We start from the raw sequence: 72,089 nt of genomic DNA on the forward strand, positions 1-72,089 counted from the left end.
CATATGGACACCATATGATACAGATTGTTTTTAAGCTGTTTTACAAACAATGAAGGCCTGAATCCCATTCAAGCATCTGAAATCTACGGGAGGTTAAAAAAGCAAGAGTAGGAATTGAACTGTTTACAAACTTATTACTTACTCAGTGATTGTTGGGTAACAGAAGAGGAACAGAGAACAATAGAAAGGTGAGAGAGACCCTGTTGGCTGGGAATTTTGGGAGTTGAAGTCCACAAGACTTGAAGTTGCCAAGGTCGGATGCCCTTGCCTTAGACCACGGGTGTCAAACTCGCCACATCGTATGATGTGCCGTGACATATCATGACTCTTTTTGCATTGCTGGCAATGGGGTGGACGCAGCTTCAGTATGATGAAACCGGCCTATGGGCCGGCAGTTTGACACCCCTGCGGCTTAGACAATCTCACAGGATTATATCTCCACTGCCTCTCATCAATTTTATTTCATGATGCTTTCTTTTCAACAAGGATTTTGGTGCTTGTGTGGTTTTCGATGGGATTATACAAGCCAAGAAGTTGAACCTGTCACCTCTATAGAGAGATGTCCTAATAATACATTCTTTTTTATTATTATTATTATTATTTTAGCTATTTGCTAGCATTCGGTCTGTTCTGTGTATACATGTCTCTCACTGCAAATACACTAATATTTGGTGGGAACACATGGGTGTTGAGTGAGTGCACGGGCACCAAGGATAGGAAATACTGAGCACAGGTGAGTAGGTGAGTATTGCAGGCAGGTGAAAAAAATGGCAGGACTGGGAATGACCTGTGACCTCTTTTGATTTTGCCTGTGGGAAGCTGGCAAGGAAGGTTGGAAAAGATGATCACATGACCAACCATAGGATGCTGCAACTGTGGTAATTGCAGGCTGGTTGGCATGTATCTGAATTGTGATCACAACTTTTGGTGATGCTGTGACAGCTGCAACTTTTGCAAACTGGTTCAGCACCATCTTAATTACTTGTACCACGAGGTGGGGAAAAGTCTTGTTAGGAGCTGTTGGATTCTGCTTCTAATCACTTCTAGCCAGCATGGTCAATGGGCAGATGTGGCAGAATTTACAAACTACCATCTTGAAGTTCCTAGCCCCTGTAAATGAAATATCTATGCAATTTCATTTTGCTAAATGTGTCCTTATGTCTTCTCAATCAGTGTAGAAGTCGGCTAAGATTCTGATTGTTAATAATGTGCATTCATTGAACATTGTATCTCACAGTGAAGACCAGAATACTTGACGAGTGTTCAAAAATTAGGTAATAGTGCAACTGAGATCTGTTTTCACCCGAGCACAATCTTCACCACCGCTTGTTGAATCATTACAGTAATGGTGTGTCAGAACAGATTACCTTTGGACAAACCCAACACAGATTATTCTCGGAACACCCAAACTGGTCCCTGAACTTGTTCAGTCGGTCTCCACACAGGGTTGTCAAACAGGCCTAGTTTACATGAAGCTGCAGAATTACGAATAAAAGGGCGGGTGATGGAATTAAACACGCAGATAGACATATCATTATAGGACAACTGCAAGAACAGCTGTTACATTCAGAATTCATCGCTAATCAGTTCTTCAATACTATAAAATTTGCTTTTCAACATGTTGGAAGGAGCCTAAGAAGTCATCAAATCCAACCTTTTGGGCACCAGGGACCAGTTCCATGGAGAGAGGTTTTTCCACGGACTGGAGTGGGTGGTTTTGTGTGCTGCCTGCATCCCATGGATTGGGGCTTTGCTCGTTTGTGCAGACCGGTTGCTGGTATGCTGCGGCCCGGTATTGGTCCACGGACTAGGGGTTTGGAACCTCTGCGCTATAGGATTCATTGCAATAATCCCGATCGATGATTATCCAGCCTGTTTGAAGACTTTGTGTAGTGATTGTCAAAATGTTCCATTTCATGCCTAATCTATATTTCCATCCTCGAGGTTTCATCCCATTAGGCCTAGTTTAATTCTCTGGAACAAGCAAGTGTGACTGCCTTCCTGATATCTGATGACAACCATCATGTGTTTGCAAGCATTTCCACATGTTTTAACCATTCTGTGTAGGACTTTTGTTTCCATCCTTTTGTCATCTTAGTAACCCTTCTCTGGAATTGTTCCGGTGTATCATCTTTTTTAAACTGGGGTGTGCAGAATTGCGTATAAACCAAGTATTTCAAGTGAGGTCTTATGAAGGCAGAGTTGAGCTGGATAATTGCTTTATTTCTCCTTGGGGTTTCAACCTTGAACCCAGCAATGTGTAGGAAGACACAACATTGTGCAAGGAGCAGGGGATGTGTGTTGCATTTTTCTATGTGACCAAAAATGATGGGTGAGTTCACCACAGGGAAAAGAAAAAGTGAAATTTTTGAAGTACGTTTAGTATGTAGGTTGGTGAAATTAAGGAGGTGCACCATGCGCCTGATAAATGCCATATTAATTATGCAGAAACAGGTTTCATGTATTATATCCCAGATGAAAAAGGACTGGATTTTTCCATTGATAGATCTGATGTACACAAACAGGGAAGACATAATTTATACTTCTGATGTACAAAAACAGGGAAGACATAATTCAGCACGTGCTCACAGATCCAGTCAGGATATTCATGTTTAGAAGGATTATATCCTGATTTTGTGAGAAATTTTTTAAAAAGAGGAACCAAGCATTGCAAATTTACTCTTCAAAACCAGTTACTAATGTTGTAAAAAGAAATTGGCGGGAACATACTGTAGATTTGAAGTAGTTGAAAATGAACAGATTAAAATATTGTTTGGGCTCCTCATAACATATCAGATTTAACTCTGGTTGAAACGGTGTGGATAACTGATGCCACAACACCATGAAGTAGTGGAATAGAAGTTGAAGAGCTGGAGAAAGTCACAAAGTATCAAGTTCTGAAAACAAACTGAAAGATGCCACTCCAAAAAATCTGGTTGATACTTAGAAAATATACCGTATTTTCCCGCGTATAAGACGACTTTTTAAAATCTTCTCAAAAATCGGGGATCGTCTTATACGCCCAGTTGTCTTATACGCCAGAAAATATGGTATGCGTTGACAGAATCTCCACCTGCCAATTGCAAAAGGCCGGATTGCTTTGATCAGCACTTGTATTATGCTGCTACATTATGACCTCCTAGGTCAGGGGTCTTCAAACTTGCCCCTTTTGTGTGCCTGGCTGAGGAATTCTGGGAGTTGAAGTCCACAAGTCATAAAAGGGCTAAGTTTGAAGACCTCGGTGCATACAAATGCAACACCAGCTAAAGAACTGGCAGTTGTGACTTGGCCTTTTTGTGTCTATAATAACAATAATGCCGTAATTTATTATCCTCAAATTGTGAGAGAGTGAAACAAAAAAAAGACAAAACATGGAATTGGTATATTTAAGTGTTATTTTGTTCTAGCTTTCTTTTACAGCACAAAATAATATATTCACTACCTTCCCCTTATCCTTTTTTTAAAATCCCCAGTAATGCAAAACGTCTCTTCCTAAAACACCCGCTCTAAATATTCAAGTCATACATCGAGGGTAGCTTTTCTTTTATTTAAAAAATAATAATTGCTGAACAGATAATTCTAAAAATGGTTGGCAGCAACCTTTGCAACATACAAAACATCTGTATTACACCAATCAACACCAAACTAGAAAGTGCATTTTCTCATCACCTCCAGAGAGCTGGCCAGTCAGAAAAACGTTGTGCCCCCCCCCCCTCAGAAAAATGCTGTGCAACATAGCAACACAAGTGAAAGGCTTTAGTCACCAAAGGACAACTGCCATCCCTACCGGAGTTAACGCTAAACTGCCTCTTCCCTTAGATGCCCTTTAGTGCCCAGACCCACCTTGATTCCAGTTCCTGGTTAAACCAGTTCATTATCATTTATCATTTCAATACTTATAGAGGCCTGTAGATGACAGGGGTAATCCTGGTTTCCTGCCAAGTAAATGAGCCACGATCAATTTGTAGGATCACCCTGTCCCTTTCTTACCCCATACTTATCGCAGATTGAAGGCCTCCATGTTGAACTTTAAGTAAGCAAGCCATAGTTCCCCTATAACCGTGGTGGCGAACCTATGGCATGCGTGCCACAGGTGGCACACAGAGCCCTCTCTGTGGGTACGCGCACCGTCGCCCCAGTCCTAGGCCTTCAGCTGGGTTTTATAACACCTTTTCGCTTTAGGCCTCCGCCTCCGTGTGCAATCAAAGTTCAATCAATTTCAACTTCTCGCGGGGAAAAAAAAAGATCTCGCAAAGTTGGAATTGATTGATTGAACTTTTATAGTCCCATCCAGTCTGCCGTTACCACAGCCACGCCCACCCAATGGGCCACACCCACCCGGCACCCGACGATACACCAGTGGGTTTTGGGTTGCGGTTTGGGCAATTGGTCTCTAAAAGGTTCGCCATCCTTGCCCTATAATATATTCAAATTCAGCTGCCAGGTATTGAACGCCGAATAATCAAGTGATGTAGCTGTATATATATATACATCTTTTTTATTTCTGCTTTACACTAGGACCTTCTGCAGTTGGTATATGCTATCTCTGCATCTTTGCCAAAATTATCCAAGTCTAAATTTGCTTTGGGTGGAAAACAGAAAAAAAACATGCTTCCAGTTTTTCTGAATGTGGACGTTTTGCAATACTTGCTCAAATCTTATTCTGCTTGACCTGGAATTGAGCTGAGAGTCAGAGCTGGATGAACAGTGAAAGCTAGACTTTCTGTTGGATCACAAGACAAACAAACATTTGGTGGTATCTTAAACATAAAAAGTTATCTGATTTTGTTCTTCGCCCAAATCAAGGGCTTCACAAAATTCTTCTGCTGTCCAAAATGCAAGATATAGCAAGACTTAATACTCTAAAATCCACATTATGTGAGAAAGGTAACGACTGCATACACGAAAGGAAGATTTTCACTCTCAGAAGACCAAGCCCAGATGAAAACTCCAACGGTAATTAACAAGGGAATAAGCAGCACAGCAGTCTCATATTAGATGTCTTAGTTAGGAATCATTTGATGGGCCAATAATAACTGCATGCACTTTCTTCCATGCGAAAGAAACACAGGAGCTTGTGTCCCTATTAGGATTTCCTCCTGAACTGACACATGGATCCCTACAGAGATCTAGAAATTCAACACCCTTTTGCACCGAGTTCAGTGGACTGAATCCTGTGTCCTTTATTTTGTGGGCAGAGATATCCAGGGAAAAGGGTCAAAAAGCTTAAGGTGGCAGCCGCCTGCCCCATTCTTATGTGATTGCCATTTTTACTTTTTTGATCTCTTACGGACACGCCGAGTGACTTGAATCATCATCGGTTCTAGCATGCTGTACACCACCTCCTACCATCTGAATCAGGGGTCTTCAAACTTGGCAACTTTAAGACTTGTGGACTTCAACTCCCAGAATTCCTCAGCCAGCCAGGGCTGGCTGAGGAATTCTGGGAGTTGAAGTCCACAAGTCTTAAAGTTGTCAAGTTTGAAGACCCCTGATCTAAATCTTAGGCGTAAAGACTATTCGACACCTAAATTGGTGGAGCAGTGGGCTAATGCCTCCTTAAGTAACACCAGCTGCCTGCAATTAGTGCAGGTTCGAGTCCCAACAAGCTCAAGGTTGACTCAGCCTTCCATCCTTCCGAGGTAGGTAAAATGAGGACCCAGATTGTTGGGGGCAATTAAGCTGACTTTGTAATAATGCCGCTTGGCCCCCCCCCCAAAAGCCTTAATAAGCAGGCATATACATAGAATGAAGGCTATTGCTAAGCACATTGATTTGTGCTTAGATTGTAAGCCGCCCTGAGTCTTCGGAGAAGGGCGGGATATAAATGGGATTAAAATAAATAAATAAAAATAAATAAAATAAATTTAGAGCCACTCTTAAGAGCCAAAACAAACTAGAAGCGCTATCCTTGGTTCCTGCAAAGAGGACAGTTCTTAATTATTACCTCAGAAAAATGATGCAATTCTGCTGGAAATAAGACATAGGTACCCAAATAGTTAGCTGTTAGATTAAAAGTACAGCATTCCATTTTTACTTTTTCTTTGGATCTGATTGCCAGTTCCTCGCTTCTATAACTGGAAAGTGAAAAGCTTCATTCAGGAACATATTTGGGGTCCAAACTAAAGCTGCCCAGTACATGTAGCGACCGCCTAATTTTGGAAAAAAAACATACCGGTAGGTTGGTTTTTTTTGGTTTTTGTTTTAATTGTATAACCCACTAGAGCTTGTCCTCGACGTGTGACGATTGAGACTAGAAATCGGGTCATGAGTTGAGACCACTATTTTTCGATATTTTTCACAGCAGTCATTAGGTGAACAATGTAGCTGTTAAGTGAAGCCATTTTTCCGAATGGGCATTTTTTTCCGCCAGAAATTAGCAAACGAGTTGCAGAATCAGTCATGGGACCATGGGACACTGCAACTGGTCAATAAAGATAAGCTATGATGGGACCCCGCAGCATGACACATTATGACAACTGGAAATGCTTTACCTGTTGTAAAATACCCATTCGAGGTAACTCTGTAAAGGTCATAAAATGACTGGCTGAGAGTAGAATAGAGTAGAGTAAAATAGAATAACAAGAGTTGGAAGGGACCTTGGAGGTCTTCTAGTCCAACTCTCTGCTCAGGTAGGAAACCCTATATTATTTCAGACTAATGGTTGTCCAGTCTCTTCTTAAAAACTTCCAGTGTTGGAGCATTCACAACCTCTGGAGGGAAGCTGTTCCAATAACTTGGAGGCAAGTTGTTCAATTAACAACTTTTTTCTTTCTTTTTTTTCTTTGTATAACTATTTTTGTAGGGTACTATTATAGATTGTATTGTTGTAGAAATTAAATTTAATTACTATAGTAGAATTTTTGATACTGTTATATTGGAAGAAGGCTGATTTGTTTATTATAGAAGAATGGATTTTGAAAGTTTTCAATTAGGTAGAAAAGGTAGAATTTGGAAATATGTGAAGAATATTTGTAATGGAGATATATTGTGATGTTTAAAGAGAGTTAAAGCGCGATTGGATTTAAAGTGTAATTACAGTTTGTTAGTATATTTTAGATTAAGATGGGTGAAAATAACACCCTGTATTCAGCTTTGGGAAGTCGGGAGGGGGGGTTGCGTGTGGGGGTGGTAGGGGTATTGGGTGGGTTAGGGTATGGGTTAGGGGTAGATGGGGTTTATGCTTTTTTAAAAAAATGTACTTTAAAACTTTTTAATAAAAAAAAGAAGGAAACAGATGCAGAGGGGGAGAGAATTTGGGACGTCTCAAATGGATGTTATCTACAATCAGTGCTTTTTTTGTAAAAGAAAAAGGTGCCGGAACTCACACGTCATACAACCCACCTTGCCTACCCTACAAGGTTCCATCCAAAAAGGTGCCGGAACTCCGTTCTGAGTGTTCTATGACAAAAAAAGCCCTGTCTACAATGATGGTTGTCACCCTATACCACTATTAATTATTAATAGAATAGAATACTTTATTGGCCAAGTATGATTAGACACACAAGGAATTGTCTCCGCTGCATAAGCTCTCAGCTTACATACATAATTGAACTATCTGTGGTCAACTGTAGCCCATTTATTCTGTGACATAAAACTTGATGGGGACCACTGCAAATCAACCTTTTATTTCTTAAGATAGAAAGTTCAGGTGGGATTGTAGGGATACCAAAACGGATGCTAGGTTTAACTCTTAGCATTAAAAAAAAACCTCTCAACTTTCAGTGTGCCTCCCTTAGTGACCTTGTCAATTATCCTCCACTGACTTTATCACACTGAACTGACTGGGAGCATTCAAAACTGCAATCTCTTCTGCTCGTCCAAAATTCAACTTCTTGTCATACTTCAATGCAAAGAGAGAACCCAAGACTTGGTTCTTACTGCAAAGTGTGAAATGTATTACAGAGCCTGAGGAACTCCAGAAGTTGCCATCCCCTTTTGCTCTCTGTGTAGTCCACGGAATTTACTGAAACTTGGCAATTTGTAGGCCTCAGCACCATCGTTCAATCCTGCAAGCGTGCAGGATCTCATACGCACACTTCTTCAATCTTCCAAGAGGGAAAAGAACTAAAAATCCCTGCTCACATATGTGCTTAAATCTGATGGAACTTTGGATTGTGGTTTACTATTTGCTTAACTGAATGTGTAACTCTTGGGTGATGTGTGTGACCTTGATACAAAAACAGATCTGAATAAGCAAGAACGAAATTGTACAAGAGTGAACTGCTGCGTTCCATTTAGCTTATGAGTAGATTTTAGTGGGATATTGTTATTGGTACTTTGTTTGTAGTTATGTTAAAGGGGAGTTAAAACACATTATGAATTTGGTTAATTGTATATTATGCATAATTTTTATTTAGAATATGATTATTGTAACTATAATCCTGTATTTAGCACTGGGAAGTTGGGGGGGGAAGTGGGTGGGTTTGGGGTGGGAGGGATTTGGGGATATATTGTAAAATTTTGTTTTTGTAAAACTCTTTAATAAAAAAAAAAGAGTGAATTGCTGCGTGACAATAAACAGGGAATGTGGATCTGCAGAACGATTTAAGTGAAACTACAATCCTTCTAAGTGAATGTATGGCTTGGTGTTCCCAATTTGATTTCTTTTTTTCAGTAAGCCGAAGTGCTAGAAGGCTCAGCTCTCTTAAGGGAGGATACCATGTGAAATAATCCACAGTCCCAAACCCAGTTCCAAAAACTTAGGGGAAAAAATATATTTATCTTTCCTTTAAAGCAACCATTTTAGAATTCCTACAACACGAGAACCCCTTTTTTTTACATCTCCTGCTCTTTTGGGAAACACTTATCGCAAGGCCCCTTTAAAAACTCACTTTAGAAAATGGGCTGGCAAGCCTTCCTGGAATCCATCAATTGCAAAATGCATGTGTGCACTTTAAAATTCAGATATACCTTCAGTCTAACATCAGCACAGGTAGTCCTAGATTACGACCAGTCGCTAAGCAACCATTCAGGGTTATGATGGATTGCCCCAGAATTAATCACCCAGTTTTAAAATTCTGACAGCCCCCCCCTCTGCCAGTCATGTGATTACATTTTGGGTACTTGGCAACCAGCTTACCTTTCTGGTCATTTATGGAATCCTGTGATCGCATGACGGGCTTTCTGCATTATTATTTTTTTTGGCAAGAAACTATCATTTACTTCCATCTAGCCATTGGCTAAAAAAACAGGTTTGTTTTAACAGCCACCGCTTTCACCTAATGACTATTGCCAATAAGGTCATAAAACCCGGGCGTAGCTCAATTACGGTCGTAAGACGAGGAGTACGTGTACCGTAATTATGGGGCAAACAGATGAAAAAATCAGCATCGCCTAAGCCGGGTGCCCCCAGATGTTTTAGACAACAACTTAACACCATCCCTGAACACTATCTGAAGAGTTCAAGAAGCAAGTTGCAGCCTAACACGTCTAGAAATATACAGGCTGGGAAAAGCTGCTTTAAGGAATTGGTATCAACTATAGTTCCTGATTTTGGAAGAGTGGCTTGGAGGAGTGGCTATTCTTTGTGAGAATGTAGTCTTGCTTCTTCCTCCTTTTCTCTGTCCCTCTGAGGATCAGCAATGAGCCAGCTGGACTGATGGGGACCTCAGTAGTGGAATGGGACGACTTGCTGCAGGACAACTTGCCATGGCCAACTCATCATGGGACAACTCACTGTGGGACCATTCACCCAAAGGTGCTTGTTTCAGGAGGCAACTGGACTTTCCTGCATTTCTTTTGAAGACATTTCGCTTCTCCACCAAGAAGCTTCTTCAGCTCTGACTGGATGGTGGGGAGTGGAAGGATTTATACTCCTTGTAGACCGCTGGTCAGTTGCCTTCTTTTAGAGTCGTTGAGGCCACTTGGAAGTTTGTCTGGGTCCTCGAGGTCACCTGAGTGGTGCAAATGGGTGTGGAGCCTTCTTGGCTACCGAATGTTTTCTGCCCTGGGTCCCTTCACTGTTGGGGATGAGCCTGCGCTGTGTGCATCTCTAACTGAAGCACAGAAAATATTGCAGACTACGGGAACCATTTGTGCTTCAGTTTGAGATGAAGACAGCACAGATTCATTCCCAACAGCCTGTGAAGGGACCCAGGGCAGTGAAGGGACCCAGGGCAGAAAATAACCCGAAGCCAATATCTTCACACCCATTTGCACTACTCAGGTGACCCTGAGGACACAGGTAATCCTCCAAAATGGTTTCAACAACTCTCTAAAGGAACGCAAATGACCAACTGTCTGAAAGTAGTATAAATCTTTCCATTCCTCACCATCCAGTCAGAGCTGAAGAAGCTTCTGGGTGGAGAAGCGAAGCGTCCTCAAAAGAAACGCACCTTTGGGACAACCACGACCTGGATGACTCGAGAATCTCCAAAGACATGTGGGACAATTCAATTTAATTTGAATAATGAAAAAAATTAAAACGACATTCATTTTTGTCATTCCCGTTTCATTTTGTCCCACCTTTGGCGTCCTTTAATGACTTTCTATTTCTTTGATATTAGTGTAACTCTTGTCCCATGGCAAGTTGGCTGTGGCGAGCTGGCTGCAGCAAATTGTCATAGACCCCCTTAGTAGACACCTTACAGATTGCTCTCATTTGGAGTGATCTTAAAACACTCGTGAATCTTTTTTTTAAAGAAATTCAATAACTCCACATAGAACAGTTTGAAAAATCACTGCTGCAAAGGAATGGAACTTGAGAAATGGGTGAGGGAAATGGTCCTTAGTGGTGATGCAAGCATCTGTCCAACATTATACCTCAATTCAGTGGATTCATCTGATGAGTATGAGTCTCTATACATTTGTTCTTTTCCTTGATGACTTAAGATGGGAGAATCTTCTAGACATACGTTTAGTCAATGCTTAAGCAATGATCCTGCATGGGCTGTATTGGTCAGGCCTACAGAGTAGTCAGTTTAACAGTGTTGGTCAGGATCCACTCCAGTACGGAGAAAGTCACAGTCTTCCTAATCATTCCCTTGACTGGTAAAATAAAATATATCCAGATTCCGAATTTTTTGATATATCAGAAGTAAGGCCATAGAATTCTTCGATAGCTTGTGCATCAATTTTCTAAGGGGAGAAAAGAAAAGAGAGAAGCTATGAAAAGTTTCAGGAACGTAGAAATTGATACCATGTTTTAAAGCAACGTGATCTGGCCTAGACAACCAGGTACAAAATAGTTAGCTCTTTCCACAGACTTTGTACTTGCAATATGTAGGCATGTATTTCTCCCTCATAGCTCTTTGGACTATTTCTGGTCTGAAAGTCTGACAGCTAAAACTTTATTAAAGTTTGTTGAATCCAAGACTCTTTTGCGTGAATTCAACTGATTCTTAGGAAAAACAACAACTTTCGCCTCTTTTCCCTTCGTAACAGTGGTATGTATCTTGGTATAATGATTCCCGATTCAAAAACATTATTGTAGTCAGCAACATGTGACAAGATATAAAACAACACAAAACATATTTTTGTTTATATAATCCTCAAATTAAAATATTACTCTGTCTAAAACAATGGCAGCTGTAGGAAATTTTGCAGCTCTTTTGCATGTGATGTTCAGATGGTGATCTGATAAATACAAAGCCGACAAGATCATCACTAAAACTTCCAAGATGGAACTTCGATTAGCAAGCGGAGTTATAAGGCTGAGCTACAAACTGTTGTAAAGGACTAGTGGTACCCACATGGTATGGTCAAAAAAGTGCTGTAACAAAAAAAATGGTGCACAGGTATGGCTGCAACAACATTACAAATGTCTGCGTTGAGTGCACTACAGATAGTCCTCGACTTATGACTGTAAACGAGGCTGAAATTACAGTCATAGATTATGCTGGTTATTAGGAAGGTCAACAAATGGCCACACCCTATTTTACAACGTGGCCATTAAGTGAATCACTGCAGCTATTCAACAAATGCCACGGGTGTTAAGGGAATACAGTAAATATAAGCAAATCCATGTCCGCAGTGGGTGAGCTTTGCTGGAAAGCAAATTAAATGTTCATTTGCAGCAAAAATGTAAATCATGATCAAGGACATGGGTTGTTACAAACGGTCGTAAATGTGGGCTAGTTGCCAAGTACCCACCATGCGATTAACACAACCTGGGAGGGGGCGGGGAGTGGCTGTCAGAACTTTGAATCTAGGTTGCCAGTGGCCATAGGGAGGTAACTCTGAACAGTCGCTAGGCAACTGTTCCTAAACTGAGGACTAGCTGTATTTTAGCTTCCATCTTGACTTTTTTTTTAATCAGTCCTTGAAGGCACTGCTGAAAAAAACATGAAAGACACGAGTCCCTCCATATCACAAGGGAAAGAGGGACATTATTGTTATCCATTACGCTGGCTGAGGAATTCCGGGAGTCGAAATCCACACATCTTAAAGTTGACAAGGTAGAGAAAGGCTGCCTCAGACTGGAATAGTAAGGATTTTACGTTCAGCAAACGAAACGCTGCAACGCATAAACAGGCTAAATCAAGGCTCAGCAGGTTTGCTTAAAATAGTCAATTTACTCACCTCTACAATATCGTCATCAAACAATAGCCAGAAGCCATGACTTTTCACAATGGTGATATAGTGTCCACGGTTGGGGCCACTGAAAAGGAAGGAAGGAAGGAAGGAAGGAAGGAAGGAAGGAAGGAAGGAAGGAAGGAAGGAAGGAAGGAAGGGGGAGGGAGGGAGGAAAGGAAGGATGATGGAGGGATGGAAGGAAGGAAGGAAGGAAGGAAGGAGGAGGGAGGGAGGGAAGGAAGGAAGGAAGGAAGGAAGGAAGGAAGGAAGGAAGGAAGGAAGGAAGGAAGAGGGAGGGAGGGAGGAAAGGAAGGAAGGAGGATGGAGGGAGGGAGGGAGGGAGGGAGGAAAGGAAGGAAGGAAGGAAGGAAGGAAGGAAGGAAGAGGGAGGGAGGGAGGGAAGGAAGGAGGGAGGGAGGGAAGGAAGGAAGGAAGGAAGGAAGGAAGGAAGGAAGGAAGGAAGGAAGAGGGAGGGAGGGAGGGAGGAAAGGAAGAAAGGAAGGAGGAGGGAGGGAGGGAGGGAGGAAAGGAAGGAAGGAAGGAAGGAAAGGAAGGAAGGAAGAGGAAGGGAGGGAGGGAGGAAAGGAAGGAAGGAAGGAAGGAAGGAAGGAAGGAAGGAAGGAAGAGGGAGGGAGGGAGGGAAGGAAGGAGGGAGGGAGGGAAGGAAGGAAGGAAGGAAGGAAGGAAGGAAGGAAGGAATAAAAACCCACGAATTAAAATATAAAAGCAAAAAACTGGAGAATTTTCTAAACACAAAAGTAATGGAACAAAACATCCGTGTTGACTTTCCCTTCTTCCTAGAAGCCAAGGGTGACACTGAATCCTGATCTCGCTCTTTCTTTCACACACAAGAGGAGAGGTCTACAGGTGACCTGCTCCATATGTCCCTCCATGTTCAGACGGTACCACCAATGTTCCCATGGCCAGCGGGCCCAAAAGCGAAGACACGGGAGGGTAAGGTGAGTATCTATGCGCACACGTACCTCCGAGTCAACCTTCATATTAACAGATCCCATCAAACAGCCCCTGAATGTGTCAGAGAGACTAAAGTAAGGCTCTTCTGCAAGGATCAACGTTTTTCAAGGGACTGAAAAAAGCACAGAGTTTCAGGATTCCTTGACCAGGCTGAGTTGAGTAAGGTGAGGGGGGCAATCCAGACCCAGCATGGTGCAGAAAAATAAAACAAAAAGAAATGGCTCTTTAAACATCACCTCTAACATCTAGTCTCCCGGGTAAAGGAATGTTTTTATGGAGCACGTTCAGCTGCCCTTTTTTTTAAACAGTGCACATAGCCAAAGCTGTGAGGCCAGCCACCCTACTGGGTTAAGCAACCATTTGCAAAGAGATTCAGCTGTTTTATTATTCTTGCTTTCTATCCAGAGCTGGCTCCCCTTTTTGCACTTGGCACTGAACAGGCCTTTCCTTTGGAGAAACTGCCTTTTTGCCCCTGTACCCCCATCATTACCGTATTTTCCGGCGTATAAGACGACTGGGCGTATAAGACGACCCCCTACATTTCCTGTTAAATTATAGGGTTTGGGCTATACTTGCCGTATAAGACTACCCCTCTTCCAACGCACACCAAATAAAAATTAAAAAAACATCAGATTTGATTTTAATATGGTAATTTTAATTCAAATGCTTATGACATGCAGGCACTTAGTAGGAAAACTGTCACTTATAAACATAAGGCTGTTTTGTCATCAAACATGTAAATATAAAACAGTGCAAGTGGATTAAACTTTTCCTAATTCACTCTAAAGCTTTCCCTGCGCAGACCAAATGGGAGATCCGCTCCAGGTTTTCCAGCCAGCCCGCCCAGTTCCTGAGTCAAATGTGTCCTTAGAGCTAAGCAGCTGCTCTGGCTGCTGCATTCCCCACCTGCCTTTCAAGTTGGGATAGACTGCAGCTGCTCTTCAACTTTACAAGGAAAGACGTCCAGACCCCAGCCTGTAAAAAATCATAGACTGCAGCTTCTTCTCCAATTGGTCCCGCTTTCCCTGCGCAGACCAAATGGGAGATCCGCTCCAGGTTTTCCAACCAGCCCTGTTCCTAAATTTTCAGCACCCAGCGTATAAGACGACCCCTGACTTTTAAGAAGATTTTCATGGGTTAAACAGTCGTCTTATACGCCAGAAAATACGGTAGTTGGTGTCTCTTGGGTTTCAAAGCCCCAGAGTTCTTTCAGCAGGCGGCGTAGAAAAGTTGTACAACAAATAAATAAAATACATTCCTCACGTTCTCATTATTTCTATCAACTCTTTGCTTAAACACCCCCCCCCCCAGGGCTGCCTGAGGGAGAGGTTTTAAAAATAATAATAATGCAGAGCTGATTTGCCATGTCATGCTGCTTGCTCGTAAGACTTTCTGACCTTTTAAAAAGACCATTTAAACCCTTCTTCACTGAAACATGACATTCAAATCTTTATTTTTTGTGGGGGACTGAACCGCCTCTTTGCATTAAGAAGTTATTTGGACTGACAAGACCGGTGACGAGAGACAGACCGAGGGCAGAGCTTCACATGCTGGTCCTGTGACTTATTTATCCCCTGACTTATTGTTGGTGAAAGAAATCTCTGGATTTTAACCACACAGGAAATGTCCGGTTTTTGGCTTCCCTCCCATACTTTAGACAGCAGTGCGTTTTTCTCTGTCTTCAGGCATCTCCTCATAAACCTAGCTTTGACTCTGAATACAATGAACATCTGCCACCACTGAATGGTATGCAAGCTTACCTGTATCCAGGCCAATTATTAGCACAAGCATTTTATTTTAGTTTTAATGGGATGTTCTGCGACTTCATTGCTCATTAATCTTTCAGCCCCCCAGCTTGCACACAGGACCATATTTTCTAACTAGGGCTCTTAACGAAATCAAATCTCCACCATCTTATTCCCGGCATTAAAGACACCAACATTACGAGTCACTATCCAAAGCGTGAGAGGCCAATTTGCCGAGCCACACACCAGTCAATGAAAGAAAGAAAAAAAAGTGTGTGACCTGCAGAAAATCAGGCATTTTGGACTGAGAATCACAGAACTATGCCTACATTAACGAACTGGAAATAGCAGCTTTGCCCCCGTTTGTCAGGATGAGAGCAGAAAAAATCTAGTCCAATCTTTTTGCACTTAAGCAACCAATCCTCAGTTTTGTCTGAAGAAGCTTAAAAGCAAAGCACAAATTGAGTCTCTCTTTCCTCAGCTATTTGTCTCCCGCGCAGAAAAAAAAAATCCCTTCCCTTCTTTCTCACTAAGTCATCTGTAGTCCTTTAAAAGATAAGATAGCATTGATGTAGAAAACATCTTCCTGACAGCTGTTTATCAGCTAAGCTGTGTTCCTGCATGCTGGGTGGGAGGCTCCATCATTTGGTGCTTTCGTGATGGGACAGATGGTCTAATTTGGGGGAATGCGCAAAAGGGATCAGTTACGTCTTTTAAGATAGGTCATTTCCACACCTGAATATTTTACAGCTACACGGGAGTAACGCTGAGGTTACAACAAGCCTATCTTTAATGTGACCTTGTGTTCATGCAAAGAAAGGAAATCTGGCAGCCGGATTTTCCTTATACGCAAATACACAAATATGGTGTGCAGCTGCTCAGGAATGCACAAAACTGGTGCCCCTTCTATGCAAAAATCAAGGAACAGAAGAGTGACACATGTGGGAACTGTATACTGATGGAATATGGAAAAGAGAGGTTGCCTTCTCATTCCTTTTATTCCCACTAACATGCGGATGGGATTTTTTTTTTAGAAAAAAAAATCAGTACCTCTTCGTTCCGAAAATCTGAGCAGTCTGATTCCCTTTTCTTTCTCCCTTTCTACACAACCAAGCTATCTCCTTAAATGAATGAATGAATGAATGAATGAATGAATGAATGAATATTACAAACTCCCAAAGGCCTACTGGATCATCGAAACAGCCCTGGTGGCGCAGTGCTTAGAATGTAAATATTGCAGGCTAATTCTGCCGACTGCCAGCAGTTCAATTCTGACCGGTTCAAGACTGACTCAGCCTTCCAAAGTCGATAAAATGAGGACCCAAGTTGTGTGTGTGTGTGGGGGGGGGGCAAAAGGCTGACTCTGTAAACTCCTTCCTTCCTTCCTTCCTTCCTTCCTTCCTTCCTTCCTTCCTTCCTTCCTTCCTTCCTACCTTCCCAGTGGTTAGAATGCAGCATTACAGGCAAACTGTGCCCACTGCCAGCAGTTTGATCCTGACCAGCTCAAGGCTGACTCAGACTTCCATCCTTCCGAGGTCGATAAAATGAGGACCCAGACGGTTCGGGGTCAATAGACTGACTCTGTAACCCTCTTAAAGAGGGCCGTGAAGCGGTATATAAGTGCTCTTGTTATTTTAGCTTTATAAGCTTGCCTACTTTTGAATGCCTCCGCTATCCCTGGATATATATATAAAAAAACCTTCGGTGCAAGAGAAGAGAACCTTATTTTGGTTTCCGGGTTGAAAGGCACGCTCGATCAGGTGGGTAAAACTCATATTCCTTATCTAAGGTTTACGTCCTGGCAGAGCAGAGGGGGCAACTTACCTGCCACAGTGAACGACCACAGCCACCAAGTCATACATACGGTCCAGGTTGATGGCCTCCCCCGATGTGTTGAAGAGTCGCAGCTCCAGGGGGAAGACCACTCGGTAAGAGAGCTTGGTGTATCGGTGTAGTTGCTCCATGTACTTGAACCGCTTCAGGTGCAGGGCGAGGATCATTGGCAGCTTCTTAACCCTCATCCTACAAAGCCGAAAGAGGAAGGTGGAATCAAGGTTGGCTCCCTCTGATCTGCTTTCCCCTAACTGAGAGAACTTCTGGGGGTTTTGGGACTCCCATAACCATGAGGCACCTTGGGCATGGCGGTTAGGAATTTTGGGATGTTGTAATTCCAATATACCATCAGTTTCGACAAGCATGGAGAGACAGCATTCTATCCTACGAGTGGAATAATTTACTTTTATCCGACATTAAAGTTATACTTCAAGCCGGTCTCTTTTTTCTTCTCCTCCATAATAATTAGCACTTTTATTTTTTATTTTTTTAAAAAAGTAGTTTGTTCAAAAGAAAACTTCATACTTCCTTTTAAAACAAAATCGACAGCTGTCCCAAATAAAATAGTTTATCTCCTCTCCTCACCCCCTCCTCCAAAGCACCAGAGTTAAGAGATGAATCAATTTGAACATTCAAGAAAACCTGAACTAGAGACAGGACATATCATTTGACATAGTAATGTTTTTTTTCCTTTTTCTTCAGGCAGTAAGTATGATTTTATGGCCCCACCATCTCATTCTCCTGCGTGTGGAGAACCAAATTTTGAGAGCTACTTGGAAGGAGACCCATGCTGGGCTGCTATTAGCGCCAAGGGAAGGAACGAAACATTTGTGTTTCTGTTCCTCCTATAATCTTCCTTGCTTGCTCCTGGGGAGGAAAGCCATGGCAAATCTAGACAGCACACTAAAAAGCAGAGACATCACCCTGCCAACAAAAGTGCGTATAGTCAAGGCTGTGGTCTTCCCAGTTGCAATGTATGGCAGTGAAAGTTGTACCATAAGAAAGGCTGAGCGCCAAAGAATTGAGGCCTTTGAACTCTGGTGCTGGAGAAGATTCCTGTGAGTCCCTTGGACTGCAAGGCGATCAAACCGGTCGGTCCTAGAGGAGATCAACCCTCACTGCTCTTTAGAAGGCCAGATCCCGAAGTTGAAGCTCAAATACTTTGGCCACCTAATGAGAAGGAAGGACTCACTGGAGAAGAGTCTAATGCTGGGAAAGGTGGAGGGCAAGAGAAGAAGGGGATGACAGAGAATGAGGTGGCTGGATGGAGTCACTGAAGCAGTAGCCATGAGCTTAAAGGGACTCCAGAAGATGGTAGAGGACAGGAAGGGCTGGAGGAAAGTTGTCCATGGGGTCCCGATGGGTCGGACACGACTTCACAGCTAACAACAACAATCTTCCATGAATGGCTGTCATATCGTATTGGACAACTTGACTAGTCAATTGAGACTATCAACAAACAATGAGATCAACTTCACTAAAGGAGAGGTTAAAAAGAAGTAAGATGAGATACAGTAAGGTAAGATAAATGAAAAGATAAAAGTGAGGTAAAATGGCTGCCTGGAAAATTCTCAAAGTCCACATATCTTAAAGTTGCTGAGGTTGAGAAACACAGGTTTAGAGAATGCATAATGTTTACAGGCTGCCTTAATGCAGGGGTAGGCAACCTTGGCTCTTTTATGACTCGTGGACTTCAACTCCCAGAATTCCCTAGCCAGCCATGCTGAGGGAAAAGGGAGAGGTTTCTAAGCTGAGCCATGCTGGCTCAGGGAATTCTGGGAGTTGAAGTCCATGACTCATAAAAGAGCCAAGGTTGCCTAACCCTGATCTAGATCATCTGATCACAGATCCTGTTTTTAAAGTTCTCATTTAAATTTTCCCCAAAATATTCAAAAGAAAACATTTTTTACCTGTTAAAATTCTCTTAAGAGTTAATCATAATCATAACAGTAAAGTTGGAAGGGGCCTTGGAGGTCATCTAGTCCAACCCCCTGCTCAGGCAGGAAACCCTATAAGTTAATTACACTTATGTATTGAAATCTTTTCCCCCCTCATATAAACCATCCCAACACTTACCTTTTTCGTATCTTGAAACAGAAAGAACAAAAGACAAAAATAATATACTGTCAAAAAAAACAAAACAAGCCAACATATCCCTCTTAAACTAGAATACGTTTATAATCGATGTTTCGTTCTTTTTAAGCATATTCACATACCGTTTCTGAGCCTCCTGTTTGCTGCAGCAGGTCTCACAGTAGTATTTCTGTTCGCTACACAACGTTTCGGTATTACTGAAGTCTCTGAAAAGTAGTAAGAGGTATCAATTTTTAGAGGGCTGTGAATTGTTTATTATGCCTGGCTTCACAGTAGCTTCATGGCAGCTGTTGAGCAGGGAAATTATCTTGGGGCAATCATAGGCACACGTAGGATGCTTTTACACAAATGCCAGCGCGGGAATAGTAGAACTCCTTCCCTCCTGCAATTTTACAGGATCATTTTATTTGACAAATACCCAATTTAGCAAAGCCAAAGGTAAAGGTAAAGGTAAAGGTTCCCCCGCACATGTGTGCTAGTCGTTTCCGACTCTAGGGGCTGGTGCTCATCTCCGTTTCAAAGCCGAAGAGCCAGTGCTTGTCCGAGGATGTCTCCGTGGTCATGTGGCCGGCATGACTAGACGCCAAAGGCGCACGGAACGCTGTTACCTTCCCACCGTAGTGGTCCCTATTTTTCTACTTGCATTTTTACGTGCTTTCGAACTGCTAGGTTGGCAGAAGCTGGGACGAGTAATAAAAAAAGAAACATGCACGTAAAAACAGTAAAAGGCCATAAAAGATTCCAGATAAAAATTATTAGCATTTTCCCAAGACTTGTCAAACTGTGAAAAAAAACCCTAGAAGATAACATTGGAGAAACGATGGGCCAACATTACGGAAGTATGGAGTCCAGGAACGTAAAAAAAAAAAATTGGGGCTCAATTGTGGTTGAAGACCACCTGTACAGTATTTTAATTCAACGGCATATAACGGATAATTTAAATGCTATGATAAATAGAGTTTCTAAAGCTTGGAAACAAACACTTGACGTTATTGAATAGAAGGCTTTTGGTCTGACAAATAATAGTTGGGTTTCGTTTTGTCTTTGTGCTATTCCTACGTTGGATTCTGACTAGTCCTGTTACAATAGATGGGACTTCTCTGAAGCAAATGACAGAGGCATTCAAAAACGTGTATTTTTTGCCAAATATTCTGTTACACCATGTATTCTCTGACTTAAAACACAGAATAGAGTTGGAAGGGAACTTGGAGGTCTTCTAGTCCAAACCCCTTCCTTGAGCAGGACACCCTGTACCATTCCAAACAAGTGGCTGTCCAGTCTCTTTTTGAAAGCCTCCAGTGATGGAGCACCCACAACCTCTGAGGGAAAGCTATACCCATTGGTTGATTGCTCTCACCACTCAGAAATTTCTCCTTAGTTCTGGGTTGCTTCTCTCCTTGCTTAGTTTCCACCCGTTGTTTCTTGCCTTGCCTTCTGGTGCCTTGGATAATAGTTTCACCTCCACATCTTTGTAAGGTAAAGGTAAAGGCTCCACCGCACATGCGTGCTAGTCGTTTCCGACTCTAGGGGCCGGTCCTCATCTCCGTTTCAAAGCTGAAGAGTCAGCGCTTGTCCGAGGATGTCTCCGTGGTCATGTGGCCGGCATGACTAGACAGACGCCAGAGGCGCACGGAACGCTGTTACCTTCCCACCGTAGTGGTCCCTATTTTTCTACTTGCATTTTTTACGTGCTTTCGAACTGCTAGGTTGGCAGAAGCTGGGACGAGTAACAGGCGCTCACTCTGTTATGCGGCACTCGGGATTCGACCCGCCAAACTGCCGGACCTTCTGATCGACAAGCTCAGTGTCCTAACCCACTGAGCCACCACGTCCCTTTTTCATCTTTGTAGGAGCCCCTCAAATATTGGAACGCTGCTATGATGTTACCCCTTCTCGTCAGTCCTGCTTCTCATTAGATTGGACATACCCTGTAACTGTTCTTCGTACGTTTTAGCCTCCAGCCCCCTAATCATTCTTGTTGCTCTTCTCTGCACTCTTTCCAGAATCTCAACATCTTTTTTAGATCATGGTGACCAGAACTGGATGCAGTATTCCATCCAAGTCTGCTCTTACTAAGGCTTTGCAAAGCGGTATTAGAACGTGTGCTCTCGATTCTATCCCTAATTTAAACTAAGATTGCATTGGCTGTTTTGGCTGCTGCCAGACACTGCTGTCTCATATTTATCAGCTTCACTGATACTTCTTTATTTGACTTAGGCTACATCATTCTGAAACACCTATAGAGTTTTTTTTCCTTTCACATCCCACTAAAGTTTAATAACCATAAAGCAGAAATGATGCTGGTCACTGTGGAAATGTATTTACCTTAAACAGTGAGTTATGGATGTATTCTGTTCTACATCAACAGAGAGATCAAGAAAATCTTCATCTTTGCTGCTAACCTGCCACAAAAATAAGATTGAAAAGCAGTTTAAAGCATTGCAACATATTAATTGAAGGCTAGATACCCTATAATAATGATTCTCATCCTGTCAATGCATCAGGAAGGTTTTACTGAATCAACTTCCCCAATGCAAAGCATTACCAAATGAATTTCTAAATTCACAGATTGGCATTTGCGGTTCAATGCAAGGGTAACATCTAATCATGGTTCAGATATTGCTAACTATGATTATGTGTGTATTCAACATAACTCCAAGGCAGAATTTTATTTTGTATTTTTATTGTTAGTTGTGAAAACTGGCTGGGAAGCTTTGGGTCTCTTAGCCCAACCCATCTCCCAGGATTGTTTCTGTGGGGAAAATAAGAAGAGGAAATATGATTATTAAGAACGTTTGCCACCTTGTTCTATTTAAAAAAAAAGTTGGGATAAAAATTGTCATCATCATCCATAGAACCTCATAGCTACCATGACTACATTGTCTTGGAAAAAATAAAGGACAGACCTGAAAAGGTGACAGATCTGAAAGATATTCATAAGAATTTTTAAAAAGTTATTCTTTTAAAAAAATTCTTTATAAAAAAATATTCAAGAAAATAGTTAAATTAGTTAAAATAGTTAAACCAGCTGCCAGTGGAGCTGAGGACTGCCCCCGACCTCCGTTCATTCCGCCGGGACCTGAAGACCTGGCTCTTCGAGCTCTCTGGCCCAGGCTGAGAATTAATCTTAATTTTAACTGGGGTTTTATTTATGCAGGGACGAATATAATTTTTTTAAATTTGTTTTTAACTTTTGTATCTTTGTTTTTTAATCACCCTGTAAACCGCCCTGAGTCCTTCAGGAAAGGGCGGTATATAAATGTAATAAAATAAATAAATAAAATAAATAAATAAATTAAATACCTATAAGGGATATTTTTATTTCAGAAAGGACTGTCCTTTATAATCCTGGATGGATGGTCACGCTGTATCAGGGGTCTTCCAACGGCCTTTATGACTTGTGGACTTCAACTCCCAGAATTCCTCAGCCAGCTTTGCTGGCTGAGGGATTCTGGAAGTTGAAGTCCACAAGTCTTAAAGTTGCCAAGGTTGAGGACCCCTAGCACTAGATGACATTCAAAAGTTAGATTTCTCCATACCTCTTTGCTGTTGCTCTTATTAAAGTGGCCACAATTTTGTCCAGCTTGCCCGTACAAGAAATGCAACTTTGCTTAACATGCACTTAAATGAGTTCACTTCTTAAATTGGCGGCATTCAGAAGCCTGAAAAGGACATGGCGGCCTCATTCAGCAACAGAGAAGGGCTGCCTTTGTGCAACGTTTAAAGCGTGTCTTCCAAGTCATTCTTGGGCGCCCACCGACTTAAATCTTTAAACTTTTCCCAAGGTCATAGATTTGTGCACTAAAAGCATGCACACACATTACATGTCTGCATACAAGTGGTCCTTGACTTAGGACTGGTTGTTGAACGGCTGTTCGAAGTGTCGACGGCCTGGGAAATGTTGCGCTGCCCATCAAGCCATTGCGATCCGGGTGCTTGGCAACCTGTTCATACTTACACCATCCTTTGCCAAGCACCCCGCAATGATGAGATTGACATTTGGAATCTTCTCTGCCGGCTTCCCCAGAAAGTCAATGGAGAACCTGGCAGTGAAGGTTGCCTGCTGTTGCCCACCTGGTGAGAAGATTCCCTCTCGCCACTGGCGGAAGGGAACTAACATCCTCCTGTGAAGATCTAAGCTCCATTTCCACGTCCCACCGGAGGAGTTCCCTTCTGTGCACAAAAGAACTGTACTTCTTCAGCAGGATGCAGAAACAGAGCCGAGATCCTTAACATCTGAGCTCTATTCCTGCACCCCATTAGGAGTTCCTTGGTGTGCACTCTTTCTACAGAGGCTGCCTTTGCTGGCTGAGGGATTCTGGGACTTGAAGTCCACAAGTCTTAAAGCTGCCAAGGTTGACGACCTCTGCACTAGATGACATTCAAAAGTTAGATTTCTCCATATCCCTTTGCTGCCATCTAGTGGCTGCCTTACATTGGTTGCTCTTATTAAAGTGGCCACAATTTGGTTCAACTTGCCAGTGCAAGAAAAGCAACTCTGCAGCCTCTGTAGTAAGGGTACAACTCACGTTAGTTGGACATGCCTGTCAACAGTTGCGGAAAAATACAAAGTTGAGTGGAGCAAGCTGTGCATGCTGCTGGTCCTTGTAACACAGGAGTCCCCAACTCCCAGTCTGTGGACAGGCACCGCTCTGCGGCATGCCAAAAAAAGGCCCGTGCAAACAAGCAAAGCCCCATCTGCAGGATGCAGGCAGCACGCAAAACCACATCCCCTCTCTGGTCTGTGAAAAAAACCCTCTTCATGGAACTGGCCCCTGGTGGTGCCCAAAAGGTTGGGGACCTCTGCTGTAACAGACTTGCTGGACATGGTGGGGTGGGCAGCAGGACCAGGCCTCCCCCACCCCGAGGCATCCCTGTGCTCCCCTTAATGACCCACAGAATTGTTTAACAAGGGCAACTGAGAGAGCCAGGATGGCAGTCAACTGAGCAAAGGGGTGACATGAGCATCTCGCGTAACAGGCACTTCACTCAACAACCAAAATTCTAGTTTCCGTTGTGGTCATAAGTCCCCAAATTCCTGCAGGTGTTTGTATATTAAACATATGTACGTCTGCTCTTTGTGTAGAGCAGGGGTTCCCAACCAGGGGCGTGCGACAATATTCCAGGGGGCGTGAAAACCTGGGTTTTCAAAATTATAGTGTACGTGCATAATTCGCTGCTGTTATTTCGAACTTTTGTAAGGGGTGCGAGAAGATATCTGAAGCGTTTTAGGGGTGCGGGGTATAGAAAAGGTTGGGAGCTGCTGGTATAGAGATTTGCATATTTAAATTTTGTACACATGCCTGCTTTTGGCATAGAGATTTGCACATTAAAATTACGTACACATGCTCTCTGCATATATAAAGAAACTGGACGGAGAGATCGGCAGTCCTTTAAAAAAATAAAGTTTACAATAAATGGGGACAGATAAATGGACCCAAACACACATATAATAAATAAATATTGACTTTACCAACTCATTTCAAAGACTTTATGAAGCAGGGGTCTTCAAACTTGGCCCTTTTATGCCTTGTGGACTTCAGCTCCCAGAATTCCTCAGCCAGGCACGCGTGCCTGGCTGAGGAATTCTGGGAGTTGAAGTCCACAAGTCATAAAAGGGCCAAGTTTGAAGGCCCCTGTTATAAAGGTAGAGATTTCTTTGACTATGCAAGGATTATCCAGCTGTTTTACAGGTAATTCTTGTTTTAATCCTGCCAGTGCTTACAGTTTCACAATTCAGACATCTCGTTTCGTTGGTCAAGGTTCCCTGAAAGATCTCGTGCACCCAGGTCAGCTCCTGTTTGCTGTTCTCCTCCGCTTCGTTCATGTTTCCGTTTTTCAATCTGCCATTTTGTTTTTCCTGCTTTTTCTCCTCTTGCAGAATGTCAGCAACGGTGTTTAGTAAGTAATTCAAAAATTCGTGAGCATCCTGCTGCATATAGTTGTCAAAAAGATCTATTAAAAAAAACCAAACAACCCGATTTATTTATATAAAAAATGGCTAGAGCCGGACCATTTTGTCATGCACCCAATTCTGGGCTGCTCACAACAGCGATAAATAAATAAAACCAGTACAGAGAGAAAAGAATGAGAGGAATAAAAATAGATCATAATTAAGAAAAACCAGATCTCCCAAACTATACCCATTTATCTCTTCAGTCCCCAGCCTTTAATTTTCAAACCTACGGCTGTGGCTGGCACTGGGAATCAGGACGGTTAGCAAACGTGAGGATGCTAACAGCTGTCGCTTCACGGCACATGACGGATTCTCTACAGGATGCCTTGAGGTCTCCTGATCATTCCAGGCATTGCTCCGAATGAGGCAACTCCTGGGCGAAGGACATTTTTCACAGCAGACAACAGAAACGTCTAAGCCAGGGGTCTTCAAACTTGGCCCTTTTATGACTTGTGGACGTCAACTCCCAGAATTCCTCAGCCAGCGTGAGGGAACTGTGACCCTTTTGTGACTTGTGGACTTCAACTCCCAGGATTCCTCAGCCAGCGTGAGGGAACTGTGACCCTTTTATGACTTGTGGACTTCAACTCCCAGGATTCCTCAGCCAGCGTGAGGGAACTGTGACCCTTTTATGACTTGTGGACTTCAACTCCCAGGATTCCTCAGCCAGCGTGAGGGAACTGTGACCCTTTTATGACTTGTGGACTTCAACTCCCAGGATTCCTCAGCCAGCGTGAGGGAACGGTGACCCTTTTATGACTTGTGGACTTCAACTCCCAGGATTCCTCAGCCAGTGTGAGGGAACTGTGACCCTTTTATGACTTGTGGACTTCAACTCCCAGGATTCCTCAGCCAGCGTGAGGGAACGGTGACCCTTTTATGACTTGTGGACTTCAACTCCCAGGATTCCTCAGCCAGCGTGAGGGAACTGTTACCCTTTTATGACTTGTGGACTTCAACTCCCAGGATTCCTCAGCCAGGCACGCGTGCCTGGCTGAGGAATACTGGGAGTTGAAGTCCACAAGTCATAAAAGGGCCAAGTTCGAAGAACCCTGGTCTAAGCCACTTTATGTGGGTCAAACATGGATTTGTTTCTGCTAAGATTTGTCCCAACAAAAGAGAACTGGGCTCTAGCATAATTTGTTGCTCAGTTCATCTTTTTTAAAATTCCAACTGCATCCAATACAGTAAAGAAAAATGGGCTCAAGCATGCCACCCAATGAGAGACAATGCAAAATTCTCCCTCTGTCAACCCTCCTCAAAGGGCAGTGGGGATCCCAAAGATAGAAAAGGCATAAAGTGCAGCTCTTTGGAGGAACAGTCATTCCCTGCCCTTGAATTTCTCATTCACTCCAGCCTAGCTGGCGCACAGATCTAAAACCATCAAAGTTGGCTGAGGCTGCACAGGTATTAATATTCTAAAGCTGTGCCAGTTTGGTATGGTGGTTAAGGCACTAAGCTCTAGTTCCAGCTGGATGTCCTTGGCTTGGTCACGCTCAGCCTCAGGCAGTCGCCAGGCTTCAAAAACACTGGCCCGAGGGGACACACACACACAACAACAGTCTACTATGGAGATTCTCAGTCATCCAGGTCATAGTTATCCCAAAGGTGATTTTCCGTGAGGCAACCGGACTTTCTTGTTTTTCCTTTGAAGACGTTTCGCTCCTCATCCGAGAAGCTTCTTCAGCGCTCAAGAGCTCAAAAGAAAAAACAAGAAAGTCTCCCCGTTGCCTCGTAATAATGCCGCTTGGCGGGGGGCCGAAAGCCCTAATAAGCAGGCATATACATAGAATGAAGGCTACTGCTAAGCTTGTAAGCCGCCCTGAGTCTTCGGAGAAGGGCGGGATATAAATGGAATTAAAATAAATAAAATAAATAAATAAACTGGGCTGTAACAAGCACAGGTAACCGCTACTTGGCAGGACAGTGAAAGCTGCATCACTTCCACTACTGACCATCCAGATTTTTGCAGCTCAGATATGTAAGGTAAAGGGTAAAGGTTCCCCCGCACACGCGTGCTAGTCGTTTCCGACTCTAGGGGCCGGTGCTCATTCCGTTTCAAAGCCGAAGAGCCAGCGTTTGTCCGAGGACGTCTCCGTGGTTATGTGGCCGGCACGACTAGACGCCAGAGGCGCACAGAACGCTGTTACCTTCCCACCGTAGTGTTCCCTATTTTTCTACTTGCATTTTTTACGTGCTTTCGAACTGCTAGGTTGGCAGAAGCTGGGACGAGTAACAGGCGCTCACTCTGCTACGCGGCACTTGGGATTCGACCCGCCAAACTGCCGATCTTCTGATCGACAAGCTCAGCGTCCTAACCCACTGAGCCACTGCGTCCCTTTCAGATATGTAAACGCGTGTAAACTGTGTGACATGTCTCAGACAGCAACCTGAAAAGTAATGGGGGCAGAGCCACTGACCAGCTTGGAACTACACATACCGTTCTCCTTCCGTAGCCTTGAGATGAATTTTTTGGGAGGAATCACCCCAACTTTCTTCTTCTGTGTAGCAATGCTGTGGAAAAGGTCTGCTAGACAAGTCAAGAGGTTTTCCTTTTTTTTCTGCTGGACCTTATACGCCAGCACATTTTCCCGAAACGGCCGGCAGAAGTACAGGGCTTGCAGGACTGAGTTACAGTAGCATGTGTTGCCAAACTGCACATAAGCATACAGATAAACAAAGGGATGGAGAAATGGGTATAATGCAACGTCTGAGTGTTAATCCAGCTTGGTCTTTATTATCCTACCCCTGCCAATCATTACTCAAATAATCAGTTAATGGATTAAGATTACAGGTGCCTTAATTGCCATCTGATTTGGCATTAAATGGCTATTAAGTTTTGATTTGGCCACCAAAGGGCAATTAGGTTGCCCTCCATTTTGATTCAAAGGGTCCTTAATGAATTAGTAAATGACCTTGCTGTCCTTTCAGACCTTCACATTGAGTACAATATGTCTATGGAGATTCTCAGTCATCCAGGACATGGTCGTCCCAAAACTGCTGTTTTCAAGAGGCAATTGGCCTTTCTTATTTTTCTTTGAAGATATTTCGCTTCTCATCCAAGAAGCTTCTTCAGCTCTGACTGGATGGTGGGGAATGGGAGGATTTATATTCTTCCCAGACAGCAAAAATTTTTTCACTACTCAGGTGATCCTGAGGACACAGATAAGCCTCCAAGTGGCCTCAACGACTCTCTAAAAGAATGCAAATGACCAGCTGTCTGCACGCAATATAAATCCTTCCACTCCCCACCGTCCAGTCAGAGTTGAAGAAGCTTCTTGGATGAGAAGTGAAGTGTCTTCAAAGAAAAACAAGACCGTCCAGTTGCCTCTTGAAAAAAGCACCTTTGGGTTAAGTACAGCATGTTTTTTTTTTGCAAGGACATGAGAATGCAGCTTCCATATACATCTACATCCACTATCTTAATTGCACTGATCTACATTTAGTCAAGCCCCTTTACCAATTTGTAATAGAATCTTGAACTTGCAGGCAACCCCGGTCCAGTGTTAGCCTTCATTCCTGCAAATTTACCCTTTGCCGAGGACGATACTCTCTCAAATGTCCATGTTCCCCAGCCTGGTTTCTTTCAGTTATGCTGCCTACTAAGTCCTACAATCCTCAGCCACCTTGGCTAAAGAATTGCTACTAAGGAAGAGATATCTAAATATCTGCAGGGCCTCAAATTAGGCAGAACGGAGTAATAATACTTACGTTGACCAGCCCAAAGTAGTGTTCATTAAGTGGAAATTGCTCTGGGCCAATGTCTTTTTCCAGAGCAGAGGCATTGGTGCCCTGGGGGAGAAAAAAAGAAAAAAAATGTTATTCTCTCACTAATTCAAATAGGATCCGAGAGGGACAAATGTTCTTTTCTTGCTTCACCAAAAATGGCACATTGTGGCTCTCACAGAGCTAGGCATGCTCACGCCCTCCCTTTACTGAGTCCATTGGTGGCCTGAGGTTGCTGCACAAAGTTAGGAACGCTCTCATCCTTTCGATGCCCCAAAAGATGGTCTTCAAAAAAAAAAACTCACAATGGGGCTTTTCATCCACATCATAACCACAAAAGCCCACAGGAATGCTAGCAATTGTAAATCAGGAGGAGCTGCACGAGATCCATTCTTTTTGAAGAGAGAAACTGGAATACATCACGAAGCAAGATGGCTTACTTGCCTGCCCTCCCCAACCAAATCCATTAACCTGCCATCAATCATTTCCCAGAATAACATAAAAAAATAAACACACACACACACACACACACACACACACACACACACACACAGAGGTTTTACTGATGCTATCCAGGTTTATTTAGTTGGGTAATCTTATCGAATTGTTTCCTATCTACTATTTCGTTTGTCTAAGAGGCAAGGGCAGAAAAAGGGCAGTGGGATGGGTTTTTTTTACTTGCTTAGATTAAGAGGGAAACTCTGATTTCCCTCCCCCCCCCCAAAAAAAAGATAAGGTTTTCAGAAGAATTGAATGGCAGAATGAGAGCGAAAACCAGATAATTACAGAAAGGGTGCAGGCTTTAAAAAAATAAATAAAATCAACTTGCTTGTAGGTGGGAGCCCGTAATGCAATTTCATCTTGCTGTCAGAATTTTATCTATTTAGGCTATCCATGCTTTTGTGTGTGTCGTTCTTTCCGGAATGTCTCACCTGGCCTCATGTAAAAAATATGGAAGAAGACTTTGATGGAGTTACGTCCACTTCATTGCCCAAGCGAGGAGTCAAGACAATATTTTAAGTACACAAAAAATGGATAGTATTTGGCTCAGGCAGGTAACCTCCCTAGCTGGCTGAACTAGCATTAGGAGGAGGAGGAGGAATAATACAATCAGGCTTGCAAGATTCTGCTATTATAGCCACTCTTAGTAAAAGTAATTTTAGCCACTTGTGGAGTGGATTTCTGAGCCTGGTCAACCTAAAAGAGGTGTTGTTGTTAGTTGCGAAGTCGTGTCCGACCCATCGCAACCCCATGGACAACGTTCCTCCAGCCCTTCCTGTCCTCTACCATCTTCTGGAGTCCATTTAGGCTCACTCCTACTGCTTCAGTGACTCCATCCAGCCACCTCATTCTCTCTCGTCCCCTTCTTCTCTTGCCCTCCACCTTTCCCAGCATTAGGCTCTTCTCCAGTGAGTCCTTCCTTCTCATTAGGTGGCCAAAGGATTTGAGTTTCAGCTTCAGGATCTGGCCTTCTAAAGAGTAGTCAGGGTTGATCTCCTCTAGGACTGACCGGTTTGATTGCCTTGCAGTCCAAGGGACTCGCAGGAGTCTTCTCCAGCACCAGAGTTCAAAGGCCTCAATTCTTTGGTGCTCAGCCTTTCTTATGGTCCAACTTTCACAGCCATACATTGCAACTGAAAAGACCATAGCCTTGATTATACGCACTTTTGTTGGCAGGGTGATGTCTCTGCTTTTTAGTGTGCTGTCTAGATTTGCCATGGCTTTCCTCCCCAGGAGCAAGCGTCTTTTAATTTCTTGGCTGCAGTCCCCCTCTGCAGTGATCTTGGAGCCCAGGAAAATAAAATCTGTCACTACCTCCATTTTTCCCCCATCTATTTGCCAGGAATTGAGAGGGCCGGATGCCATGATCTTGGTTTTCTTAATGTTTAGTTTCAACCCAACTTTTGCACTCTCCTAGAGGTGACATCATACCCAAACAGCCCATTCTTCACAGGCTTGACTTTATATAAAGCTGTCATATCTGGGTGCCCACGTTCCACATGACCACTAGTTGGCATGAAATAATGCCTGCATTGAAGCTTGGTCCAAAGAAACAGTTGTTGTTGTTGTTGTTAGCTGCGAAGTCGTGTCCGACCCATCGCGACCCTATGGACAATGTTCCTCCAGGCCTTCCTGTCCTCTACCATCTTCTGGAGTCCATTTAAGCTCATGCCTACTGCTTCAGTGACTCCATCCAGCCACCTCATTCTCTGTCGCCCCCTTCTTCTATTGCCCTCGATCTTTCCCAGCATTAGGCTTTTCTCCAGTGAGTCTTTCCTTCTCATTAGGTGGCCAAAGTATTTGAGTTTTAGCTTCAGGATCTGGCCTTCTAAAGAGCAGTCGGGATTGATCTCCTCTAGGACTGACCGGTTTGATCGCTTTGCAGTCCAAGGGACTCGCAGGAGTCTTCTCCAGCACCATAGTTCAAAGGCCTCAATTCTTTGGCGCTCAGCCTTTCTTATGGTCCAACTTTCACTGCCATACATTGCAACTGGGAAGACCATAGCCTTGACTATACGCACTTTTGTTGACAGGGTGATGTCTCTGCTTTTTAGTGTGCTGTCTAGATTTGCCATGGCTTTCCTCCCCAGGAGCAAGCGTCTTTTAATTTCTTGGCTACAGTCCCCATCTGCAGTGATCTTGGAGCCCAGGAAAATAAAATCTGTCACTACCTCCATTTCTTCCCCATCTATTTGCCAGGAATTGAGAGGGCCAGATGCCATGATCTTGGTTTTCTTAATGTTAAGTTTCAACCCAAGTTTTGCACTCTCCTTCTTCACCCGCAACAAGAGGCTCTTTAGTTCTTCTTCACTTTCTGCCATTAGAGTGGTATCATCTGCGTATCTTAGGTTGTTGATATTTCTTCCGGCAATCTTAATTCCAACTTTTGATTCATATAGCCCTGCCTTTCTCATGATGTGCTCTGCATATAAGTTAAATAGGCAGGGCGACAGTATACAGCCTTGCCGGACTCCTTTCCCAATTTTGAACCAATCAGTGGTTCCATGTCCAGTTCTCACTGTTGCTTCTTGACCCGCATATAGGTTTCTCAAGAGACAAATAAGATGGTCTGGTACTCCCATCTCTTTAAGAACTTGCCACAGTTTGTTATGATCCACACAATCAAAGGCTTTAGCATAGTCAATGAAGCAGAAGTAGATGTTTTTCTGGAATTCCCTAGCTTTCTCCATGATCCAGCGTATGTTGGCAATTTGATCTCTAGTTCCTCTGCCTCTTCGAAATCCTGCCTGTACTTCTGGTAGTTCTCGATCCACATACTGCTGAAGTCTAGCTTGTAGGATTTTAAGCATGACTTTACTAGCATGAGAAATGAGTGCAATGGTGCGATAGTTTGAACATTCTTTGGCACTGCCTTTCTTTGGAATTGGAATGTAAACTGATCTTTTCCAATCCTGTGGCCACTGTTGAGTTTTCCAAATTTGCTGGCAAATTGAGTGTAGCACTTTTACTGCATTGTCTTTTAAGATTTTGAATAGCTCAGCTGGAATACTGTCACCTCCACTAGCTTTGTTGTTGCTCAGCTTTTCTAAGGCCCACTTCACTTCACATTCTAGGATGTCTGGCTCGAGGTCAGTGACCACCTCATTGTGATTATCTGGGACGTTAAGCTCATTCTTGTATAGTTCTTCTGTGTAATTTTGCCACCTCTTCTTAATCTCTTCTGCCTCTGTTAGGTCCCTGCCATTTTGGTCCCTTATCATGCCCATTTTTGCATTAAACGTTCCCTTCATCTCTCCAATTTTCTTGAAAAGATCTCTGGTCCTCCCTATTCTATTGTTTTCTTCTATTTCTTTGCACTGTTCATTTAAGAAGGCATTCTTATCTCTTCTAGCTATTCTCTGGAATTCTGCATTCAATTGGGCATATCTATGTTTTTCTCCCTTGCCTTTCGCTTCCCTCCTTTCCTCAGCTATTTGCAAAGCTTCCTCAGACAGCCATTTTGCTTTCTTGCATTTCTTTTTCTTTGGGATGGTTTTGGTTGCTACCTGTTGTACAATGTTGCGAACCTCTGTCCATAGTTCTTCAGGCACTCTGTCTATCAGATCTAATTCCTTAAATCTATTTGTCACCTCTACTGTATATTCAACAGGGATATGATTCAATTCATACCTGAGTGGCCTAGTGCTTTTCCCTACTTTCTTCAGTTTAAGCCTAAACTTTGCAAGGAGAAGCTCATGGTCTGAGCCACAGTCAGCTCCTGGTCTTGTTTTTACTGACTGTATAGAGCTTCTCCATCTTTGGCTGCAGAGCATATAGTCAATCTGATTTCTGTGTTGACCGTCTGGTGATGTCCATGTGTAGAGCCGTCTCTTGGGTTGTTGGAAAAGAGTGTTTGCTATGACCATCGTATTCTCTTGACAAAATTCTATCAGCCTGTGCCCTGCTTCATTTTGTACTCCAAGGCCAAACTTGCCTGTTATTCCAGTTATCTTTTGGCTTCCTACTTTAGCATTCCAATCCCCCATGATGATAAGGACATCATTTTTGGGTGTTAGTTCTATAAGGTGCTGTAGGGCTTCATAGAACCGGTCAATTTCTTCCTCTTCAGCACTGGTGGTTGGGGCATAGACTTGGACTACTGTGATATTGAATGGTTTGCCTTGGATTCGAACTGAGATCATTCTGTCATTTTGAGGATTGTATCCCAGTATTGCTTTTCCTACTCTTTTATTGACTATGAAGGCTACTCCATTTCTTCTGAGGGATTCTTGCCCGCAGTAGTATACCTGATGGTCATCTGAATTAAATTCACCCATTCCTGTCCATTTTAGTTCGCTGATACCTAAGATGTCGATGTTCAGTCTTGTCATCTCTTGTTTGACCACGTCCAACTTTCCTTGATTCATGGATCTTACATTCCAGGTTCCTATGGAGAAAAAATCTTTACAGCATCGGACTTTCCTTTCACCACCAGACACATCCACAGCTGAGCGTCCTTTCGGCTTTGGCCCAGTCGCTTCATTCTTTCTGGCGCTACTAGTACTAGCCCTCTGCTCTTCCCCAGTAGCATATTGGACGCCTTCCGACCTGAGGGGCTCATCTTCCAGCATCATATCGTTTTGCCTTTTGGTACTGTCCATAGGGTTTTCATGGCAAAGATACTGGAGTGGTTTGCCATTTCCTTCTCCAGTGGATCACGTTTTGTCAGAACTCTCTGCTATGACCTGTCCGTCTTGGGTGGCCCTGCACGGCATAGCTCATAGCTTCATTGAATTACGCAAGCCCCTTCGCCACGACAAGGCAGTAATCCATGAAGGGGAAAGAAACAGTACAAGCATTAAAAGATGCAAATACTGCAATATCAAGCATAAGCACCAATTCATTGCAAGAAATAAACCAACTAATGTACAGCACAGCTGCAGTTATAACTGAATACCTGGGATGCAAAATCAACAAAGAAGAAAAACAAACAGTGCACCACAAAAATGGAAGTTTAGACTAGAAAATAAGATCAGCAAGTTAAGATCACATGCAAGCAAGCTAGAACAGATGAAATAAAAGAAGCTGAAGAACAAGAAGACCAAAGAATACCTAATCAAGAAATACCACTTAGAAACAAGGAAGATCAAGGAAGCACTGGAAATAATAAAGCAGCAAATGACAGCTATAGCCAAGAAAATCAATAGATACGAAGCTCGAATTGCAAATTATAGGCAGAACCCCCCATTTCAATCGAGTCAGAAATGTTTCTACCAATCCCTCAATGGAGAAACTGCAGTGAATCAGTCAATACCCGACAAGGAAGAAACAGTGCAGTTCTGGATGCAGATATGGGATAACCCAAAGAAACACAACAAGGACACGGCTTGGTTAAAAGAGGTGGATGCAAATAAAACAGAAGTTGAAATGAAAGAGCTAGTAATAACAGCAGAAATGTTAGAAAAAAGAGCATGGAAGATAAAGAATTGGTCAGCACCAGGTGAAGATGAACTGCATGGTTTTTGGTTGAAACATCTAACTGTTCTATACCCACTCATTGCCAAGCAGTTCAACAACCTTCGGGAGAAGGGCGGCATATAAATCAAATTAAATAAATAAAATAAATTAAATAAACATACTACCAAGAGGAGAAATTGAAAAGTGGCTAACAATTGGGGAAAAACTACCTGATCATGAAAAATCCAGTAAAAGGGGCAACACCAGGCAACTACAGGCCAATTACCTGCTAACCAACAACTTTCAAATTGCTAACTGGTGTGGTAGCTGATGCAGTCCAACAGCATCTAGTTGAAAACAATCTCTTTCCACCCGAGCAGAAAGGAAACTGTCCCAATAGCAGAGGAACAAAAGATCCACTCCTAATAGACAAAATGTTCTTGGAAAACTGCAAGAGAAGGAAGACCAACCTGAATGTGGCACGGATTGACTACAAAAAGGCATTCGACTCTCTGCCACATGACTGGATAATCAAGTGCCTAGAAATAACAGGAGTCAGCAGAAACATCAGAAAGTTTGTGCAAAGGTCGATGGCACAATGGAAGACACATTTGCAGGTCAACGGTGAGAGAGCCGGAGAGGTTAATATCAAGAGAGGAATATTTCAAGGAGATTCACTATCACCACTGCTATTTGTCATTGCACTGTTTCCTCTGTCAATGATACTGAATAACTCAGGCCACGGCTATCAAGCATCGAAAACATCTGCCAGACTGTTCCATCTCCTTTACATGGATGATCTGAAGCTGCATGGAAAAACTCTTATCTAAAATAGAATCGCTGCTCAGCACTGTCCGTATATACAGTATAGCCAAGATATTGCAATGGAGTTTGGCTTGGACAAATGTGAAAACTGAAGGAATCAAGACGCCCCACGAAAATAACATTAACAGTCTGGATGAGGATGATTACTACAAATACTCGGGTATCCTTCAAGCTGACAACATCAAGCACACTGAAGTCAAGAAAAAGTTTAGAGGTGAATACATTAAGAGAGTGAAGAAGATCTTAAAGTCCAAACTCAATGGAGGAAATAGCATGAAGTCAATCATCACCTGGGCAATTCAAGTCATTAGATACACAGCTGAAATAGTGGACTGGACTCAAGCAGAACTAAAAGCAATGGATAGGAAGACCAGAAAAATAATGACAATGAATCATACCCTTCATCCATGCAGTGACGTTGACAGACTCTACCAAGAAAAATAGGTGGGCGTGGAATGTTGCAAGTACATCAGATGGTTGAAGCAAAATGGCTTTGGAAGAATATCTGAAGGACAATGATGAAGATGCACTGAAGTTAATATATCAGGAAGGCTTACTGAGTACTGGAGAGACCAAACTGGCCTAACAAGAAAGACTAAATGAAGAACAGAATGGAGACATGGGAAGACAAAACACTACATGGCCAGTTACCTTGGGGAGCACCTGCGGCCGGCGTCAACTTCCCTCCGCCCAGTACGCTCCCACAGAGAGGGCCTCCTCAGGGTGCCACCGGTCAAAGAATGCCGACTGGTGGCCCCCAGGGGGAGGGCGTTCTCTGTGGGTGTGCCGGATTTATGGAACCATCTTCTGGTTGAGCTCCGGATGGCGCCTGACCTCCGCTTCTTCCGGCGCGATCTAAAAACTTACCTCTTCTAACAAGCTGGCCTGGCCTGATGGGATGGGGTTGGGTTTTATTAATGTGTTTTAACCTACTTTTTTTTTATTGAAAAGTTTTATCATACATTTTATCTTTAATAATCCCCCCTAGCCCTCCCCTATCCCTCCCTCCCTCCCTCCCCCCCTCCCCCCCGACTTCCCAGAGCTAAGTACAAGGTATAAAAAATAAAAAAAAAACAATCATAAACATTCATATGCTAACAACCATAAACTCTGAGATCCATCTCTCTCTAGCTCATATAGGATAACTACAAACACTATTAATATAAGATATATAAAAAAAAGAAAAGAAAAAAAAAGAGGAGAAAAAAAAGGAAGACTTATTCAAATGCTACATGAAACTTCTTAGTCCCATATTTGTTCTGGATATAATCAATCCATTTTTTCCACTCCATAATATAACGTTCTTGCGAGTGATCTTTCAAATAAGCCGAAATCTTTGCCATCTCTGCCAGGTCAGAAACCTTTAAAGTCCATTTTATTAATGTGTTTTAACCTACTTTTTAATGTGTTTTAACTTATTGTAAGAGTTGTGGGCATTTTGTTTAATCTCTTTTAATTTTTGTATTTTGTCTTTTAACATGTACTGCCCTGTTCACCGCCCTGAGACCTTCGGGAGAAGGGCAGTATACAAATAAAATTAATAATAATAATAATAATAATAATAATAATAATAATAATAATAATAATAAGAAGAAGAAGAAGAAGAAGAAGAAGAAGAATAAGAAGAAGAAGTACATTAAAAAATAGCTGAGAAAGCAGATAATAACCAGACCTGGCAATGGCTAAGAGCAGGAAAGTTGAAGAAAGAGACCGAGGGACTAATTCTGGCTGCACAAGACCAAGCCTTAAGGACAAATGCATACGAAGTCAAAATTGAGAAGACAGCAACAGACAGTAAGTGACGTCTATGCAAAGCTGAAGAAACTGTGGACCACCTGGTAAGTTGCTGCAAGAAGATCGCACAAACTGACTACAAGCAGCAGCATGACAAAGTAGCAACAATAGTGCATTGGAAGATTTTCAAGAAATATCATTTGCCTGGAAGCAAGAACTGGTGGGACCATAAAATAGAGGAAGTCGTAGGAAATGAAAAAGTTAAATTGCTCTGGGACTTGAGAATTCAAACAGACAGCCACTTGCCACATAACACCCCAAACTTAACAAATGTCGATAAGAAAGACAAAAAAGTCTGGATAGTGGACGTGGCAGTGCCTGGAGACAGCAGAATAGAAGAGAAAGATCTGGAGAAGATAACAAAATACAAAGACCTACAAGTAGAAATAGAACGACTGTGGCAAAGGCAAGCAAGGGTAGTACCAATAGCCATAGGCGCCTTGGGTGCAATCCCAAAACAGCTGGAGCACCACTTGAACATCATTGGCATTGACAATTTCCCCATCAGTCAATTGCAAAAGGCGGCCTTACTAGGAACTGCTTCCATCCTGTGACGATATCTGTAATATCATCAAACATCCACATCTGCCTATCCCAGGTCCTTGGTAAGGACTTGACAGGTAGACCAAAATGCCAAACCTAGCCTGAACATCTGGCTGACTGTCTGATGATCAACAGTAATAATTTAAAAACAGCAGCTAACGCAGCTAGGCTAACTGCCATTGTTAGAAATTTCTCCTGCATTTATTACAACAATCCCCCTTCAAAAGTACCACAGTGCATCTCTATGGCCTAATTGCTGTCATTGCTTTGTGATGATTTTGGCATGGAGGACATACAATCATCAACTGCGGATAATATTCAATGGATCCAATTATAGAGTTTAACAAAACTTCAGTCAAAAAATTAAGTTTTATGGCAACTCCTGGGGAAAAATTTATCTATCCTAACAGCAGTATCCCAGGTTAGCCAGCTTTTTCTTCCATTTATGTCCCATTTATATCATTAGCTAACTTAAACTACTATACCAAGATCTAAGTCAACTTCTTGTTTGTCCCTTTTCTTATTATTGTAGCTTTTCTGGCACTGCAGCTCTTTTAGCTTATTTCATGCCTTTTCATCATTTGCAGCATTATTCTTTTAAAAGAAGTGTGCCTCTCTCTTCTTTTGAATGGCTATATTACACACACCACACCACATCACACCACACCCACACAAAATATCTCCCAGAGACTTGACTGTTAATTTTGAAAACATGTTTTTCACTCTTGCCGCAGGCAGCACTATAATGCAGAAGAAAAAAGTTTCAAGAAAGAATTTTGTTTTCTAGGAGGAAGGGATGCAATTCTCTCCCATTAATACAAAAGAATCACAGTGAGCTTCATTTTTTTTACATTACTAGCCTGGAAGAAACAAGCAATCCAGAATTGGATTCAGGTGAATGAGTTGGCTGGTTAATTCCTTCCACTTCTGCGGTTAGTGCAGAAATACAGTTGCATGGCAAAACGTCAGGCAACGTTAGCCAAGGTAAAAACTGTGTGCATGAATGAAATTCCCTGAGTGATGAACAGAAGTTTAAAAGGTTATTCCAACAAAAGAGCAAGTCAAACATAGCTCTAAAACAACCATGCACTACTTAAAGAAAAACAGGTCTCTTCAGAATGGCCTTCACAGTCCTCAGATTTTATTCTTCTTCTTCTTCTTCCTGACATTTAGAACAATTAACCAGTGGAACAACCTGCCTCCAGAAGTGCTGAATGCTCCAACACTGGAAGTTTTTAAGAAGAGACTGGACAGCCATTGGTCTGAAACGGTATAGGGTTTCCTGCTTCAGGAAATGGTATAGGGTTTCCTGCAGCAGGAGGTTGGACTAGATGACCTCCAAGGTCCCTTCCAACTTATTATTATATTAAAAATTTGGTTTGCGTGGTTCTAAACATGCAGCATGTGCAAGAAAAACTAAGGATGCTTTTGAGCTAGAAGAATTCTATAAGGATGAGTTGGAAAAATTCAGAGGCTCCATATACTGTAACCTTGAGGAGCAAGGAGGAGGAGTCACAAATAAGGCAACAATCGGATAGTATACATTTAAATCCGAGGCAGAAATGTAATTTGAGACATTAATGCAAGGTTAGGCATTCAGACTTTGCAAAATTCCGTTGCAGCAATCTTATAATAAAAGTAGTATTCGCATTCATAATTTTGGCTTCCTGATCTGGTCTGCCTCAAAGGCCCAACTCTCCATCCTTCCGACTCTTATACAAAATGTTCTGGGATTTCTTTATATTCCTAACACAGGAAAGCAAAATGGCAAACACTACTGTAGGAGCCAGGCTGGTGAGGCAGGAACGCAGCAGGGGGTTGGACTAGATGACCTCCAAGGTGCCTTCCAACTTTATATTATTATTATTATTATTATTATTATTATTATTATTATTATTATTATTATTATTAATTATTATTATTATTATTATTATTATTATTATTATTATTATTATTATTATTATTATTATTATTATTATTATCATCATCATCATCATCCCAGGGTACCAAAAACTGTCAGCTCATAGATGAGAAAAAAATAGACGAGATGCTTTCGAAAGCCACCGAGAGAACAAGCCAAGTGTCTGTTCACTTGGAAAACGTGGAAGGAAAAAGTCCAGTTTTTAAATTCTAGAGTGCAGTCCTATTACAGGCCTTGACTTCTACGTACTGCAGTACCTTTGGTGCTTGTTTAGCTCTGTTCTGGTTTGCAGTAAAGGAACTGTTTTTTGCTAAGTAGTACTGGGTTTGAGCTTTTTGTTGAGTAAAGCAAAATCTTGAATAAGGGGTTATATGTTTGGGGAGATGAGATTTACAACCGTGCAGGAAGCTGGGCAAATGGCTCAGCTCAGCCTCCAAGTAGCTGTAACACGGGAGATACCATTAGAAGCCAACGTAGTATGTCGAAATGTGACGCTGAATTCCAACTAGTGACTTTTAGGTGTAGTTCTGAACCCCTGGGGAAGGGGGTAGTGGGGAAGGCAGGCAGATTTCTTCAAGAGGAGATTAGCAGTAGCAGCGAAATATAATTTTTCTGAACTTCAGCAATCACATTAACACGGTGACAAGCGAACTGGAAGATTGTGTGTGATGAAGAGACACACACTGCAGGAGATCTGGATGATATTCAAGAAACAGTGGAACACTTACAAGATACAATGGAACACATACAATGGAACACATACAAGAAATAATGGAACACATACAAGAAACAATGGAACTCATACAATGGAACACATACAAGAAACAATGGAACACATAAAATGGAACACATACAAGAAACAGTGGAACACATACAAGAAACAAAGGAACACATACAATGGAACACATACAAGAAACAATGGAACACATACAAGAAACAATGGAACTCATATAATGGAACACATACAAGAAACAATGGAACTCATACAATGGAACACATACAAGGGAACACATACAAGAAACAATGGAACACGTACAAGAAACAATGGAACTCGTACAATGGAACTCATACAATGGAACACATACAAGAAACAATGGAACACATACAAGAAACAATGGAACTCATACAAGAAACAATGGAACTCGTACAATGGAACTCATACAAAGGAACACATACAAGAAACAATGGAACACGTACAAGAAACAATGGAGCTCGTACAATGGAACACATACAAGGGAACACATACAAGAAACAATGGAACACGTACAAGAAACAATGGAACTCGTACAATGGAACTCATACAATGGAACACATACAAGAAACAATGGAACTCATACAAGAAACAATGGAACTCGTACAATGGAACTCATACAAGGGAACACATACAAGAAACAATGGAACACGTACAAGAAACAATGGAGCTCGTACAATGGAACACATACAAGGGAACACATACAAGAAACAATGGAACACGTACAAGAAACAATGGAACTCGTACAATGGAACTCATACAAGGGAACACATACAAGAAACAATGGAACACATACAAGAAACAATGGAACTCGTACAATGGAACACATACAAGGGAACACATACAAGAAACAATGGAACACATACAAGAAACAATGGAACACATACAAGAAACAATGGAACTCGTACAATGGAACACATACAAGGGAACACATACAAGAAACAATGGAACAGTACAGTACAAAACCAATAACTGAGTTAAAAAATATCTCATTTTCATCAATTTTTTCCAAGAGACCCAAAAGATCCAGGTTCCCCTCCATTAAACATTATTATCTTGCCAGGCTGAGATAAGTTTAGTTTGGGCTGTGTGGTTTTATGTTTTCATTGTTGGCGGCTATAACAAATTGAATAAAGACAAACAACAGTGGATGGAAACTAATCAAGGAGAGAAGCAACTTAGAACTTAAAATTCCTAACAGTGAGAACAATCAACCAGTGAAACAAACTGACTTTGTAAGTTGTGGGTGCCCCATCAGTGGAGGCTTTTAAGAAGAGACTGGAGAGCCATTTTTTCAGAAATAGTGTGTAGGTGTCCTGCGTGAGCCGGGGGTTGGACTAGATGATCTCCAAGGTCCCTTCCAACTCTGTTAATATTACTCTTCCTCCACCACCTTATGATTTCTAAGTAAAAGAACTTCCATGCTTGCAGGTGGTCTCTTCTCCCCCCTCCCCCTCCTCTTTCTCCCTCCCTCCATCTCTCTGACCCATCTCAAAATCTCCAAAAAGAACAAAATTGGTCCTGATTTTTGTAATCTGTATCTTTCAGTTTATCCAATGGAACTTCCATATCCACTGTACCCTCTTAACATCAGATAGATAGGTTGGTATATATAACCTAATTAAGATTATATTTTGCAAATAAAAAATTAAGCACTTAAACTGAATTTGGGGGGGGGGCAGCAATATAATAAAGGTAAAGGTTCCCCCGCACATGCGTGCTAGTCGTTTCCAACTCTAGGGGCCGGTGCTCATCTCTGTTTCAAAGCTGAAGAGCCAGCGCTTGTCTGAGGACGTCTCTGTGGTCATGTGGCCGGCATGACTAGACGCCAAAGATGCACGGAACGCTGTTACCTTCCCACCGTAGTGGTCCCTATTTTTCTACTTGCATTTTTTACGTGCTTTCGAACTGCTAGGTTGGCAGAAGCTGGGACACGTAACAGGCGCTTGTGCTGCTACGTGGCACTCGGGATTCGACCCTCCAAACTGCCGGACCTTCTGATCGACAAGCTCAGCGTTCTAACCCACTGAGCCACCGCGTCCCTTAGCAATATAATACAGTGACATATTTCAGCTGCTGAATTAATGCTCTACTAACCAGATTCTCAAACCAGAAATACCTGTTTGTGTGGTTAACCTCTTTTAGCATTTGCCCTGCTTCAGCATTTCTCTCTTGTCCCTCTCCCAGCTAAATTTTATCATATAACGATGATGATAACAAGTGATTTTTCTCACCTTCTTGAGGAATGTGCAGACCTTAAAACATTTTTCTGGAAACTGCTCCAAGTACAATAAAATCTCTACAGGAAGGAATGCAACAGCTGTATCTTGACTGCACAACAATAATAACACTTCATAATTACCGTCTCTCTCTTCAATTCTTGTACCACTTTAATACACACTAGGCAAATTAAGAGACAACGCTTAAGCTCCCCAGAATAACTTAGTCATGGGCTAATAACGTCCAATTAAGTTTCGATAGGCCTTTCCTTGGAGAGATCTATTATCTTATTAATCCTGGTTTATTAATTCTGGGAGTTATAGACTCAATATACGTAGATGATACGAGGCTGGGGAAAGGCTGCTCTGGTACAACCCTTTACGGCAGGTCAAAAAAACTATTGCCATCTCACAGAAGCATAAAGGAATAAAACATTGAGAAATAACAGCTCGTTCAGTCAGCCAAAAAGATCTCAAATGAAGATCAGCTTACCCAAAGGCATTTCTGTCTCAAAATGTCTTTCTTTTAAACAACTATATCAGGTGTCTTCAAACTTGGCCCTTTCATGACTTGTGGACTTCAATTCCCAGAATTCCTCAGCCAGCGTGCCTGGCTGAGGAATTCTGGGAGTTGAAGTCCACAAGCAGGGGCCTTCAAACCTGGCCCTTTTATGACTCGTGGACTTCAACTCCCAGAATTCCTCAGCCAGGCACGCATGACTGGCTGAGGAATTCTGGGAGTTGAAGTCCACGAGTCATAAAAGGGCCAGGTTTGAAGACCCCTGCACTATATGTTTTTCAATCTCTGCAACTTGCAGATGTTTGGAATTCAATTCCCAGAATTCCCTACCCAGCAGACTGGCTGAGGAAATATGGAAGCTTAGATCGACACATCTTAAAGTTTTCTACTAGAGAAGAAGAATGTATGAACTACTCCTAGAGTTTAGATCTTGGGATCTTGCAATATACATGCAACCTTATATATGTGTGTTCTTATAGCACACACGTATCCTATCCTGAAGTCTTCTTTCATCCCTCTACCACTTCAAAGATATAATAATGATAATGATAATGATAATGATAATAATAATAATAATAATAATAATAATAATAATAATAATAATAATAATAATAATAATAATGACAAAAAAGTCTGAATAGTGGATGTGGCAGTGCCTGGAGAAGAATAGAAGAGAAAGATCTGGAGAAGATAACAAAATACAAAGACCTACAAATAGAAATAGAACGACTGTGGCAAAGGCAAGCCAGGGTAGTACCAATAGTAATAGGCGCCTTGGGTGCAATCCCAAAACAGCTGGAGCACCACTTGAACACCATTGGAATTGACAAATTCGCCATTAGTCAATTGCAAAAGGTGGCCTTACTAGGAACTGCTTCCATCCTGCGACTATATCTATAATACCACCAAACATCCACATCTGCCTATCCCAGGTCCTTGGTAAGGACTCGATAGGTAGAGAAAAATGCCAAATCCAGTCTGAACACCTGGCTGACTGTGATGAATAATAATTAATAATAATAATAATAACAACAACAACAATAATAATAAAGTTGGAAGGTACCTTGGAGGTCATCTAGTCCAACCCCCTGCTCAGTCAGGAAACCCTATACCATTTCAGACAGTTTTGTTCTTCTGCTTCAAAAGAAGAAAGTTGTCTTACTTTGCAAAACTTTGCAAAATACACCAAGAAATTGCAGCTTTCTGCAATAACTCCAGCAAAGCTACAAAAAAAAACTGCACTACTCGGAACATCTTACATTTTAAGGAGATACCTGGTTGATACCTAGGATGCTGGCCGCAACCCGTGTCAACCATTAGTGCCAGTCAATTTGAGTATTCAGTTGACTGAGTCTCATGTTTTATGAATAAAAGTTTTGTAATAATAAAATAAAAATAAAAAAAAGTTGGAAGGGACCTTGGAGGTCATCTAGTCCAACCCCCTGCTCAGGCAGGAAACCCTATACCATTTCAGACAGTTTTGTTCTTCTGCTTCAAAAGAAGAAAGTTCTCTTACAGCAGTCAAACTGCCAGGCTCACCAAAGAGAGATTGAAGCACTAAACCACCCGGATTATGCATTTTGCAAGTGACGATATACAGGAAATCCTTAGAGAAGGACATCTATGATAAAGGTCATCACCCTAAGAGAATGTTTCATATTCATGGCAAGTTTAAGATAGGTGGATTCAACTCCCAGAATTATCCAGCCAGAAACACAAAACACAAACGTTGGGCAAAAAAGTCCATGAAATCTGGAATGCCAAAGTCCATAGTGATAACGGATTTTTCTCTGCTGAGTTAATTGAGTGGAATAATTCTATTTAAAACTCTCCTGATATTTCTGAATGGCTTTGAGTGAGGTGACAACACCTTGACAACTAACAAATGTATTATATCCTAAGCCTGTATGGCCAAGAGAGTCTACTGTACTTCAGTTGAACATATGATTAATATTGTATAATATATATCAGTTGTATTACATTAAGTATGTAGTCCCCTCCTCAAACTATAAGATTGGGATAATTCCCAGAGACATAACCACAGTAGCAAAATGGAAGCCAAATTATAATTGCAGCATTAGTGAGCAGGAACTTTCACTTATTGTTGTCACATTGAGTTCCACCCATTTGTGTTCAAGCAAAACAACCACATGCCTGTTCTACCCAAAATATTAGGATTGCGTGCAGGCACTATCTATTAGTAATGCTATCTCTGCCTTTACACTCAATCTGACAGATTTTTCTGCCATTTAACTGTTTTTCCCCTCTTGCTCATCTATGAGTTTGTGTGTGGGTGGGTGTGGGTATACGTGTGCCTGCATGTACGTGTGTGTGAAAAATGTGAGCAAGAGGTAAACCAACAAGTGAGCATAACCATACACATGATGAAATAGATCCTAGTCCATGAAAGCTTCTGTCGTAATATATTTAAACAGATGCCTATTTAGTGGAAAAACAAAACATTTGCTTAGCAAAGCCATAAGCCACCATTGTTTAAAATAATGATAAGATTACTGTGAGAAAAGAGGTTATGTAAATACTTTTACAATTTGGCTTCCCAATGTATGTATTTCATTATATTTGGATGTGCTATGATTCACAACAGTGCCAAAAACGGGAAAAAGTTATCAAATGAATGGTTCTAGATACATGTGTGTGGGAGTGTGACAATTCAGGCTGAAGGTCAAAATTGGCCTTATATTTTTATTAATTTGCTAGTAGAAGCATCAACTTACTTTTTTGATGAAAGGAATGTAACCCTAAAATAGAATAACTCTAGCTGTAAAATCAAGATTGTCATTTCAAAAGTTATGTTTATAGGTAGGTGATTACAACACCCAACATACAACCTGTTATTGAAACAAGTCTGCTTGGCCTGTGATTGTGAACGTACCCACAACTACAGACACTATTACAATTCCATTTCACAAAAAAATGGCATAAGGTTTCCTGCCTGAGCAGGGGGTTGGACTAGATGACCTCCAAGGTCCCTTCCAACTACTTCTTCTTCTTCTTCTTCTTCTTCTTCTTCTTCTTCTTCTTCTTCTTCTTCTTCTTCTTCTTCTTCTTCTTCTTCTTCATTATTATTATTATTATTATTATTATTATCATTATCATTATTATTATTATTATTATTATTATTATTATTATCTCAACACTGAATCAAAATAAGGAGAATGCAGCTTTCTGCTCCCTGTTTATAAACAGTGCTGAGGCTAATCCAGATGTGCCATCATGCTTATGCCATTAGTCCCTTTAAATTATACGTATCACCATACACTTTTCAACTGCAAGTGGACCGGAGCTTGCCTCAAATTACAAGCCTTATCACACCCAGACATCATTGCTAAAGATTCACACAGGCTTCTCCTGTTGTTATTGGGCATCCGTAAAACAAGGTGATGCTAACCAAGAGGTGTGGATTAAGGACTAAGATTTTCCTGTGTGGTAGGCCTAATCCAGGACAACTACAGTGTGCTTGTTTTAATGGTTAAGGCCTGGGGCTAGCAAGCAGGAGACGGTGAGTTCTAGTCCTGCCTTAGCCCCGAAAGCCAGCTGGGTGACCTTTGTCAGCCCAACTCACCTGACAGGATTGTTGTGGAGAAAACGGGAGGAAACAAGTGGATACACCACATTGAGATATTTATACAAATAATTAATTTGGAACTGAATTGCTGGCTGGGGAATTTTGGGAATCGAAGTCTTCTACATATCTGGAAGTGGGACACGTTGCTCCCAAATCAAAGAAAAGGCAGCCGGATTGTACCTCCAAGTTCTTTAACGGGCCAGCAAGTTTCTAAAACCACAACACAACCTCTCCACATTCTGCTTAATGCTTCACTCTTCACACCGCTCCCGTTCGCCATTCAAATCTCTGCACGTCATTAAAGAGGGACAAGTTTTCTCAGGCCACCTCCCCCCCCAGTCCTTATTTCATTCATCCGTTGGAAAGTGAAGCCTGCTGAAAATTCAGGGGTCTCTAACTTGGAAAGGGATGGAAAAGGGTGGAGGGCGTCTTGATGAACGAGGAGCAGATATTCAAAATATGAAGTCTGAGGGGGGGGGGGTAATGCGGAAAAACAACAACCTTGGTTCAACCCTGCCTGGAGCCATTCATAAAACGAAAAGGGGCAAAAGCCCCCTTTACAACAGCAGAGGAAGAGCTCAAACAGCACCACCCACGCAGCCCAGAAGCCATAGCCTGGTAGTGGGCCGTGGCCCATAGGTTGGGGACCTCTGTTCTAGAGCATTACAGGCAGTTTGTCCTAAGATGGTTCAAATTAATGAGGGCCTCCCTAAACAGTTATCGCCTAAGTTTGAATGAATGACCTCCAGCCACATCACCGCCATTTGAGCATTTGGCAACCTGCTCCCATTTACAACCAGTTGCAGCATCCCAGTCACGGCTGATTTGTGACTCTTTTGCCAGTTTCTGGCAAAAATAGCATTGGTTTAAGCTGGGTTCACACTTGGGACTGTGGTGACTTACTACTACTGCTATAAAGGTGGTTGTAAAGTCAGGTCCAGTCACAAGATGTCTCAATTTATGACAACTTACGACAGATGCTGGTTCCAACTGTGGTCCTAAGTCAAAGACTCCCGATGACAGGGGTGTCAAACTGCCGGCCAGACACGTCATCCGGAAGCTGCGCCCACCCCATTGCCAGCAATGGCAAAACTGTCCCAATACATTGTGTGACATCATGTGACGTCGCTTGTTTGACATGTCTATGAGAAAAGTTCTCATCTTTGCATTTGACCAATGGGGGGGGATAGCAACCTTTTGCATCCCAATTCCCATAGAACCCAGATCTATACCCCACCCCCACCCCCAAATACAGGTAGCCCTCGATTTACACCACTTCGCTTTAAGTGACTGTTCCAAGTTGCAACTGGGGGAAAGGAAGAAAAAAAAAAGCATTTTTCACACTTCTGACTCTTTGCCGCATCCCCCTGGTCCTGTGATCCAAATTCAGCCACTTGGCACCTGACTTACACATCTAGGCTGGTTGCGGCGTCCAAGGACCCCGTGATTTTCCCCCCACCCCCCCCACCCCCTCTTGCAATCTTCTGGCAAGCAAAGTCAATGGGGAAGGCCGGATTCGCTTAACAACCCTGTCCCCCAACTTAACAACCGCGGCGGCGACGATACGCTTGACAAACCGGTCGCCAAATGGGGCGAAACGCACTTAGCAAATGCCTCACTCCGTGGCGCACATCTGGTGGGGGGTGGTGGTCGTAGGCCGAGGACCCCCCCTTGTAAAGGCAGGGCAGCTCTGCAAGTAGCCCCTCAACTTAGCAGCCCAAGGGCCTCCCCCACCCATGAGGCACCCCCCTCCCTATAATGGGGGGGAGGGAGAGAGCCGGGATCGCCCGGGGCTGCCTCGCTTAACGACGGGCGACGACAAATGGGGCGAAACGCACTTAGCAAATGCCTCACTCCGCGGCGCACATCTGGTGGGGGGTGGTGGTGGTCGTAGGCCGAGGACCCCCCCCTTGTAAAGGCAGGGCAGCTCTGCAAGTAGCCCCCCAACTTAGCAGCCCAAGGGCCTCCCCCACCCATGAGGCACCCCCCTCCCTATAATGGGGGGGAGGGAGAGAGCCGGGATCGCCCGGGGCTGCCTCGCTTAACGACGGGCGACGACTTCCGGGCGCGTCATTCCACCGCTCAGCGGCGGTTGCAAGTCGAGGACTACCCGTGGTGGGTAAAAGTTGCCCGGACGCTCCTTTTCCCAACTCCCGCCCAGGCACCGGCTCTCCCCCACCCCAGCCCCGCCGCCCTGCCCCTCCCTCCCTCCCTCCCTCCTCCTCCTCCTCTTCCTCCTCCTTGCAGGCCGCCCTCCTCGGCGCCAGGCCGGCTCACCATATTACAAATGGAGGCGATGTTTCTGACAGTCATGAGTCTAAAGGATGCAGCGATTGCCCACCGCCATCTTCAGAAGGGGAAAGCCGGCATGGCGGCGGCTGGAGGAAGCGGGGAGAGGCGAGGCCGGCGCTCAGCCACCCCCGCCAGGCTGCAGCCGGAGGGAGAGAGACAGAGGCAGGCAGGCAGGGAGGAAGGAAGGCAGGCGCCCGACGGAGCCCCGGCCTGCGGCGCTTGGGATCAGCTGCAGCGCGCCTTGCAGGGCATGGCCGAGGCGGGCGGCAGGAGCGCGCACCCGGGACTCGCGGCGCTTCGGTGTCGTCGGGACGGCCCCCGCTTCTCACTCGGCCGCTTTTCCTCCTCCTTCGGCCCGCTCCTCCTCCTCCGCCGCCGCCTCCTCCTCCTCCTTCCCTCGCGCCGGCCGCTCCGCTTCCCGCCTCTCCATTGCCGCGCAGCGCCCGGGATCCACTTTGACACAGCGGCGGGGTTTTGGAAGGAGGGGTGGGTCAATCCCCGTCCGTGGCGTGGCCGCCGACCAATCGCCGCGCCGCCTCTCGGGATTGGCAAGGCCAAGCCGCCAATGTAGAGGCGGGGAAAGCCCGGAGGCCATCCCGTCCAGCAGACCAGCTGGGAGGGGTGTTTATGTCTCTCTCTGTGTGTGTGTGTGTATATGTGTGTGTGTGGTGGGGGGTCCGCTGGGATCCGCGCGCCTCTTTTGCGCTCGCCCAACGTTGCAACGCGTTTCATACCTCCACACCAACGCGCGCAGGTATGAAACGCGTTGCAGTCCAGCTGGGAGGGGTGTGTGTGTATGTGTGTGTGTGTGTGTGTGTGTGTGGTGGGGGTGGGTGGGCCGCCGGGATCCGCGCGCCTCTTTTGCGCTCGCCCAACGTTGCAACGCGTTTCATACCTGCACACCAACGCGCGCAGGTATGAAACGCGTTGCAGTCCAGCAGACCAGCTGGGAGGTGTGTGTGTGTGTGTGTGTGTGTGTGTGGTGGGGGTGGGGGGCCGCCGGGATCCGCGCGCCTCTTTTGCGCTCGCCCAACATTGCAACGCATTTCATAACTGCACACCAACGCGCGCGGGTATGAATCGCGTTGCAGTCCAGCAGACCAGCTGGGAGGTGTGTGTGTGTGTGTGTGTGTGTGCGGTGGGGGGCGCCGGGATCCGCGCGCCTCTTTTGCGCTCGCCCAACGTTGCAACGCGTTTCATACCTCCACACCAACGCGCGCAGGTATGAAACGCGTTGCAGTCCAGCTGGGAGGGGTGTGTGTGTGTGTGTGTGTGTGTGTGTGTGTGTGTGTGGTGGGGGTGGGTGGGCCGCCGGGATCCGCGCGCCTCTTTTGCGCTCGCCCAACGTTGTTGCAACGCGTTTCATACCTGCACACCAACGCGCGCAGGTATGAAACGCGTTGCAGTCCAGCAGACCAGCTGGGAGGGGTGTGTGTGTGTGTGTGTGTGTGTGGTGGGGGGCGCCGGGATCCGCGCGCCTCTTTTGCGCTCGCCCAACGTTGCAACGCGTTTCATACCTCCACACCAACGCGCGCAGGTATGAAACGCGTTGCAGTCCAGCTGGGAGGGGTGTGTGTGTGTGTGTGTGTGTGTGTGTGGTGGGGGTGGGTGGGCCGCCGGGATCCGCGCGCCTCTTTTGCGCTCGCCCAACGTTGTTGCAACGCGTTTCATACCTGCACACCAACGCGCGCGGGTATGAATCGCGTTGCAGTCCAGCAGACCAGCTGGGAGGGGTGTGTGTGTGTGTGTGTGTGGTGGGGGGCGCCGGGATCCGCGCGCCTCTTTTGCGCTCACCCAACATTGCAACGCGTTTCATACCTGCACACCAACGCGCGCAGGTATGAAACGCGTTGCAGTGTTGGACCTGCGCGCACCGGTGCCGCTTGTTTAGGCACGTCTGAAGCCTGGCGGCTTGGAAGTTTGGACTGGTGTTTTGTTTTTGTTTTTTTAAATTGAAAAGTTTGATAAAAGTTACAATATAAACCCCCAAACCAACCCACCCTAAACCCCCCCTCCCTCCCTCCCTCCCTCCCCCACTCCCCAGAGCTGAGTACAGGGTTACAAATATAATAAGCATAATCTAACTAACATTAACCAACTATATAAATAACCAAGTCCATAACACGCTTTAACTCCCCTTTAATATAAATATAAATGGATTAAAAGTAAACATCATCATCATCATAAAAACATAAACAAAAAATTAATATCCTAATTATTAAACAATACAATATCCAAGTGGTTAAACAATACTAATACTAATAATAATAATAATATCATATAGTTTCTTGAAAACTTGGTTTTTTGAGTTGTCTGGCCCAGACTGAGGGGGTTTTAATTTTTAATTAATGGGGTTTTAGTTAAGTTCAGGGATTAATTTAATCTTAGTTTTAGTCGTTTTTAATTGTATATGATGTATTTTAACTTTTAATTTTCCCTGTAAACCGCCCTGAGTCCTACGGGAATAGGGCGGTATATAAATTTAAATATAAAAATAAATAAATAATTAAAACTAATAAAAATTCCACTATAATAAACTATTAATAATAATAATACTCTTTAAAATTTACTCATAGGTCCCAACGGAAACTTTTTACCCCGCTTGCCTTTGCGCAATCAAGCCCTGGCAAAGGGAGAGAGTCTTCTAAGCGGCTGCGGAAATGCTGCTCTCGAGGCGCAAAATTCCCTGGGTGTCGATTTGACAGCGCGGTTGTTTTTTTAAAAAATAAATAAAATAAAAATAAAAATAGGAATACACGTATTCCGAAGTAACTGGTTCCTAAAACTGTAGCTGAGCAGCGTTTTCTTCTGCTGCTGCCTCCTACTTGTGCCCGATTCTGTCAAGGCGTCTCCGGCATTTTGATTGCCTAATTATTAGGCAATCAACGGATGGAAACTAATCAAGGAGAGAAGCAACCTAGAACTAAGGAGAAACTTCCTGACAGTTAGAACAACTAATCAGTGGAACAACCTGCCTCCAGAAGGTGAATGCTCCAACACTGGAAGTTTTCAAGAAGAGACTGGACAGCCATTTGTCCGAAATAGTATAGGGTTTCCTGCCTGAGCAGGGGGTTGGACTAGATGACCTCCAAGGTCACTTCCAACTTTTTTTTTTAATTCCATTTATATCCCGCCCTTCTCCGAAGACTCAGGGCGGCTTACAAGCTTAGCAATAGCCTTCATTCTATGTATATGCCTGCTTATTAGGGCTTTCACACACACCCCAAGCGGCATTATTACAAAGTCAGCTTAATTGCCCCCAACAATCTGGGTCCTCATTTTACCTACCTCGGAAGGACGGAAGACTGAGTCAACCTTGAGCCTGGTGGGATGCGAACCTGCACTAACCTGAACTTTATTATTATTATTATTATTATTATTATTATTATTATTATTATTATTATTATTATTATTATCATCATCATCAATATGTGCTGCAAAGTTAATGTAAGCTTTGGCTGTGCCTAAATCCAAATGGGAACATTCTGTGTGTGTATGTGTGTGTGTGTGTGTGTGTGTTGGATGTACAGGGAGTCCTCGACCTACGGCCACAACTGAGCCCAAAATTTCTGCCGTTAAGTGAGGCACTTGTTAAGCACGTTTTGCCCTATTTTACGACCTTTCTTGCCTCGGTTGTTAAGTGAATCGCAGCAGTCCGTACGAGGGTAACCCGTTTGTTAAGTGAATCTGGCTTCCCCATTGACTTTGCTTGTCAGAGGGTCGCAAATGGGGATCCCGTGACCTCGGGACACAGCAACGGTCGTAAATACGAACCCGTTGCCAAGCGTCTGAATTTTGATCCCATGACCATGGGGATGCTGCAAAGGTCGTAATTGTGAAAAACGGTCATGAGTCGCTCTTTTTCAGTGCCGATGTAACGTTGAATGGTCACTAAATGAGCTGTTGTAAGCCGAGGACTACCTGTACTTTTCCAGATATAACACTGCGCAGGCAGAAAGTTGGAATTGTACTCAATAATCAGGGATTCCCAATTCCATTTTCTATTGTGGTTTGTGGGCACCTGACATCCTCTTTCCCCAGAATGAGAATAAATTCATGCTGTTGGCTCAGCTTCCCGGTGTTGCACTGACTAGCCAAAGATGTTTTACTAGTCTTTCCTCCCAGTCCAACAGGTAGAACTGGAGCACAGACTTTACAACTGAGATATCAAAATGAGATACGCTACCCACAACATTTTTCTGTATAGGTCAGGGGTAGGCAACCTCGGCTCTTTTATGACTCGTGGACTTCAATTCCCAGAATTCCTGAGTCAGCATGGCTCAGCTTGGAAACCTCTTTCTTTCCCCTCAGCAGGGCTGACTCAGGAATTCTGGGAGTTGAAGTCCACGAGTCATAAAAGAGCCGAGGTTGCCTACCCCTGGTATAGGTAAACCTCAACCATTTAACAAGTGTTTGAAGTTATGACTGAAAAAATGTGACTTACGACATCCTCACATTTATGTTTCGACAAACAGAGTCGTGGTGAAGACCACACTCGCTTAACAAACACTCAATTAGTATAGCAATAACGTATGTGACTCATTTTATGACTGCTTTGCTGTTCTGGTCCCACTTGTGGTCATAAACAAGACTATCTGTATTTTGGTCTGTGCAAAAAAAACCAACCAACAACCAACATGAATCTGACTGTAAAAATAGATTCCGTCTGCTTTGGAAATCTTTCAGCTTCCTTCTTTTGCCCATTTTTGTTCATTTGGGCTCTCAATTTTTTTATTTATTTATTTATTTTATCATCATGAAGGCTGGATACAATTTCCTGGAAGAACACAACGGGGGAAATCTGTCTGCAATTTGATGGTATCTCAAGCCTTGTCACTTGTCACTGACTTGTCACTTATAGCCTCTTCTGCTTGCATCCCCAGACAGTTCTGATTACAAGTAGTCCTCGACTTACGCAGACAAAGGCTCCAATCTCCCAGTGGGTGAAAAGCATGTGGTGCGTGCGGATTGGTTGCCTTCCCCCGCCTCTGTCTCCACGCTGGACTCTAGGGCTGGCAGGCTGTGTCTATTGCCGGCACCATTGGCCCCCGCATGCTTGCCGCCACTTGTGCTGGCCACATCCACCCACCCGGGCTTATTTTGGGGGTAGGGCTTACTATAGACCTACTACTCCAAAAAATCAGGCTAGGGTTTATTTTCGGGGTGGGTCTTATATTTGGAGAAACACGGTAGCTGAGGTTGAGAAACACTGAACTAGAACCATATTCTCCAACCCTGGCAACTTTTAGGAATGTGGAGCTCAGTTCCCAGAATTCTCGTCTGAGGAATTTGGAGAGTTAAACTCCATTTATTCGGAATCTGTTAAGGTTGGAAAATACTGCTTTAAAAATGGCCCTGGTGGGAAAATGGCCCAAGATAACTTCTTCCTAAATTATTTATCTTTCTCAAATCCTCATAAAGGATTTGATGTACAGATTTAACTGCATGGCTCCACTAACTCTAAGCTGTAATTTTTTAAAAAATTATTCTCTCAAAAGTTATTAAAATAGACTGGGATCAACAATGGCTTACACAGCAATTCATTTTACTGTCTTTTTTTTAAAGCGCAGTACAACCTTTTGCAAATTTTGTTGCAAAGGAATACCCTGGACAGCTTAGTCATGATAAAAACAGGCAGGGCAGGGCGTAAATCACACAGATCTATTTTCTCTCCCTTTAAAAAAAAAATGATTGGGAAATGAATGCTGGGAAAGAGTTGGGAGGCTAAGAACACCGAACAATGGTTCCTATTGTCTTCCTTCATAACATACAAACAGCCCTGTGTATCCTGTCTGTGGTAAGGGCAAAAGAACTATTTATAACTCAACAGTACTTATATAATTATATTGAAAGGTCAAATAAAGCCATTGCACTTCCTTTTAGAGGTTTACCGATCCTTTGGTGGCAAATGAAGCCAAACTACGATTACCGTAAAGTTTCCATTTTGTTATGTGCATGAGGGAAATGCCAACAGTTTAGGCTGCTCTCCAGCTTAACTAACACTGCTACTAAGCTATGTTTCAATTCAGGTTGCCTTCAATCCATCTCTCCCCATCAATTCAAGTGGCCTCATTAATCAGGGTTAACATAAGCCATGGCATCCCCAAACTCCACAGCTCGCTGAGGAGCTGGCCTTTATCTCCAAGATAGCAAACAGGACCTGAGAACTGTGGTCCAAAATGTGTGTTGCAAAGTAAGTTGTCTAGCTTGGAAGTGGAGGAGAAGAGTATAAGGTAGCCTTTCCTAATCTAAGGGCTGTCAGAAGAAAAGAGAAAGAACTGGAGAAAATCACAAAATATAAAGACCTGCAAATAGAAGAATAATAATACTGTGGCAAAGGAAAGCAAAGTATCAATAGTAACAGGTGCTCTGGATGCAATTTGGAGTACCAACATCAGCACTGACAAAATCACCATTCAGTTGCAAAAGGCAGCTTTACTTGGGAACAGCTTGCATCTTGTGACAATATCTTTAATCTTACTGAACAACCACATCTGCCTATCCCAAGTCCTGTCAACATCCAGCTCGAGAATCCAAATAAAACTCCAGGTTCATTTTGTTTCTGAAAAGCTTACTGTTTTATTGAATACCCTGCATGGTTTTGTCAAAGCAAAGCTAACTCTGAGGTTCCAACACTATTTAAAGACTTAAACAATAATTTTCCCAGCCAAACCCCCAACATCTTATGTAATTCATAACAAGTTCACTTCGTTATGGGAACTGTCTGCTTCAAATCCACACCTGTTTCTGGTGTCCTTGACAATGCTTCAAGCTCTCATGGCCTGCAGCTGAATCGAAGAAGTTTCGTTTCTCCATCTGCCCACTTGAAAGTAACATCTCCCTCCTTAATGCAGAGGCACGTAGCTGCCAAAGTTTCATCCTTGACAAGTCCTTTGGAGGGACTTGATAGACAAAAATGCCAAATCCAGCCTAAACATCTGGCTGTCCATGTGACTAACCATAATAATGATAGAAAACGACTCAAGGTCATTTTCACTGGTGCTGATTATTCAACCCTGGGTAACTGTTTTGCTGCCAGCCACTTCATCTTCCGGACTATGGACTGGCATGGAGCTCTACAGACAGCCTCCCTCCCCCAAATTAATTGACCCCCAATTGATGTGTCATCATTCACCAACCACTAATTTACCCCAGCCATTTATTGACCTCCTTTTGACTCCAGCCATTTATCAACCCCTCAGACAGTCAATAGGTCAATACTGACCAGTTGGAGCAAACCACAGTTAACTTACTCCATTTTTCTGGGCTCATAAAACATATCGAAACCTAAACAAACTACACAGATTCAGCAATGTGGAAAGGCAAACTTTAATTCGTTAGATGGCTGTGCTGTGTATACAATGGCAGCCTTCAAATGAAGAAGCAGAGGTTTTCTTGGCCAACAGCAACTTAATCAGAATGGTATCAGCTCTTCACATTCCCTGAGACAAACCACACAGAGCTTGATCAAGCAGGATGAGGCCAGGTGGAATCTAAAACTATTTCACACAGTTGTGGAGAAAAATGGGAGATCGTGCAGTATATTGTATGCTGCTTCTACAAAAGGTGAAGCACAAAGCCCGTTAGCTAATCAATCCATCACCCTGATTGGCAGGAGCAGAGACTGACAAATCAGAAGAGAATGGCAGATCCAGTTAGGTTATATAGAGAGCTTGTAAAAAACAAAAAAAACAAATAAGACAACGGCGCCTAATTTTTTGCGCGCCAAGGATCAGTTCCGTGGAGAGAAGTTTTTCCGCAGATCAGAGGGATGCATGGTTCTACATGCTGCCTGCATCCCGCAGGTGGCACTTAGCTTGTTTGCACAGCCTGGTTTCTGGCATGCTGCGGCCTGATGCCAGTCCATGGACCAGGAGTGTGTGTGTGTGTGTGTGTGTGTGTGTGTGTGTATGTGTGTGTGTTGGGGATCCCTGAAGCAAGGTGACTACATCAATCCTCAATGATTGATAGGGGTTTGCATAAGCCCTGTTCTGATAAGGTAGTTGTTGTTTTTTTTTAAAAAACAAACAACAAAACTCAAAATCAGCATTGGTCACTCTTCTAAAAAAAACAGATTTGGCCTTGATTTGAGTTTTTGCTTTTACAAAAAGTGGCAGAACTCAGACAACCTTGGCTGATCACAAAACAAAACAAAACAAAACAACAAAACAAAACAAAACAAAACAAAACAACCACCTAGGAAGCTTGAGCCTGGTTGGCAATTGATTGGGAGATCCTCAGAACCCTGTAGGGTTGCAGGCTGGACTAGCTAGTTCGAAAAACATCCTAAAATAAGGAAACAATATGGTTGCATTCATGGACTGATCATCTGGGTTTATGCTTTCCCTGTATTTCCTGTATTAATGCTTTCCCCGCATCCTAGGACAGTATGTTTGTTGCTCCTTTTTATTGGGCCTTTTGCTGTCCACTTAGAAGGCACGCGGTGGCTCAGTGGGTTAGGACGCTGAGCTTGTCGATCAGAAGGTCGGCAGTTTGGCGGGTTGAATTCCGAGTGCCACATAGCAGAGTGAGCGCCTGTTACTCGTCCCAGCTTCTGCCAACCTAGCAGTTCGAAAGCACGTAAAAAATGCAAGTAGAAAAATAGGGATCACTACGGTGGGAAGGTAACAGCGTTCCGTGCGTCTAGTCATGCCGGCCACATGACCACGGAGACGTCCTCGGACAAGCGCTGGCTCTTTGGCTTTGAAACGGAGATGAGTACCGGCCCCTAGAGTTGGAAACGACTAGCACGCATGTGCGGGGGAACCTTTACCTTTACTGTCCACTTACTTTGCCAAGATCAGGGCAGTGATTAGGTGCCCAGGGAATTAGTTCTTCTGGATCCAGAGACAACGAGCACTCAAGATCAAGATCCTAAGCTTTGTTATTTATTCAAGCAAACAGATTTAAAAGCATCACACTAAAATCATACATACCAAGCAAGATGATACTTTAAATCTCTTACAAGCTGTCAGGAGCAACTTAATCACCACAGCAGAGGTAACCCAGGGACAGCAAATATCAATTGCACCCCAATGCAGAACAACAACCCCCAGATTTTTTAAATTATTATTATTATCAAAACCTGGCACCATGACTTCATGGCCAGGCTGCGGTCAAGAGATTACAAGATCTGCTCTTGACTGGGTGGCACCACTCTGGAACGGAAAGCCTAATGGATTCACAGTTTTGCAGCTATGTGAAGATTCTTTCACCTTTTCCTTTATTCAGCAAGCAAGAGTGAAGAACAAGCAAATTACTTCAGAAACATCTTCCGTAGGCCTTTCTTAGTGTGAAGGACAAATCAAGATCTGTCACTAAACTCCTTAAAATAACAATAGTCATCCACATTGCCTCTACGCCACTTTGTTATCTCCACTGATAATTAAAACAAACACACACACACACACACACACACACACACACCAAACAATGGGGAATCACCCTGGTGTTCTCTCCCATTAAAAAGGAGTTGCCAAGGTTAGAAAACGTTCCTTTGTCTTCTGTGGTGTTAAACCTTGCATCACGTTGTACCTCCTCTTTTCGAGATCCCATTCGGTGGAAAAGTTAGGATTTCTACTACTAGCCCAAGAGTCACTGAAACAGGGAAAATATGTAAAGGATTGCTCCTTTTCATTTTTCTTTCTTTTTTTTTGCCATCAAAATACTAAAAACAGGCGAAAAGGGAGGGAAATGCTGAAAAAAAAGTGCTCTGCAACCTAGGAAAAAAGCTGTCAAAGCCATTGACCTATATTACCGCATTATTTAGAAACAATAATCGCATGTACAGTACAGTTGCTTAGCAACCATTTGAAGTTTCGACGGATGCCCCCGAAAATGCTTATGACCAGTTCCAAAGTTCTGACTGCTCCACCCCCGTCACATGATTGGATGTTGGGCGCTTGGCAACCGGCTTGCCTTTCAGACATTTGCAGTGTCCCTTAGTCCTGTGACCATGTTTTATAATGTTCCCCCCCAAAAAACTATCATTTATTTCTGGCTTTTGGCAAAAATGCCGTATAGTGAGCATTTGACGACTGAAGTGTGCACTTAATGACAAAAAGGGTCATAAAAATGGGTCCAGTCACATGGTGACCTGCATAATGACCGTTATGACTTACCACCACAATGGGCAGGCTCCATTGTGGCTGTAAGTCGAGGACTATGTTCTGAGGATGCTCTGGTTCTGTTTACAGGCCTCACTTCCACCTTCCTGGAATAGAATATAGAATATAGAATGGAGAAGGGCTGGCAATAACAAATGAGCAAATCTCCAAATTAAATCTACAACTAGAAAATTCCCAGACAACGACTACAAAGTATGAACAAATAAATCAGGAATCAGAAGATGAAGCAGAGGAAATGGACTTAGAGATGGGAGAGATAAAAGAAGGGAAATATATAAATTGTCTTCCTCATGCCAAGCAACTTTTAGAAAAATAAAAAGAAAATTCCTGGGCGACTTAATTGCAACTTAATTGGAAAGCTACTTGGCAAAGAAAGCAAGCGAGAGTTAGATTTAAAAAACAGAAGATTTGACTGATTACAGAGGGCATTACATGTTTAAATATTTGTTTGAATATGATTAAAAGAACGGGTGACCCTTAAATATAATTAGACTTTTATAATAGGTATGATTTAGAATTAAAATAGCATTCTTTTTTCTTTTTTTTGATATGGGAAATACAAAAATAAGAAGATGGCTGGCATGAATAAAATGTTTAGCTATATAAATGTAATTAATATTGAGAAAATCATAACTGACAAAGATATTTCAAATATTGATGGGAAATCAAACCTTAACAAGATCATAAAATAGGATATTGATTTATGAATTGATATTATTGCTATTTGTACAATATTAGTAAAATATGATGAGGATGTACATATCTAACTTTGTACATATCAATAGTAGCAAGAATTGTAACTGTGTAATAAGGGGATAATGGAAAAAATATGGGGAAGAAAGGAGATCAGGGAAAAAATACTGGATTGTGCAGGACTGAACAGATTTATATTGAAGAAGTTAATGTTAAATATGTGAACCCAGACAACACATTGTTTAATAAGCACTAAAGACTGTAATTCTTAAAAATCAATAAAACATAAAAAAAGAAGAAGAAGGGATAGCTGGAGAATATCTCAGGATTAAAAAAACATGTTTGTTAGTGCTAATCGGCATCTGGTTTGTCTCTCTGTGAACTCCAAACAACCTTTTTCCTCAACATTTTACATTTTACACCTCTTCTGATATCAGACCTCATTTAAATGGACATACATGGAACATGTTTAACTACACGTAAATGATTTCCTATGCAAAGGGGAGGTTACTTTTATTCCACCCAATCTTACATATTTCTTCGATGTGTTAGCTTTAAAATGGAATGTAAGCCAAGGATCTAGATTCAAGATCTCCTTGAATGAATGGAATCCCTTTTGTCTGAATATTCTGATGAATTGTAATTAAATGATCTTCCTGTCTTCGGTCTGTCTCATTGGAAAATATGCATACCGAGGCACAGGCCTAAAAAAAACATATTTGGTCTCAGGTCTCCTCTGAGTTTGTGATGGCGGCAAATCTCTGTAGCTCGGGGTGTAGGATGAGGGTGGAGATTCATTTTCTGAGCTTGTGTGTTGGTTTCCGAATGTTTTGTTACCAAGTTAGGTAAGGTCTTCGGCAGGGTTTAATGGATGCCTGTCACTGTTCCTCTGTTTATAAAGTTGGTAGGTCTTGTGACGGGGAGGTCACATCAGTTGAGGGTTTTGTGATTGGTCAGGTGTGGGTTGCATCAAGGGAGGCTCATGGTTGGGTCTTGTGATGGATCAGGTGTGGGTCTTGTGATGGGTCTTGTGGTGAGGAGGTCATCTCAGGAAAGTCACTGGGATATAAAAAGGCAAAAGATTTATACGATCTGAAGAGAAACTAGAGTATGAGAAAGAATGCCCTGGTAAGGCCACACTTGGAATATTGCATCCAGTTTTGGTCACCATGATGTAAAAAAGATGTTGAGACTCTGTAAAGAGTACAGAGAAGAGCAGAAAAGTTTACTAGAGGTCTGGAGGCTAAAACATATAAGGAACGGCTGCTGGAATTGGGTATGTCTAGTTTAATGAAGAGAAGGACTAGGGGGGACATGATAGCAGTGTTCCAATATCTCAGGGGCTGCCCCAAAGAAGAGGGAGTCAAGCTATTCTCCAAAGCGCCCGAAGGCAGGACAAGAAGTAATGGATGGAAACTAACCAAGGAGAGAAGCAACCTAGAACTAAGGAGAAATTTCCTGACAGTTAGAACAATTAACCAGTGGAACAACCTGCCTCCAGAAGCAGTGAATGCTCCAACACTGGAAATTTTTAAGAAGAGACTGGACAGCCATTTGTCCGAAATGGTATAGGGTTTCCTGCCTGAGCAGGGGGTTGGACTAGATGACCTCCAAGGTCCCTTCCCACTTACTATTATGAAATTATGAAAAATGTATTAATAGCAGCAAGAATTGTTTTTGTGCAGAATTGAGAAAAACGAAGAAACACCCTCTGAAGATGACGTAATCAAGAAAATACTGGAATGTACAGAAATGAACAGAATCATACTGAAGATTAAAGAAAAGGAAGATACAGAGTATTTTCAAATATGGGATGTATTTTACCAAGGGCTGGAAAAAAACGGGGTAGAGATAAGGATCTTGTTGCATGTTAGTAAAATAAGACCCAGACAACACGTTGTATATCCAGCACTTATGACACGCAAACTTATTAAAAAAATAAATAAAATATATTATTTTTAAAAAAGGAAAGTCATTGGGAGATGAAGCGCTGGTTGAGGGATGGGGAGTTGCGTGGGTTGGTTGAGGGTCAGTGCCGTCGTGATGGTTGGCTGTGCAGTTGAATGATTTACAACCAGCCTCTGCACCCCTCAGAATTCAAATCAACCACACAGCCAACCAGCGACGGCACCAATCCTCAGTTGATTTTAGAATATCTTTTATATCTTTTCTGAAATGGCAGGGACCCATCCTTGGTGGTGGCCATACTGTACATTCCACACAATACGAGGCTTTAAAAAGGTGACTTTGATGAAAAGAAATGGCCTTAACTGGCCTGATCCTGTGCCTTTACTGACATATTGTCTAATGGTGTTTTTCAATAAAAAACAATTTTCTGCAGTGTGGCTTCTTGTAGGTTGCGTTCCTTAGTTTGTACAATAGGCTGACCTCTTAAATGTCCCAGTTCATTTTGTTGAGCAAATAGACCGCCAGAAATAGTTACTTTTCTAGAGAAAAATGTTTGATTGTCAGTTTGTTTGCCCCCCCCCCCAAAAAACCTAAGGAAACTTTGCACTGTTAATATTTCCATGGAACTTTCATTTGATTAAAAAAATATGAGCTGCTAACTTCTTAATTATATTAACATTTATTCCTCAGAAATTCTTATTCCTCAGATCAATGGCTGCTTGGTATACATTAGGACAAGCATGTTTTAAAGTGTTTATCTTGCAAAAGACTAAAGCCATTAGTTTCAAATTATGCCAGTTATGTTTTTTAAAACATCGGAATTATGTGGGTTTTTTCGCCCCTCAGTGTTTAAGGCACGGCTGAGACTTGGTTTCACGGAATAATTTTGGCAGGGAACAAGACTTTCAAGAAAAAATTGTCGTATTGGACTGAATCAGTGACTGTTGTTTTTAGGCAAAAAATCATTTTAAGCTACCGTTGGTCCATAGAAGTAAGTTTAACTTATGACCGGTTGCTTAGCAACCATTTGAAGTTAAAGATGCTCCTTGAAGATGATGGAGAGAAACAGTGTTCCTCACCTTTTTACTTCACTTTGTATTTTCCCCAAAAGTTTCACATAGAGATAAGCAGAGCAATTGGCACAAAGAAGAAGTAGAGACCCAAGATAAATAAAGAGATGGTTAAGAAGTACCTGGCTACTTTGAATGATCTCCTGTTTCCAGGGTTAAAATTAACCTCCTCCAAGAGTTTGTAGGAACTAGCATCTTGAGGCTTCTCTGTGTGATTTTTAAGAAATTAATGCCAGAGACTGGAGAATGTTCATCCTATTTTCAGAGAGAAAAAAAAAGAAGATAAGAGAAGTTGAGTTTGGCCAGCTTGAAATAAATATTGGAAAACCTCTGGAACAGATTAGTAAGCAGTCAATTTGTAACCATATAAAGAAAATAGTAAATTTCTTGGCTGGAGCCCAACATACAATTACCAAGAAATTATCATTTCTATCTTGATTGTCAATTCTATTTGGTTGTTGTAGCTGCTGTCCTTAGGTTTTAGTCATGTGTAGTTTAATGAAGAGAAGGACGAGGGGTGACATGATAGCAGTGTTCCAATATCTCAGGGGCTGCCCCAAAGAAGAGGGAGTCAAGCTATTCTCCAAAGCACCTGAAAGCAACCTAGAACTAAGGAGAAACTTCCTGACAGTTAGAACAATTAACCAGTGGAACAACCTGCCTCCAGAAGTTGTGAAGGCTAAAACATATAAGGAACGGTTGCTGGATTTGGGTATGTCTAGTTTAATGAAGAGAAGGACGAGGGAGGACATGATAGCAGCCTTCAAATATCTCAGGGGCTGCCCCAAAGAAGAGGAAGTCAAGCTATTCTCCAAAGCACCTGAAGGCAGGACAAGAAGCCACAGGTGGAAACTAACCAAGGAGAGAAGCAACCTAGAACTAAGGAGAAACTTCCTGACAGTTAGAACAATTAACCAGTGGAACAACCTGCCTCCAGAGGTGGTGAATGCTCCAACACTGGAGGTTTTTAAGAAGAGACTGGACAGCCATTTGCCTGAAATGGTATAGGGTTTCCTGCCTGAGCAGGGGGTTGGACTAGATGACCTCCAAGGTCCCTTCCAACTTTATATTATTATTATTATTATTATTATTATTATTATTATTATTATTATTATTATTATTATTATAATATTTAATTTCAGTCCCATATTTTTACTGTGCTCCTTAGTGTCTGTTCACAGAGTTTGCAGATCATTCACATTTTGGGGCTATATATTCTGATAGCTCAGAAATACAAAGGATCTGCAAACCCTGGTAACAGAAACCAAGGAGCACAGTAAGTGTGTGTGTGTGTGTGTGTGTGTGTGTGTGTGTAAGTGTGTGTCCAGCAATCATTTCAAATACCCACCGTGGCTTTGCACACTGCCGGAATGAATCACATAGTTTACTTTGAAATGGGTAAATCAGATTCCCATTTTAGATTATATGGCATTAGGAGTAATTTGAGCGCTCAGTGGGACTGGAGAGGATAGGAGATAAGTTTGCAATTTTAACATTTTTAAGCCAGTCACAGAGACAACAGTAGAGCGGCACTCATTTTTCTTTGCGTCAGACCTTGAAATTAGTTAGCTATGCTTTTATTAGTTCAAAATCAGATTTGCCACTTGAACAGGTTTTTTTTTAAAAAAAAGGTTTTGTTTTTTTAGATATAATTAGGCATTAAAGAATGTTTTTACTTTGCATTCTTGTTTCGAAAAAGAATCTCCAGAATGCTTTGCTTCACTGCCTGGAAAAAGAGAATTGTTATACAGTCTGTCAGGCCAGCCTGATATTTAATTAAAGAATGCTTTCATAGTTTTGTGAAAACCACACTCTTCCTTGTGCTTGCTCTCCTTTTAAGTGGCAAATACCTACTGTGACAAGGCTCTTTGGAGCTGATTCAATAAGCTGAAGCCGATTCAATGAGTTCTGAAAGAAGATAAGTCATGGCTTCTATACCACAAACTATAAATATGCTGTCTCTCTCTTCTTTTGTTCCAAAAATGACAACCTTTGCTAATATTATTAGGGAAGCTGAATCAGAATTAGGTATGATTTTCTTCTACACCGTGGCGGAAATGCTGCTTACAATTGTTGAAAGAAAACGCTTCATCAGGGTCCAGTCCAAGCTGGGAAAAAACAAAATGGAGACTGCTTTAGAAAGACGGTTGGAGTTTATTGAAGAGCAGAGCCAGACAGAAGCGTGGCTCTGGGAAAGCTGACCACATGTAGCTGGGAGTGGGGGGTTTTTATACCTTCCGGGGCTCTTGAGGTTGTCTCCTGTTCCTGTTTGAGGCTTTGTATTTCCTGTGTCATGTACTTTGATCCGAGTCTGAGTGTCCCCTTTTGGTATTGGTGGGTTAATCCTAGAAAGTCTTTAGAGTTTGGACAGGGTATATAGATTTTAGAGGTCTTTGTCTTCCTAATTTCATAGCTTCTAGCGGTGGCTCAGTGGGTTAGGACGCTGAGCTTGTCGATCAGAAGGTCGGCAGTTTGGCGGGTCGAATCCCGAGTGCCGCGTAACAGAGAGAGCGCCTGTTACTCGTCCCAGCTTCTGCCAACCTAGCAGTTCGAAAGCACGTAAAAAATGCAAGTAGAAAAATAGGGACCACTATGGTGGGAAGGTAACAGCGTTCCGTGCGCCTCTGGCGTTTAGTCATTCTGGCCACATGACCACGGAGACGTCCTCGGACAAGCGCTGGCTCTTCAGCTTTGAAACGGAGATGAGCACAGGCCCCTAGAGTCAGAAACGACTAGCACGCATGTGCGGGGGAACCTTTACCTTTAGCAGTGGTGGGATTCAAATATGTGAACAACTGGTTCTCTGTGTGGATGCCGCTTCCAGAAATCCATTCTGAGCCTGAGGAACAAAAAATTAGCTACTGGTTCTGCCAAACCGGTGCGAACAGGCTGAATCCCACCACTGGCTTCTAGCTTCCTGGCCCCAACCTTCCTGAATGGATTATTACATCTGCATTTCTAAAAGCTGGTTTCTGCTGAGTTTTCTGGGTGGGGGGGAGGGGCGGGAGGCAGAATTTTCTGCCTTTTAAAGATCTCCATTATTCCTTTGGAGAAATATATTCTACCTTTCCCAAAATATTTCTTTCTCTGGATTCTACCCACACTATGCAGTGAGTTGATGAACCCAAGACTTTGGTTTTGTTTTTGAAGAGTAGTTTCTCAGTAGAAACAACTCTTAAAAATTACGACCAATGCAAAATCCATTTGTTATATAGCACAGGAGTTTATGGTAACTACCAACAAAGATCAAGGTGCTTTTTATCAAGGTATCATCGAATGCTTTGACCATTTATGTTCTATTCATGCTTTTTTCCAGGTGTTTTTCAGGCCAAGGATTTAGGCTATTACAGCACAGGAACACCAGCGACCTAATTCATTGATTTCCAGAATATCTCCATATTTTGAGTAAAGTTAACCAACTTTCCCTCCTCAGGACCAGATATCCAAGTTTGTGTCTGGAGAAAAGAAAGAAAGAAAGAAAGAAAGAAAGAAAGAAAGAAAGAAAGAAAGAAAGAAAGAAAGAAAGAAAGAAAGAAAGAAAGAAAGAAAAAAAGAAAGAAAGAAAGAAAGAAAGAAAGAAAGAAAGAAAGGAAGGAAGGAAGGAAGGAAGGAAGGAAGGAAGGAAGGAAGGAGTCAAATGTGCTACGCAGAAAGATCCAGCTCTTCATCAAATAGGCCTTGGATAATTTATTTGTGTAAAGGCAAATTAATTCTTTTTCCCAATAATTTCTGCAATTTAAATAGAAGGAGACACACTCTGCTAGAGTGATGTTCCCTAAGGATGGCTCCAGCACAGATCCGAAAGCTTGGAAGACAAAATCTCTGGGCCTGGTAACCGACCCAGATTGGATCCTTAAACAGAAGTACTGTACTATGGATCGCCTTGTGTGAAAAACAACTGCCATCTGCTTACTGTATCAGTGCAGAATCAGGACTGGCAGATTCAGGATCTCTGATCTCCATTTTTAGGGTTTTTATTTTTAACCTGGACTTGACCTGGACATGACCCTTAAGTCTTTTTCCAGTAAAGCTGGATGCACAGGCAGCTAAACCTGCTTGACAAGAGATAACCACTGGACAAATTTATATATCTGCAAATTTCAGCTCTAAAAAAAAGAAAAAAAAACAGAATAATTTGCCCTTAGAAACAGCTGTGAATCCCTGAGGATTATTCTCATTGATGTTTCTCCCTCTGACCCCATAGGTTTTTTTTATATAATGTTTCAGAGACCATTTAAGTTTGTTTATGCCAGTTGGTTGCAGCCTTCTATATCAGCAACCAACTGAATACCCTTAAACTTAACAAACATCAAGATGGGATGCCAGGATTCTTCTAAAGGTCTTCCTGTCTTAAACCTAGATCAAAACCTGTACAATACGCGGTGGCTCAGTGGGTTAGGACGCTGAGCTTGTCAATCAGAAGGTCGGCAGTTTGGCGTGTTGAATCCCGAGTGCCGTGTAGCAGAGTGAGCGCCTGTTACTCGTCCCAGCTTCTGCCAACCTAGCAGTTTGAAAGCACATAAAAAATGCAAGTACAAAAATAGGGACCACTACGGTGGGAAGGTAACAGCGTTCCGTGCGCCTTTGGTGTCTAGTCATGCCGGCCACATGACCACGGAGACGTCCTCGGACAAGCGCTAGCTCTTCGGCTTTGAAATGGAGATGAGCACTGGCCCCTAGAGTCGGAAACGACTAGCACGCACGTGCGGGGGAACCTTTACCTTTACCTAACATACTTCATTTAATTTTGAATAAAATCTGCTTTAGAGTCTAGGGCAGGGGGTCTTCAAACGTGGCCCTTTTATGACTGGTGGACTTCAACTCCCAGAATTCCCTAGCCAGGCACGCTGGCTGAGGAATTCTGGGAGTTGGTCCACAGGTCATGAAAGGGCCACGTTTGAAGAACCCTGGTCTATGGGTCTTAAAATTCCAATTTAGTCTCCCAGGGCCTGAACCTCAAACTGAAGCACAAATGGTTCCTGTAGTCTACAATATTTTTTGTGCTTCAGTTTGAGATTCAGACAGCACAGACTCATCCCCAACAGCCTGCGCCTGTCTTCAACAGTGAAGGGACCCAGGGCAGAAAACATCCTGCAGCCAATAAGTGCCCATTTGCACTTCTCATTTGACCCCGAGGACACAGGTAACCTTCCAAAATGGTTTCAATGACTCTCTAAAGCCGTGGTGGTGAACCTACGGCACGTGTGCCACAGGCGGCACGCAGAGCCCTCTCTGTGGGCACGCGCACCGTCGACCCAGTCCTAGGCCTTCAGCTGAGTTTTATAAAACCTTTTCGCTTTAGGCCTCCACCACCATGTGCAAAAAAAAAGAGGTTCAATTAATCAATCAATTTCAACTTCTCATGGGGAAAAAAAAGATGTCGCAAAGTTGGAATTGATTGATTGAACTTTTTAGTCCCACCCAATCTGCCATTACCACTGCAGCCAGGCCCCCCCCAGGGCCACGCCCACCCAACTGGCCACACCCACCCAATGGGCCACACCCGACAATACATAAGTGGGTTTTGGGTTGCAGTTTGGGTCCTCGGTCTCTAAAAGGTTCGCCATAGTGCTCTAAAGGAATGCAAATGACCAGCGGTCTGCAAGCAATATAAATCCTTCCATCCTCCCTCGTTCAGTCAGAACTGAAGAAGCTTCTTGGATGAGAAGCGAAACGTCTTCAAAGAGAAACCAAGTCCGGTTGCCTTTTGAAAAAGCAGCTTTGGAACACAAGACCTGTATTGGTCAATCATTCCAGGAGACCTGTAAATTAAGCAGAGAAGTGAACCTGGTCACATATAACTAAGAATATATGATGGGTATCTATTTTGTCTTCTGATTTTGCAAGCACACGGAAGGGCAGGAGGAAAGCATGAATCTTCGTATGATAACAGTGTGAAAGTTTTGACCAAAGGTCAAGACAAAAGCCGAACGTCTGGCCTAAATTAGTGAGAAACATTTTGCCCTTTGCTGGGTTTCAGCTCAGTCTGTTGATAGCCTTATTTATTTATTTATTTATTTATTTATTTATTTATTTATTTATTTATTTATTCGGTTTATATACTGCCCTACTCCCAAAGGACTCAGGGCGGTTTACAAGGCAAAATTTAAAAACAATACTATATTATTATTATTATTACATTTATATCCCGCCCTTCTCCGAAGACTCAGGGCGGCTTACAAGCTTAGCAGTAGCCTTCATTCTATGTATATGCCTGCTTATTAGGGCTTTCACACACACCCCCCCAAGCGGCATTATTACAAAGTCAGCTTAATTGCCCCCAACAATCTGGGTCCTCATTTTACCTACCTCGGAAGGATGGAAGGCTGAGTCAACCTTGAGCCTGGTGGGATGCGAACCTGCACTAATTGCAGGCAGCTGGTGTTACTTAAGGAGGCATTAGCCCACTGCTCCACCAAGGCTTTATATAAAATTAAAATAAAATAAAATAAAGTCTAGCCCCAAAAAATTAAAATCACAATTTAAAAACATTAAAACCCCTCAGTCCAGACCAGATAGCTCAAAGAGCCAGGTTTTTAGGTCCCGGCGAAATGAATGAAGGTCGGGGGCAGTCCGGAGTTCCGTTGGCAGTTGATTCCATAGGGCAGGCGCGCCCACAGAGAACGCCCTCCCCCTGGGGATCGCCCGTCGGCAATCCTTGACCGGCGGTACCCTGAGGAGGCCCTCCCTGTGGGAGCGCACAGGACGATGGGAAATTGACGCTGGCAGCAGGTGCTCTCTCAGATAATCCGGGCCCATGCCATTTAGGGCTTTATAGGTCATCACCAGCACCTTGAATCTTGCCAACACGTTTTAAATATTTTAAGCCAACGGAGTCCCATTTATTTATTTCTTTAACTGTGTTTCATCGCTTAGATTTGTGAGCCAGAAAACAAGTACAGGGTTTTTTTTTTTATTTCTGCAAGACTTTTGGGGCACTTTACTTAAACTGCAGCACAATAGCCAAGCACGTCATTTATTTCAAGATCCTTATAGCTACGGGGTCTTTGCACTCAATTTAAGAAGTTGTAGTTGCTGCTCAACTCCTTGGATATAAATTCTGTGAATTTGGCTATAACCCAATTCTTAAAAGGATGGCCTAATTTAAATGACAAGATGCAGAACAGTACATCGTGTGCCGTTTCATGCAAAAAGCTACAAAATGCTACTAATTTTAAATCGGCCACTATTTTCCAAGGGAACAAAACATTGCAACGGCATGCATGGTTATTTACAGAAGTACTTATTATGCTGTCTAACTTCCTTAGGAGGACAAATTGACAAACAGTCTGAAAAAAATCTGGCAGTTAGTTAGTATTTGTCCATTTAAATAGCAGAAAATTGGAATTATTTTGAAACTATGACACAGGGGAACAGTAAAAAAAAATGAAATCCTCCTCTAATCTCACTATGGAATAGATGATACAACTATTAGATGGATATCTAATTGGCTGAATGATTGCAGCCAGAGACATATTCACAAATGCATTCATATCTTTTTTTGAAATAATGGAGGGCCAGAGAGATCCACTCTGGGCTTTGAGCCAGTCAACGTTTTACTGGTGACTTAGATGAAGAGGTGGAAGGAAAATTGCAGATGAATCAAAACTAGGAACAGATGCTAACATTTTAGAAGATATATAAAAATAGCATAAAAAATATGCAGGCTTGAACTGCTGAAATCGATTAAATTTAGTAGAGGAGAAATGTAAATGGAAAGAAATAAAAGCACAAGTATCTGGCTTGACAGTAGTGCATGGATCAAGTAGATCCCAAGTTGAACATGACCCAACAGTGTGATGTATGCTAAATCTAGGCAAATGTTATTTTGGGGTGTGTTATCATAAGCTCGGGACGCGGTGGCTCAGTGGGTTAGGACGCTGAGCTTGTCGATCAGAAGGTCGGCAGTTTGGCGGGTCGAATCCCGAGTGCCGCATAACAGAGTGAGCGCCTGTTACTCGTCCCAGCTTCTGCCAACCTAGCAGTTCGAAAGCACGTAAAAAATTCAAGTAGAAAAATAGGGACCACTATGGTGGGAAGGTAACGGCGTTCCGTGCGCCTTTGGTGTCTAGTCATGCCGGCCCCATGACCACGGAGACGTCCTCGGACAAATGCTGGCTCTTCGGCTTTGAAACGGAGATGAGCACCGGCCCCTAGAGTTGGAAACGACTAGCACGCATGTGAGGGGGAAACTTTACCTTTACCTTTTTAGCATAAGCTCAGAATCCAGATCAAGGAATGTGATGGTCAGACTCTACTCAGACTCTACTCTGTGAAGGGATTGGACAGGCCCTGCTTGGAACACAATGTCCAGTTCAGGGTTCCACAGTCGTAAGAGGACATCCATAAACTGGAGCAAATTCAGAAGGGGGCTACCAGCTAAGAAGACAATGATTAGATAAGAGGCACTTGAGCCTAGTTCAAGAAAATAAAGCGAGAACATTTCTCAGACGAGACCCCCGTCCTAGTTCACACAAAGATAAAGCGAGGAAGGGGGAACGCACATTCCAACTTGCAAGATTTTGTCTCTGTAGCTGTTATAATAAAAGTAAACTTTCTCTATCTGGCACTGGTTTCTTAGTCTGGTCTACCTTGTTGGAGGCGAGAGAAGTAGGTAGGAAGGGGGGGGTCATAAGGAGAAGGGAAATGGGTGTGTTTTCTGCCACTATGAAAAGCAACACTGGAACCCAGGAGCTGAAACTGCTGGGAACAGATTCAGATGAGATATTAAGAGGAATTTCTTGAGATCAGAGTTGTCGATCGATCAGTGCAAAAGGACAGAGGTCCCCAACCTTTTGGGCACCAGGGACCGGTTCCGTGGAGAGAGGTTTTTCTACGGACCGGAGCATGCGTGGTTTTGTGTGCTGCCTGCATCCTGCGGGTGGGGCTTTCCTTATTTGTGCGGATCGGTTGGTGGCATGCCGCAGCCCGGTACTGGTCCACAGACCGGGGGTTGGGGACTCCTGCAATAGGAGGCCTCATGAAAAAGGTTGGTTCCTGTTGTGTACTGGGTTCTTTGTTGCAAGCAGGAGACAAGGCGAGAGAGTTCAGGCAGGAACACGCTTTATTGAATGCAGGAACTGAACTGGTAACCAAG

At 42.9% G+C, this 72,089-nt stretch overlaps 1 protein-coding gene across 1 annotated transcript; it reads right to left on the minus strand.

Annotated features, from left to right (window-relative positions):
• Positions 1–8,419: 8,419 nt before the first annotated feature.
• USP46 (ubiquitin specific peptidase 46) lies at positions 8,420–49,657 on the minus strand. Its single transcript, XM_083367922.1, has 9 exons — positions 49,180–49,657; positions 28,831–28,911; positions 27,560–27,773; positions 24,889–25,118; positions 21,489–21,565; positions 19,286–19,369; positions 17,061–17,258; positions 12,523–12,601; positions 8,420–11,079 (listed from the first exon to the last, which is right to left on the minus strand). The coding sequence occupies exons 1-9, from the start codon at positions 49,213–49,215 to the stop codon at positions 10,978–10,980; spliced, it is 1,101 nt and encodes a 366-aa protein (XP_083224048.1). The 5' UTR covers positions 49,216–49,657; the 3' UTR covers positions 8,420–10,977.
• Between the last annotated feature and the right edge of the window lie 22,432 nt (positions 49,658–72,089).

The sequence above is a fragment of the Vipera ursinii genome, assembly GCF_947247035.1.
Source record: "Vipera ursinii genome assembly, chromosome: 7".
In the NCBI taxonomy this organism is placed as follows: domain Eukaryota; kingdom Metazoa; phylum Chordata; class Lepidosauria; order Squamata; family Viperidae; genus Vipera; species Vipera ursinii.

Excerpts from the sequence above, each read along its gene's own strand:
- USP46 (XM_083367922.1), bottom strand. The coding sequence starts at position 49,215 with ATGACTGTCAGAAACATCGCCTCCATTTGTAATATG. Across the intron at positions 25,119-27,559 it reads AAGGCTACGGAAGGAGAACG|ATCTTTTTGACAACTATATG; the intron begins GTATGTGTAGTT and ends TTTTTTTAATAG. Across the intron at positions 17,259-19,285 it reads AAACAGGAGGCTCAGAAACG|GATGAGGGTTAAGAAGCTGC; the intron begins GTATGTGAATAT and ends TCGGCTTTGTAG.